The sequence below is a fragment of the Schistocerca gregaria genome, chromosome 4 (genome assembly GCF_023897955.1).
Source record: "Schistocerca gregaria isolate iqSchGreg1 chromosome 4, iqSchGreg1.2, whole genome shotgun sequence".
NCBI classification, from domain to species: domain Eukaryota; kingdom Metazoa; phylum Arthropoda; class Insecta; order Orthoptera; family Acrididae; genus Schistocerca; species Schistocerca gregaria.
The window spans coordinates 306814733-306873810 of NC_064923.1; the positions used below are offsets into that span (position 1 = coordinate 306814733).

General features: G+C 43.6%; 1 protein-coding gene across 1 annotated transcript; it reads right to left on the reverse strand.

The window, feature by feature from the left end:
* Positions 1 to 3557: 3557 nt before the first annotated feature.
* Positions 3558 to 54327, reverse strand: LOC126266780 (uncharacterized). The gene is made up of 7 exons (XM_049971319.1): positions 54223 to 54327; positions 45482 to 45548; positions 37608 to 37660; positions 33175 to 33210; positions 22410 to 22536; positions 12313 to 12395; positions 3558 to 3703 (listed from the first exon to the last, which is right to left on the reverse strand). The coding sequence occupies exons 1-7, from the start codon at positions 54277 to 54279 to the stop codon at positions 3656 to 3658; spliced, it is 471 nt and encodes a 156-aa protein (XP_049827276.1). The 5' UTR covers positions 54280 to 54327; the 3' UTR covers positions 3558 to 3655.
* Between the last annotated feature and the right edge of the window lie 4751 nt (positions 54328 to 59078).

The following is a 59078-nucleotide window of genomic DNA, read 5'->3' on the forward strand; positions in this document are numbered from 1 at the left end:
TTTCCCCCCCAACCTCTCTCTCTCTCTCTCTCTCTCTCTCTCTCTCTCTCTCTCTCTGTCTGATGTTGATGAGCCAAAACATCAAGATCACCTACTTAATTGGGTGTTGGTCCACTTCTGAAACGCAACTTAGCAGTTATTCTGAGCGCAATGGATTCGACATGTACTTAATAGGTTTCCGGAGGTTTGTGGCACCAGATGCATACGCACAGCTCACGCACTTCCTGTAATTTACGGGCGATGGTTTATGGGTGCAGAGCTGGCACACGACAGCGTCCCATATGGGTCTCATGGGACTCAGATAAGAAGAATGTGATAGCCAAGATATCGACGTCAGTTCATATAATGCTACCCAGACCATGTCTGCACGATTCTAGCCTTGTGATAAGAACGGTTATCTTGTTGGAAGATTCCGTCACTGCTGAGGAAGACATCAAGCATGAACTGTTCACGAAATCCAAAGCTGTCATCGTCCTTACGATTACTACCGCAGACCCCATCTAGACCCAGGTGAATGTATCCCATTACATAATACTGCTCCCACCGCCCTGCGTCCGTGGCGCGCTGTGTGCTTCGAACAGCCGTTCGCCTGGACGACGATTTTACATTTTTTTAAACAATAAACGGGTTCATCCGACCAGGCGAGACGATTTCATTTATCCGCTGTCCAATCTCGATGAACCCAAGCCCACTGTAATCATAACTGACCATGTTGTTGGATCAAAATGGGAACATGTAGGGGTCCTCTGCTGTGGAACTTTATTTTCAACACTGTGCTTTGAACGATGTGCTCCAAAACACTTGTGCCTGCGCTGTCACCGCAGTCAGTCGTCAGAGCTGTCACCGATTGCAGCTGTCTGGTTCGGAGAGCGGGCAAGCGGCCGATCCGTATGTTCCGTTATGAGGTATTGGCTTCCAGCTTCTAATTCCTATTCGTGGTTTCAGAATTCTTCAACCATTTTTCACAGATGCTCACGACACTAGCACACGAACAGCCGACATGCTCGCTCCAGAGCACTGGGCTACAACAATCTGGATTTTTGCCAAGTGGCGTAAGTCCGTAGATTACCGCATTTGCGCCAGTTTTCCGATCCACCATTCGTGTCTGCTGTGCTCGTTTAATTCTCTTATCGCGTCATGTGTCCTTAATGTCACCAGGCAGCATACAACTTCATAGTGGGTAGTGGTCATAAGGTTTTCGTCCATCAGTGAAGAATTGTCCGTTATCCTGCTGGAAGGTGCCATCGCTGTTGAGGAAAACATCAAGCAATAGGTGTTATTAGTGGTCCGTCCGACCATCTGTTAGGGTATCGTGTAGAAGTCTAAATAATGCTGGGCAACAACTTTTCTAGATTTTTGGCAACCATGCTAAACGACGACTTGTCATTGTATGGTAGTACAAATTAGGTTTATGGCTAGTTGATAAAATGAGAGACCCGTTTACGAGTGGCGGTATGCCAGTCAAATTTCGTAGTTTTGCTGATCATAGTTTCATCTAGTGTTGTATTCTGCTACTGGACAGGTGAACCTGTCCAGTACAAATGCTCGCTGTTTGGAACTTTGTGTGTGTGCGCGCCTGCCTGGCGCCTGCCTGTCTGGCACATCCTGACTGCTTGTTCAGGGCGGCCAGGTAGTTTGGGTACGTCGAAGCGTAATCCTTCCCGGAAGCTTTACAATGAGCGGAACATGTTGTGTCGTGTATCGCACGAACATTTGTGAGAGTCAAATGAAGGTGATTTGTGTATCAAATTACTGGTTTCCTTTTTAACTAACTGAATAGATATTAGAGCGGTACAGGGACTCTCCTCGTATTGTACACTAAAAACTTAAATGCACTAATGCAGGAATCAGTGGCTTGCAAATGAACAGCTACTTTGCATGAGGGCTTAATTATAAAAATGAAAATGCAATAATTTTAGTAGCTTTGTATCCGGTTACGAAGTTCTGTAAGCGGTTGGCCCTGACAATTATTAGTACGCAATATGACTGCATAAAATAACAATAAAGAATGAAGGGAAATTTCCGTTAACACAATTGATTAATTAAGTCCCCAGCAACTATAAAAGCTACGAAACAACCAAGCAAAAGTGTAACTGTTCTGTGTGTGGTAGTGTGGTTCAATGTACATGTATCTGGCACGGTTCTTCCTCAATACGACAAGAAATTTTAAACACCACCTACAATGTATTGAAAAACCTCAAATACTATAATTGCACATAGAAACCAGAATTACAAGTCTAATACATGAACACAAGCCAGATGCTTTGTCTACTGACTCTGTGACCAAGAGGCAGTATTATCAGATTTGAAATAAAAGAAAGGTTTTTAGTACCTCCATATATATCGACGAAAAATACACTGTGATCATTGCAACGTCTTCCATATATACATTACACCAACCGAACAGCATCTACACTCTCGCCCAACAGAACAATAACTGCACACGACATGGTCTCAACTAGTACTGCTCCCGACATCCTCACAACAAGCACTGCCCACGGCAACCTCTGAACTACAACTGCCGCAGTGGAGGCGGCGCAATAATACTCTTTGGCACAATCTCTCGCGCTGTGACTCGGTGTAGCCACCTTTCAAGTTACACCCATAGTTTGAGTAGTAGCTCTGCTCTAAGGAGTGAAGTGCTTGTGCAGAGACAGCGTGCTAGGCTTAGGCATAAAACTTTGGTACTTGACAATGATGTGTAACTACCTTCAGGTGAAAGAGCCCACACAACAGCCGCCACAGTAGCAGAGTCTGCTAATGCACTCTAGTGTGGTGGAGCGCAATTGACAGGGACAAACAGGTTCGAATCCTGGTAAAAGAATTTGTAAATCTGTGGTACAGATCTTGTGGGACCAAACTGCTTAAGTCACCGGTCCGTAAGCTTACACACTACTTACTCTAACTTAAACTAACTTGCGCTATGGACAACACACACCCACGCCCGAGGGAGGACTCGAACCTCCAACGGGGGGCAGCCGAGCGGAGCGTGACAAGACGCCCAGCCAGCACGGCTACCCCGCGCGGCGAATCCTGGTGGTGAAGAAGCTGTTAATCTCAGTATTTCATCACAAGTGGAGCAGATATGTTGGCGAGCAGATCCTGATCAGCAGACTTTAAGCCAGTATTCTGAATAAATCCCAAACCTCTTCATAATGTGACCTTACTGAGTGGTCACGTGGCACTCTTGTTGGTAACCCAACCGTCTGATGGGTACGTTGAGCACGGCGACCCCCTTGCTATTATTCGAAAGAGTCAGGATATTTGTAGGCACCAGGTTCCCTCTCCCCTATCGTCGCCATGAATAAAGTGAACATAAACACGCAAATAACCTATATACAAACTCACTATCGTTACCTGTACGTGAGACAGTTATACCTGAGAAACATGAAATGGACGCTGCCCACGTAGTGTCAATTGGAACGGCTTGTAGCAAGTCCTCAGTCACGTGCTTCATCATCAACATCATCACTAACGTAGCCATTCGTGCTCAGTCAGAAAATGTAGTTGTTTTGAGTTCTCGCTCAAATAAACAACAATGAGGTTAAATAAAACAGTTATTGAATTTTCAGAATTTTTATTTCTTATTAATGTCCTTACAACAATAGTAGATGTACAAAAGTAACATCACTGTTTCTATTTCACTTTTTCCTGATCAAGCATCCACCTTCACGATGACTTTTTCAAGCCATTCATATACTGTCTGAAAGAACAAAAACACGTTTATTCGTAACACATCCCGTTTGCATATGTATGTTTTATCAACATATGCTGAAAAACGTATTGAACATTTGCTGTGTGATAATTAATCTATATCTGTAAAGTAACGAGGCAAAGTAATGTAAAGCGACATTGCAACATCATTTCTGGGTAAAACAGAGGTTTAGAATAAACAGTGACTTGATAAGAATTTATTAGATTGTAACATCAACAGAAGGAGCACAGCAAAAACATATTGGCATCTAAGTGGAGAAAAAAAGTCGAAGACCTTACCGCCAGACATTTATTTTAGAAGTACATTGGATCATGCACACAGGGGTATCTGGAAAAAGTAATGAAGAGAGTGATGTACATATTATTCAAGTATTGTAGTACATCGTGTATAGATTTCGTAATTTGATATGTTTGTGATCTTTGCCCATGGTAAGAATTCAGAGGCGCTAAGCGCGCGAAATTTAAAATATTTTCTCGTGGCACTACGAATAATATTATATGAAGTGAATCGGCGTTTAATAGCGCCACTATTTTGCTGCCGTTCGTCAGGTAAGCAATTTTACGAATTACATTTACGATCTTCAGATGAATAAATTATTGTTATAGTTCAAATTTATAAACACTCGCTGCTTATTTATGGCCATATCTGAGTCACTGATGCTAATAGAATATTAACTAACAAGAGAAGTAATCTTGCTGTTTATGAAATATATAATGTGTGGTGTATTTGTCATTCGGTCTAGAGTGAAATGATCTGAGACTGTTCAAAATGGCTCGGAGTACTATGGGACGTAACTTATGAGGAGATCAGTCCCCTAGAACTTAGAACTACTTAAACGTAACTAACTTAAGGACATCACACACATCCATGCCCGAGGCAGGATTCGAACCTGCGACGATAGCGGTAGCACGGTTCCAAACTGTAGTGCCTAGAACCGTTCGTCCACCCCGGCCGGCCTGAGACTGTTGATGCTCATTTTATTCTGAATAAATTTCGGAGCTGTAACTCCGTGATTTGTTTCAAATAATTTCACTACGATTTACACGTTAAATAACATGATTTTGAGCTATATGCGTTGTCAGTAAAAGCATATATTCTATCACTTAATGTGCTATTAAATACGTTGCACTTTACAATGCAACACAGTAAAATGATTTAACATTATGAAATGTTACTGAACTTCAGTGCTAATGTTGACCATAACAACTGTAAAATGTTGATTTTTATGAGTTTCTTTGAGGAGAACCTTCAGTAGAGTACATGGAGTTGTGCAATAGAATGGTGTTTAATTCAGTCTTACACTTCACAACATTACACACAAGACATTTAATACACTAGGACAGACTGCTGAACGAGTGAATCCATGGTTGCCACTAACTTCTGTACTAATGTTAAGATCTTGAAGTCTTTATAGAAGTTATTTTTGGGTCTAGTAATATACACTCCTGGAAATGGAAAAAAGAACACATTGACACCCGTGTATCAGACCCACCATACTTGCTCCGGACACTGCGAGAGGGCTGTAAAAGCAATGATCACACGCACGGCACAGCGGACACACCAGGAACCGCGGTGTTGGCCGTAATAATGGCGCTAGCTGCGCAGCATTTGGGCATCGCCGCCGTCAGTGTCAGCCAGTTTGCCGTGGCATACGGAGCTCCATCGCAGTCTTTAACACTGGTAGCATGCCGGGACAGCGTGGACGTGAACCGTATGTACAGTTGACGGACTTTGAGCGAGGGCGTATAGTGGGCATGCGGGAGGCCGGGTGGACGTACCGCCGAATTTCTCAACACGTGGGGCGTGAGGTCTCCACAGTACATCGATGTTGTCGCCAGTGGTCGGCGGAAGGTGCACGTGCCCGTCGACCTGGGACCGGACCGCAGCGACGCACGGATGCACGCCAAGACCGTAGGATCGTACGCAGTGCCGTAGGGGACCGCACCGCCACTTCCCAGCAAATTAGGGACACTGTTGCTCCTGGGGTATCGGCGAGGACCATTCGCAACCGTCTCCATGAAGCTGGGCTACGGTCCCGCACACCGTTAGGCCGCCTTCCGCTCACGCCCCAACATCGTGCAGCCCGCCTCCAGTGGTGTCGCGACAGGCGTGAATGGAGGGACGAATGGAGACGTGTCGTCTTCAGCGATGAGAGTCGCTTCTGCCTTGGTGCCAATGATGGTCGTATGCGTGTTTGGCGCCGTGCAGGTGAGCGCCACCACCAGGACTACATACGACCGAGGCACACAGGGCCAACATCCGGCATCATGGTGTGGGGAGCGATCTCCTACACTGGCTGTACACCTCTGGTGATCGTCGAGGGGTCCACTGAATAGTGCACGGTACATCCAAACCGTCATCGAACCCATCGTTCTACCATTCCTAGACCGGCAAGGGAACTTTGCTGTTTCAACAGGACAATGCACGTCCGCATGTATCCCGTGCCACCCAACGTGCTCTAGAAGGTGTAAGTCAACTACCCTGGCTAGCAAGATCTCCGGATCTGTCCCCCATTGAGCATGTTTGGGACTGGATGAAGCGTCGTCTCACGCGGTCTGCACGTCCAGCACGAACGCTGGTCCAACTGAGGCGCCAGGTGGAAATGGCATGGCAAGCCGTTCTACAGGACTACATCCACCATCTCTACGATCGTCTCCATGGGAGAATAGCAGCCTGCATTGCTGCTAAAGGTGGATATACACTGTACTAGTGCCGACATTGTGCATGCTCTGTTGCCTGTGTCTATGTGCCTGTGGTTCTGTCAGTGTGATCATGTGATGTATCTGACCCCAGGAATGTGTCAATAAAGTTTCCCCTTCCTGGGACAATGAATTCACGGTGTTCTTATTTCAATTTCCAGGAGTGTATTTACACTATTTGTCGGAAAAAGTCAAATATGAATTATAACGAATGAGACATCTACTTCTGCATCTAAATCTGTACACCACAGAGTCTGGTGGAGGGTACATCGTGTGCAAGCATCACTTCACTTCCCCCCTTTCTTGTTTCGTGGGAAGAAATACTGTTGGTAGGCCTCCATTTGACCTCGAAATCTCCTTAATTTTCCTTTCATGACCTTTTCTCGGCACATACGCACGAGGAATCAGTACAGTAAACCACACGGTTATGCACAATGCCACTCATGTAGCGTGTGCCACTGGAGTTGGGAGAGCATCTCCGGGAAGCTTTCGCGCTTACTTAATTAACCTAACGAAAAGCACTGCTCCTCTTTGGATCATCTATAATTCCTCGATCATTCCTATCTGGTATACATCCCACAGTGACGAACTAAACTGAGTGCTTAAGCCACAGTATTTCGCCGGCCGCGGTGGTCTCGCGGTTCTAGGCGCGCAGTCCGCAACCGTGCGACTGCTACGGTCGCAGGTTCGAATCCTGCCTCTGGCATGGATGTGTGTGATGTCCTTAGGTTAGTTAGGTTTAAGTAGTTGTAAGTTCTAGGGGACTAATGACCACAGCAGTTTAGTCCCATAGTGGTCAGAGCCATTTGAACCATTTTGAACCACAGTATTTCTTACAGGGTGTCCAGAAAAGGACTCCCTGATTTCAAAATTAAATATCTCGGAAACAAAGATCGATAGAGAAATGGAGTAAACGGTGTGTTTGTTGTGAAAGCTGTAAGAAGTTTATACAGCAGTTTTAAATAATAGCTACAAAAGTTGCTAAGAGATGGCGCTGTGCGCTGTACATCTCATACCAGCATACATAAGTGAAATAATCGTATGAAAACAATCTTTGCAAACAATCACATGACAGTGCTTTCAAAATGTTCACCATTGGCACTGCAGAGGTGGCGCAAACGAAGAATGAAATTCGCCATCTCATTTCGTAGTGTCTTAAGCGAAATGGATTCACATGCCGCAGAGATCGCCGATTCAAGCTCGTCCAGCGTGGCGGGATGCGTCGGGTAGACCATGTCTTTCACTGTACCCCACAAAAAAAAGTCACAGGGGTCAAATCCGGCGAATATGGAGGCCAATCCATGCCTGCACAAGTAAATATGGGATATTCCAAAGCAATGACTCGATTCCCGAAGTATTCCTCAAGAGAGCGAAATACTTGTTCGGTACGATGTGGTCGGGCTCCATCTCGCATAAACCATTCAGTACATGGTCGATCCTCTAACGCTTGGTGTATGGCGACAAATTGTTCCAAAATTGCAACGTAACGTGCACCAGTGACCGTTTCTAGAATGAAAAAAGGGCCAATAATGCCTCTGCTGCATATTGCAGCCCACACAGTAACTTTGAGAGAATACAGGGGTTTCGCTTCACACCAATATGGCTTTTAGGAACCCCAAAATCACCAGATCTGCTTATTCACGTATCCATTCAGGTGGAAGTGTGCTTCATCTGTAAACCAGATGCAGCCAACATCAAATCCTTCACTATTAATCATTGTGAGCATGTGATTAGCAAAGGCAACCCTTTGTTGCACAGCTCGTACGTTTGAATTTTGAATGGAACATGTGTAGGCTCTTTCTCAGTATTTTCTGCGTGCTGGAACGCTTCAAACCAGTCTCGGATGCAATTCTAAGGACAGATGACATTGGATTTCGCTGAATAATTCTAGAAACTGTGGCGATATTTTCAGGCGTAACTGCGGTTTGCTTGCAGACAACATGTCCCACTAGATCATCAGTTACGCTGCCTGTTAGTTGTAATTTTGCGAAGAGCGTACAAATGCTTTTCGCATCGGGTCCTTTTGGAACATCGTGCTTGAAATCTTCGCCTTGTTGCCGTAGGAATCTCTTCTAACCTGTGGTACTCTAGCACCATAAAAACGCGTTGTTCAATGGAGTACATGATTTTAATCTCTTCCTTCGGTACGCTAACCTCCTTTCGCGTTTCAATAATGGAACTGATCGCTCTGGGCTTCGGATCACTATTTATACTAGGCATTACGTATGGCGATTACAGTGCCATCTGTTAGATGCTTTTGTAACTATTATTTCAAACTGCTGTATAAACTTCTTACAGTGTTCACAATAAACATACCGTTTATTGCATTCCTCTATCGATCTTTGTTTTCGAGATATATAATTTGAAATCAGGAAGTCCTTTTCTGGACACCCTGTATGACGCTCGGCAATGGTGTATCTACAGAAAATCATTGCTAGCGAAGTGTGGGAATTTTGTAATGAATAAATAATCTATATCCCGAAATTCTAGAAAGAGCGAAGGAACAACTTTTTAGCCCACTGCCCCCGACCGTACACCCCCACCGACCTCCCCCAATTTCGAATACCTACGGGTTATGACGTACTTGATATTAGCTCTCTGTAATCACAATCGTACATAAAGTTAAATCATTTCATTGCAATTAATTTCAGTACAATCTACACCCTTTAACTCTTGCCACATTTCAAAGAGCTCGGTCGGTGGAATTCATGTATTTCAAAGCTTAGAAATATATGAAGGCAACCTTGTGACATCCTTTTTTGAATTCTCTGCTCTTTTTGTAAATTAAACAACGTTTGCGAGCAAAACATTGTTTCCCATGGAAGGCACTTTGTTCATTCCAAATTTTCGCATAATAAATGGTGTTCAAAATGTGTGTCGCTCTGAGCACTATGGGACTTAACATCTAAGGTCAGCAGTCCCCTAGAACTTAGAGCTACTTAAACGTAACTAACCTAAGGACATCACATACATCCATGTCCGAGGCAGGATTCGAACCTGCGACCGTAGCGGTCACGCGGTTCCACACTGTAGCGCCTAGAACCGCTCGGCGACCCTGGCCGGCAAAATGTGTGTGAAATCTTATGGGGCTTAACTGCTAAGGTCATCAGTCCCTAAGCTTACACACTACTTAACCTAAATTATCCTAAGGACAAACACACATACCCATGCCCGAGGGAGGACTCGAACCTCCGCCGGGACCAGCCGCACAGTCTATGACTGCAGCGCCTGAGACCGTCTGGCTAATCCCGCGTGGCAATAAAGTTGGTTCTGAGGTTGCGTAAAATACATTTTCGGCTACTACTAAAATTGTCTTGAAATTATCCGTATTTTTTAATAGCGATCTTGTATATCTTCGTCAATTTCCCGTTTTCGTGACTGGCCTCTCTTTCAGGAATAATCCCCAGCATTACTAGCAACTTAAATTCGAAGCTAGAACCACCTCTTTTTCCCAGGGACATAAGAGCTTTCGTGGGTGATGACTTCCACGTACAAATTCTTCAAAGCCCACTGCGAGAGCACTGCACGGATTACTTTTACGCTTTTTCTGAAAAGCGTCTGAAGTAGGTGAAACGCCACAGTCGATGTGTAAGGTCGAAGTACTTCTTCATATGTAATTTGTTTCATAAAAACATCAACGTTCCAATTAATATGAATTATTTAAAACATCAATAAATATGCTTCACTCACATATGAAATACTTTGCTCGGATTCGGGATCTATGACGAATTTTCTCCCCAGCTTTGATTTTGACATTCGTTTAGTGACTTTTCTTTTGTAAATAAACACGGTTCAACCAGTACATGACAAATATGATTTGCATGCACAGAGAACCAGCTTTCTGTTAGTATCTTTGGACACTATTTTGATCCACTGAGCCCTGCAGAAAGTTGGCGTACATTATCAGTGTTTATTGTCCAAAGATTTATTTGAGGCATTAAGATACTTTGTAAATTGGACCAAGGGGTTGTTTGACGCCATGAGAATGACCTCACAAGCCTCCATAACAACAGAAGTCGCTTCAGTGGAAGGTTTATAATAACGGAGTTTTCCGCGAGCTGGGCCAGTTACTATGATGGGAGCAACAGTTTCAGCGGATTCGATTCTAATAAACAGTATAGTGGCAACACTGAGATGACACGAAATGGAGGCGAGCTGTGCGGTTTTTGCGGTGCCAATTATAAAATCGTAATAAACAAACATCACAAAAGTTTTTATTTGTTATTTATGAATTCCAAAATCGTCTCGAACATAATACGAAGACATTAACTAGCAACTTTGGAAAAGCCAACGACCACAACATAGGTATGTCCACGGGAGTTACAGATTCTGCTGACTGGACCTCGCCATTAACGGACAAAATATGGAAAATATGGAAAATATGGAAAATATGGAATCGTAGCCAGATCTCGTTTTTAGAAGGGGTCGAAGTTAATCTGTGTGCCAGAGGTTACTTCTTTTGGTCAGCAGTCATCTCGTTGGTTTGATGAGGCCCGCTATGATTTCCTTTCCTGCGTTAATCCCTCCATGTCAGAGTGACAATCAGTTATTTGTTGGATACATTCCACTCTCTGTCTTACTCAACAGTTCTTGCGTTTTGCATCTCCTTCTGGTGCCATGAAGGTTACTTCCTGATGTCTTCACCCACGTCCTACAATTGTGTCCCTCCTTCTCGTCAAAGTTTTTGACCCGTTGCTTTCCTCGACAATCCTGTGTAGAGCCTCCTCATAAATTACCTAATCTGTCCGCCTAATTTTCAACATTCTCCTGTGCAACCTCATCTGAAACGCTTAGATTGTCTTCTGTTCTAGGTTCCCCACAGCCCATTTGCCACTACCATTCAATGCTGTGGACCAGAACGTACATTCTCAGAAACTTCTTCCTCTGTTTAAGGCTGTCGTTTGATGCTAGTGGACTCTTTTGGCCGGGAATGCCTTCTTTGCGTGTTCTGCTAAGGCCCACCTTGCTTCGTCCGTCGAGGATTATTTTGCTTCTAAGGCAGCAGAATTCGTTGACGTCGTGTACGCCTCGATTCCCAATGTTGATGGTAAATTTCTCACTAGTCTGATTTATGCTACTACTCATAACTTTTTCTTTATTCGGTTTACTATCAATCTGTGATGTGTGCTCATTAGAATGTACATTAGATTCAACTCGTCCTGAAGCTCTTCCTTACTTTCATTGACGATAACATTGCCATCAGCGAATCTTATCAGTGACATCTTCTCAATCTGAATTTCACTCCAACTCCTGAACCTTTCATTCATTTTGTAGGACAGCCACAAATCGCAATCAGAATTTTTTACTGGTCAGTTTAGTTCAGTTCGACAAGGACGTCGTAAAAACCTGTCGAATTTACACTGTGTAATTTCAAAAGAATTAATTAAATTTCCAATATGATAACTTACGTTCAAACTAGTTGGCTGATTACCTTGCCGATATCAGAGATTAAGCTGGTGGTCAGTGTCTCTAATGTCTATGATCAAGACTTTTATGTCAGTTTAACATTCCACACCGAAACACTTCCTAAGTTCCACAGTATCTGACGATGCTCTTGTTAAACTGCGTGATACTGGCCAATAAAAGACATTGACTGCGGTTTATGACTGTCTTGAAAACTTCATTTCAACAGTAGTTGTTTGCCTATAAGGAATGGCCGTTCTCGCTTTCTTTTATTTCCGCCATTGGTTCTTCTGTGTAGACTGAACAGCAGCAGCTACAGACTATCGTCTTGTCTCATACCTTTTGTAACCCGAGCCCATTATTCTTGGTCTTCCATTCTTATTGTTCCCTCTCGGTTCTTCTACATATTGTTTACTACCTGTTTTACCCCGTAGCTTATACCTACTTAGTAATAACCTACAGACTCGCTGGTTACACCTCAGGCTGCCAGCTTACCTCGTAGCCCTTGGCCTCCATTCCCTCGGACATGCAGTCGCCTGCGACGACCCCGCATTCGCAGTAGCCACTGCATCCTGTAACTGTGATACAAAAAGGCACAATGTCAGCGACTGTAGCACACGTGTGACGGAACAAACGTGTCACTTCCGTCCCATCTAGCTTCATAAGATTATTCTCTCAATATACACATCCTTAAACAATTGTTTAAACAAAGGGCGATTCATATACAAGAGGCATGTAAGAGAACTTCAATAAACATCTACATCTACGTCCATACTCCGCCAGCCATCTTACAGTATGAGGGAGCGGGTTTTTCTGGTACTATCACCTCACCATCTACCTACTGCTCCTTTGTCTATTTCATTTGCTAATGTCGCTTGGGAAGAACGACTGCACTTCAACCTCTCCATTAGCTCTAATGTGTCTGGTTTTCGAAGGTTTTTTATTAGGTTGCCTTCTTGTGTCTCTGTCTATTCGGTACAAATTCTGCAGTTGATTCTAAACTAACTTTCCGATGTGCTAGAGCTATGGAGCTTATAACATAGCTCAGATCTGGATGACGATTCAATATAAATTCGCTTTCATGTCTGTCTTATCAACATGTGTGGGAATGGGAGTCAAAATGGTTGCTAAAACCTGATATCTCGCGTGCTCTGCAGGACAGGCGTGTTGCTCAGATAGTACCAGAATGCATTATCGTTGAGCAGAGAGAGGGAGGAAGAGGAAAAGGATATCACTTTCTTGTCAGTTTGCATTGATTTTAAACTAACTTCGTGATGAGCTGGAAACTTAAAATTTTAAATATGGCTCAGAACTGGAAGGCAGTTATATATTAACTCTCTTTCTTGTGCAGCGTGTGGCGCAGGACACATTTGTGTACCGATGCCATTTCGCGCTTTTCCTGTTCTACTCATAAAGGGATCGCGGGAAGAACGGTCACTGGTAAGTGTATCTCTAATTTTTACCTTCACTCTCTTTTCGCGAGGTATACAGAGATTCGTTGAGTCAGGCGAAGAGAAACTGAAATAAACCGGAAATTTACGACATGTCTGCTTTGTACTGTCATCAAAATTTTTGAAATTGATTGAAACATTTCAAATACACTCATAGAACAATAAAATTCAGAGAGAGTATGTTCTGGTAACAAGAGAGCGACATATCACTTCCTGCAATATGTGTTCATGAAATGAGAACAACTATTTAAATGAAAATTAATTATTAATATGGCACGTTTTTAATCGGACCAAAAAGTATAAAATAATTTCTCCCAATCACGTACAGATTCCTAGCCTCTTACGAATAGTCCTGATAACTTGTGACTAAAATACTTTTAAGATTTAAAACGAAAAACATCGGGTGCATGCAATACATAAATAATTGGCCCATGAATACTTCACCTCCTTACTAATGCACTGGTTGCTAATTGACGCCTGCGTAGTTCACCACCTTGCTATTATCTGCTGGATGCTCTCCAGGTTTTTAATTTCAAATGTTACAACCAACTACACCGTTATTAAAAATTCCTTAATTTTGGCAGTTGTATTTCTGTGGGGTTAGGAATCTCTACGGGGCTAAGAAAAATTATTTTATACTTTTTAGTTCGATTTAAAAACGTACTCGATTAATAATTCATTTTCATTTACTTGATTATTCTGTTCCGTTAAGAGCGACGTGTTGATTTCTATCTGAAAGGAATACAGTCACAAATCTCGTCTGAGACTCGAAAACTCGTATTCTGTTTTTTCTAAACGACAGTGAGAATTAAATCAATAGCCTTCGTCAAGTCAAGGAAGACAGCATGAATCCTGACGTGATGTCTATGCCTCCCTTGTCTCATGATTGAACAGAGTGAGCTGAATTTCGCTACATCCCTGTTTGCTGGATCCATGTTGATATATAAAGATAACTTTTTAGTTCTTCAGAGATGTCACAATAGGTGACTATAAAATATGTTAAGTAATTCTACGATAGACTGATGTCAGCAACATAGGTCTGTCGCCCCTTCTTTGAAGCGGTAATGACGTGCACTTCCACCAGGTACTGGCTGCCCTTCGTTGCCCCAGCGACATACGATACAGTACTGCTAGAAGGGGTGCAAGTCCATTTGCATGATCTCTGTAGTTTCTCAGAGACAGAGTACACGCAAATAATTTGGACAATACCTGTACAGATGACGTGGTATGTGAGCGGACAAGTGTAGTGCTGGGGGATCCGTTGTGAACGGCTATTTCACAGTAGGAGAGGTGGATTTGGACTGCTGAAGCCTACGCACAAATCGTAAGCTACAGTGGCGAGTGAGCAAACTATTATATTAACAGATTATGTCAGAACTACGAATAATTCAACAAATGTAGGTGATCAGAGGCCGTATTTTACCGCTAGAGAACAAAGAAAGCAAGTCCGACCAAATGCTGCCAGAATGAAATCTCATGAAATAAAAAAGGGGAAAAACGGTAGCGTAGCGGACAATGTCGCTTACTACGATACTTACAATGCAAAATAAAGAACATATGTCAGGTGGAAGTTGTGTCAGTTTCATGACAACTTGTATTACCAGAAACCAAATTTTCTTCTACTTCTTCCACATATTTCCGAAGTAGTAAGGCCTTGGGATGTACTAGTAACTATGCTTTATTCCATTTATTCCGCTACTGGAAAAGTGAGGTGTTTTTGCAGTACTTTCAAACGAAGTTTTCGATGTCGTTTTTGCTTGCTCCTTTGTCTCTTCTGACATAAACTATTGGCATAGTGTATAATCGCACGTGCCTGCATATGCAGGAATTCCACTGCTTCTGCTGTGTCCGAAGACTGCGGGGCCACTCTGTGTAGCAAAGAGATAGGAATGAGAGTGGTCGAAGTACCGACCTTGCAGATGACAGTCAGTTTGGGAGCCCTACCTTTGGAACAAATGTGTAGAATAACACAGAGCTCTCGACAAGAACGCGTTTCTGTTCAGGAAACACGTTACTTTTTGCAGTCGTTACGTCATCCTGTCCAGACACCTTCCGCTACTGACGATCGCTTCTCAAGGTGTCGATATGGCATCATCTGCACCATCGGAGTGGCACAAAGTTCTGAAAGAAGGCTGCCTTCCAGCCGTCAATAGTAGTGTTAGTACTGTCAAAAACGTGTGAGCGCAGCCAGTGCTATTCGAGCAGTAGCAATCTGTAGTGAAGTAGAAGTGGATAGTTCCTGTGAACTATTGTGGGTGGAGGTTACACTCAACAACCGAACTAGGTTAATAATTGGCTCCTTTTACCGACCTCCCGACTCAGCAGCATTAGTGGCAGAACAACTGAGAGAAAATTTGGAATACATTTCACATAAATTTTCTCTGCATGTTATAGACTTAGGTGGAGATTTCAATTTACCAGATATTGACTGGGACCTCGAGCAATTAAACAGAGGACCGACTCGTGGAGATAACATCTTGGAACTACTGATAACAAGCAGACCCGAACTTTTCGACTCTGTATGTGCAGAACAGGGAATCAGTTGTCACAAGGCCTTTGCAGCATCCCTGAATATGGAAGTTAATAGGAATATAAAAAAAGGTAGGAAGGTTTATGTGTTTAGCAAGAGTAATAGAAGGCAGATTTCAGACTACCTAACAGATCAAAACGAAAATTTCTGTTCCGACACTGACAATGTTGAGTGTTTATGGAAAAAGTTCAAGGCGATCGTAAAATGCGTTTTAGACAGGTACGTGCCGAGTGAAACTGTGAGAGACGGGAAAAACCCATAGTGGTACAACAACAAAGTTAGGAAACTACTGCGAAAGCAAAGAGAGCTTCACTCCAAGTTTAAACGCAGCCAAAACCTCTCAGACAAACAGAAGCTAAACGATGTCAAAGTTAGCGTAAGGATGGCTATGCGTGAAGCGTTCAGTGAATTCGAAAGTAAAATTCTATGTACCGACTTGACAGAAAATCCTAGGAAGTTCTGGCCTTACGTTAAATCAGTAAGTGGCTCGAAACAGCATATCCATACACTCCGGGATGATGATAGCATTGAAACAGAGGATGACATCCGTAAAGCTGAAATACTAAACACCTTTTTCCAAAGCTGTTTCACAGAGGAAGACAGCACTGCAGTTCCTTCTCTAAATCCTCGCACAAACGAAAAAATGACTGACATCGAAATAAGTGTCCAACGAATAGAAAAGCAACTGGAATCACTCAACAGAGGAAAGTCCACTGGACCTGACGGGATACCAATTCGATTCTACACAGAGTACGCGAAAGAACTTGCCCCCCTTCTAACAGCCGCGTAGCGCAAGTCTCTAGAGGAACGGAAGGTTCCAAATGATTGGAAAAGAGCACAGGTAGTCCCAGTCTTCAAGAAGGGTCGTCGAGCAGATGCGCAAAACTATAGACCTATATCTCTGACGTCGATCTGTTGTAGAATTTTGGAACATGTTTTTTGCTCGAGTATCATGTCGTTTTTGGAAACCAAGAATCTACTCTGTAGGAATCAACATCGATTCCGGAAACAGCGATCGTGTGAGACCCAACTCGCTTCATTTGTTCATGAGACCCAGAAAATATTAGATACAGGCTCCCAGGTAGATGCTATTTTTCTTGACTTCCGGAAGGCGTTCGATACAGTTCCGCACTGTCGCCTGATAAACAAAGTAAGAGCCTACGGAATATCAGACCAGCTGTGTGGCTGGATTGAAGAGTTTTTAGCAAACAGAACACAGCATGTTGTTATCAATGGAGAGACGTTAAAGTAACCTCTGGTGTGCCACAGGGGAGTGTTATGGGACCATTGCTTCTCACAATATATATAAATGACCTAGTAGATAGTGTCGGAAGTTCCATGCGGCTTTTCGCGGATGATGCTGTAGTATACAGAGAAGTTTCAGCATTAGAAAATTGTTGCGAAATGCAGGAAGATCTGCAGCGGATGGGCACTTGGTGCAGGGAGTGGCAATTGACCCTTAACATAGACAAATGTAATGTATTGCGAATACATAGAAAGAAGGATCCTTTATTGTATGATTATATGATAGCGGAACAAACACTGGGAGCAGTTACTTCTGTAAAATATCTGGGAGTATGCGTGCGGAACGATTTGAAGTGGAATGATCGTATAAAATTAATTGTTGGTAAGGCGGATACCAGGTTGAGATTCATTAGGAGAGTCCTTAGGAAATGTAGTCCATCAAAAAAGGAGGTGGCTTACAAAACACTCGTTCGACCTATACTTGAGTATTGCTCATCAGTGTGAGATCCGTACCAGATCGGGTTGACGGAGGAGATAGAGAAGATCCAAAAAAGAGCGGCGCGTTTCGTCACAGGGTTATTTGGTAACCGTGATAGCGTTACGGAGATGTTTAACAAACTCAAGTGGCAAACTGTGCAAGAGAGGTGCTCTGCATCGCTGTGTAGCTTGCTCGCCAGGTTTCGAAAGGGTGCGTTTCTGGATGAGGTATCGAATATATTGCTTCCCCCTACTTATACCTCCCGAGAAGATCACGAATGTAAAATTAGAGAGATTAGAGCGCGCACGGAGGCTTTCAGACAGTCGTTCTTCCCGCGAACCATATGAGACTGGAACAGGAAAGACAGGAAATGACAGTGGCACGTAAAGTGCCCTCCGCCACACACCGTTGGGTGGCTTGCGGAGTATAAGTATAGATGTAGATAGAATCTGGTTGGCATTAGGAGTGCGTAATTAATAGTAATTAATTGGTTTTTTCGATTATTTTAATGAAGCAGTTAATCGTATCGACTGATTGTATCTTGAAATCGATTATTCGATTAGTTGTTATGTTACGGTTTATTTATTTCTACAAATCATTCCCCTAAACCTACTTTTTATGATGAAAAAGCTTGTGCTAAGAAAATCGGTGCTATAAAACTTCAATTTCTCATTTGTTGGACTTAGTAAATTCATTTATCTCTCTTCTGAACTTTACAGTGTAATGGTAACTGGGGTACTGGAGTACATGATTGTCTTTTATAGTCGCATGGTTAAGTTTCAAGTTATTCATCAGATGTATTATATTTCCCAAACGTTCAGGGTCTTGAATCACAACTTACATTTGCATCAGCCTTTATCCCCTTCCTCAAAATGTTTCCGTACTACACTTGTTTTTCTTAGTCCCATGATTTTATCTTAGCACGTAATAACTTGGAAAGTGTACCACAATAGTTAAGCTAGGTTACAGAAGAAATTCCGACTGCCTGGAAGACGGGCGGTGAGAAGAGGGTAAATAACACTGCTGCCGTGTGGTGAGACTACGTGGGTGAGTGAATGTTTACTTATTACCGCCTTGTGTTGATTACTCTCTGGTTCGTGCGTATCGTACCAATTGACAGTTATGGTATAATTTACGGCACATGTAACAAGGTCTGGTGAAAGCACGTCATAGAGACGTAGAGATTCGAACACACATGTTACTTTTATTTCTCAATAGACACACAACACAGAAGACTATGACATGCTATATAAGAGCAACTACTGTTAGATCTCTGATGGCAACAGCTGTAAACAGTACACAGTCGGCGTGAAATGTTCAGCCTTATGCGAACGTTATGCAATGAATACTAGGGAAGTACAACGGCAGCTCGTTTTGTATTATCGCGAAATATGGAAGATAGTGTCACAGACGTGATACGTGAATTGGAGTGCCAGTCATTAAAACACAGGCGTTTTTCGTTGCGCGGGATCTTCTCATGAAATTTCAATCACCAAATTTCTACTCCGATTGCGAAAATATTGTGTTGGCACCCACCTACTTAGGGAGAATTGATCATCACAATAAAATAAGAGAAATCAGGGCTCGCACAGCAAAATTTAAGTGCTCGTTTTTCCCGCATGCTGTTATAGAGTGGAACGGTAGAGAGACAGCTTGAAGGTGGTTCATTGAACCCTCTACCAGGCACATTATTGTGAACAGCAGGGTGTTCACGTAGATGTAGATATAGAAGAGTTCAACTTGTTTCCGTAAAGCTATACCTATACAACAAGCTAACACACAACAGATATCAAACAAAAAAGGAAAGATTGAAACAATTAATCTTAAGGGTGTAAGACTGTGTAACATTAATTATCTTCAAGAAAATATCGTTATATCCATAATCGATTATCATACTAATTACGTTTAATCGACTAACAGCAATGAATCGCCAACCGTAGTTGGCGTGTTAACATCACAGGAAGTGAACACTCAGGCAGTGTGTGCGCGAAATAAGCTGAAATAACTGGTGAGTACAAACGCTAATGAACATTAGTCGGAGCAGTAGGCGCAGAACAAGAGACTAAAGTTGTTTTTTAGAGCGTCGTAGTCTCAACAATCAGCCACAACGCTAACACAAACCTAACGGTATTAAAGATCGGCAGTTTATCCGTGTTCTTTCAGACAAGTCCGAAAGAACAGATACAACGCGTTCATACAAGTGATTCGACCTTCAGTGCGATTGCGCAATATCGTTCGGCCTGCAGCAGGCAACTAAAGTTAGGGAGCATGTTGGATATGGAAGGGGACTGCGTATAGGTGGCTCTAGGGGGGAAGGCTAGTCTCCCCGGGAGAGTATCGAGACAGTCTGCGCACTTGAGATGAACATCGTGACCGGATGGCGCAGTGTTGAACGCAACTACCTAGTTAGCAGGAAATCCGGGGTACAAATCCCGATTCAGCACGTGGAGCACCCATTTTCACTCGTCGCTGCTGATTATGCATAAATTCGCGATGCAGCTGATTTCATCAATTCCTTTCTTTTCCTTTATTTTCTTCCATCACCTTCAATGTATCATACATAATGTGTACCACCTCACTACTGTTTCGATGATGTTTTCTCATCATGCAGATTTCTACTTGAATAGTTACCCATAATTCGTTTGACGTGATTCAGGGGAACTGCAGTAAAACGTTAAAGATTTCTGGGTGGGGAGTTTGCACGAAGATTGTTTCGAATGTGAGTCCAGCGTCATCTGCTGGGACACGTTATTCAGGACAGAGGTTGGAAGGGAAGTAGAGAAGCAGCAGGGAACTGGATGCTTAAGAGGAGTGATCGCGCAGATTATCTGGAAGTGCACTGCCCGAGCTCGTAGACCGATGACGGAGTTCGAGTACCGGTGTGGCACACACGAGGAATAATCATAAAGTTTATTAGTACTCTACATGTTGACGCTTCAATCGACATGACGACTGACAATCTTGTGTGTATCAGTCTGCATCTTGGCTTTTAGGAAGTTCCCACCTCGTTGTCATTCTGTAAATGCCAACCACGCAACATTTTCGTCGTACGAGGAAGAGGAAGATGCCACTGGGTGTTATGTGAGGACAATACGTGGGTGTGAGGCAAAATCTGGTAGCCCCAAGAAGCAGCACGTTGGACTGTGTACTGTTCAGAATGAGCACGGGCTTTCCCGTGAAGCCAATAAACCTTATAGTTTCCAGTGAGCCTCCTGTAACTTCGTCAGGACATGCCACTATTACATCTCTTTGACGGTTTGCCTCTTACGAGAATTATTTGTTAGCAACACATCACGGCAGCCTTGAGAACGCAGCAGCAACTTCCCCGATGTTGGCTGCGTCTTTGCCATTTCGGTGCTAAGGATTCTAAATTTTCTCACAGCTTGCTTTGTTCCTCTGTCTCGGGGTCGAAATGGTGCACACAGCACTCCCCCCCCCCCCCCCCACCCACCCACTCATTCGATGACGAAAGAAGTCTCTTTATACAGTATAGCTTCGATTGTGATAAGGTAGTCCTCATACACTAGGGGCTCCTCTTCTCTTGTGATCCTCGTCATTCAGACTTATTTGACCTCACTGGAACCAGCTGCCACATCTGTTATACGATGTCATACGATGGAGTGTTGTTTCCGTACATTTTCATCGAGCGTCGATTGTGGCACCATTGTTTACTTTTCAATTGAGGAAACGGCTAATTCTACGGTACTTCACTTCATCAAAGGGCTGCCCCATTTTGTTTATTCTCATCCAAAGGCGCGATATGATACTGTGGTGCCAAGATGACTACCTTATTTAGTAAGTGCTAGGAAGCTGCAATTAGTCAGATTACGAAGAGGAAGGAAATACCATACGAAGAACTGACTTCGGGGCAGGCACAGGCGCAGGAACAGCTGAGATGTCATCAGCAAACGAGCATAGGATGCAGTAACGTGTTGGAGGGAGGAGTTGGGAAGGAACTGGTACGCCGTACTCGACTCTGCCCTGTAAGAGGCACAAACCAGATTCAGAACGACGTTACACGCTGAGACGGAAGCTACCTGCCTCCTGCTGCTGGAAACCTACCATTGGTGGGTGCAACTGAGCCACGAGAAGTGCATTCTGTCGAGTACATAACCAAACTGGCGTGCTCAAAAACCGATTGCCAGCCTGGAAAAAAATAACCAGGCACGCAGACGCAGACGACCCAAACGGACCAGCCGAAGCTCCGCCTAAGTTAGTCGCCATCGAAGCTGTAAAGGCGACACAAGTGAACGCGGAGACCCTCCCTCGGGCTATCCCAGAGGTCGCCCCGAGAACAGCGATCAGTATGACGTAGAGAGCGAAATATGTGGTAACTCCAGCAATTCCAACTAGGGTTTACGGAGGCCTCCCTCGGACAAAAGGTGAATACTGGAGTTGTTCCAAATACTCCCCCCCCCCCCCCTTATTGTCAATTGGGAGATTAGTCCACCCATAACCCAGTAGTCCCTTAAAATTCGAAACGAAAATAAAATCCAAATTAGTACACATACATGCAACGTAAGTTAATAAAGGCAAGACTTTGTACCCAGTACTTCAGAAGGCTAGTGGAAAACGAAACAGACAAGCGGTCATTTCATCAGCACACCTGATGATATCAAGGTGGACGCTTGCTGAAATATTATACCTACTGGACACTGACTTCTGGCCGTTCACACGTGAACTGTTTCGTCAAACCAATACCGAATTTATTTTTCAGGCGATAATTAAAACTTTATGATTTTCCGACTTGATTCTTACAGGCACATTTTCCGACAATGTTACTGCAAAACACGTTGGGCCACTAGAGAGTTTCCTAAAACAGTTTCCTGCAAGGAAAGAGCGGTAATAGATGAAATACAAAGAGTGACGTATGAGACATGGTTCGTACCTTTCGCAGCGCAGTTTTCGGCGACTTCGATCGCAGCTGCTTTCTTCTGCTGGTCTTTCATTAGCTCAGGACAGTGATTGATGTGTTCCTTCAGAAAATCCACGTCGTATTCACCATCAGAGTTGAGCTGAAAACAAACATAACGTAAAGAATTTTACAGTGATAAGTGACAACGTAGCAAGTAGGGTACTCAAAGAGACCTTTGGGGAAAGGAGAAGTACCTATATGAACATTAAGCTGCTCCAATGGCAAGCTGATAAAGACAAAGGAGGGAAAGTTGAAAGGCGGAAGGACAACGTAGGCGGTCTTTACAGTGTGATTCCTTGACGATGTTACAAACTTCCAGGGACGCTGTGGAAGAGGAAATGTATGAATTTGAGGTAATGGACCCAGGCCCGCAAACGACCGGGTCCCAACCTAAAATGTTGTAATATTTCTGTTAGGGGAATACATGTACCAGTACGGCTGTTGCCAAGTTTGTAGCGTAGTCAGTCCCGACGAGCACTGAGCTGTAGACGTTGGCATACTAAGCACTGATATGAGCAGTCCTGGTTCGCAATGTTTGTGCCATAGAAAAATGGAGTCTGTGTTTACAGTTTGACGTAATAACTGAAATAAATCGTTGTAGCTACGTCATAAGTTGCATTAAGAAGTGCTCTCCTCTATTTCCTGATGGTGATTAGTTTCGAACACATATGTCCAGGTTCAAATCATCCGTATAGTAAGTGTGACAATACAAGCGAAAGCCAATGCACAAAAACTGCCCCTGCACTAATGGTCAGAGCAGCACTATGGCCGACTCAACCAAAGTAAAAGGATAGACGCAGGTGTCCGAGACTAGTCACTATCAACAAATAGAGAAGGATACTTGTTAATGCAGCTTATGATAAAGCTGCCACGATTTATTTCAATTTTAAAACAAGATGCATGTTGCAAGTTGACGTACGAATTTCGTTCAACCCGAATGAAATGGAGCTGCAGCCTTTGGCGGAACTCGGAGACATGATTTTCGTATGTGGGCAAACAAATGGAAGCAGCTGAGAATCGAGCGACTTTCCAACGATTAAGTGAATGAGGGCAATTCGTACCACAGTACGACGATCGAGGAATTCGACGAACTACACGGACTCCTAACTTAGATGATTCAGTGCTTGCTAGAGTGGATGACGTGCTTGCAGTCACCAATCTATCAGCTGCATTACTAATGAATGTTTCGCAGTATTATGTGGCGAGTATTAAGGGTACCATCAACAGAGAGTTCAGGCTTTGAATCCTGCTGTCTTCGGACTTCGTGTTGTCTTCAGTCAACGATTCTTTAGGATCCTTGCAGTCGATCATCTATTGCGCATGTACATTTCGCGGACGAGGCCCCTTTCATCACAGATGGCATGCTCATGACTTGCAATAATCATGTTTGGACCGATGAGAATATCTACGCTACAGTTATCAAGAGCCATCAACACAGATTATCCGTCAACGTATAGGCATTTCAGTGACAATGTAAATGGTCAGTTTCTTCCTTATCCCCGCTAAAATGCACTAGTGTATGAAGCATTAATGAGAGACATAACACTCAGGTACCTGGAAAATATCAGACTTGTTATTCGTGAACGGATACCGTTCTACGTGATCGAGGCACATCTCATTTTGGTCTAAGAATTCGTGAATTCCCGAATTAGCCATGCCCTGGAAAGTGTATAGGCACAGGACGTCACTTAATTTCTCCTTGTGGGGCCATGTGAAAAGTCTTGTGTACGAGACGAATGTCGAGAATGAAGAGGAACTCCTGGTAAGAATTCTCGCTGCCTGCAACACTGAGATATTAGGATGGGTATGACAGAACTTTGTACAGCTATGCTATGCCTTCATTGACGGTAGGCGGACTCCATTTTGACCATCTGTTGTAAATTTTACAGTTTGTGATGCAGGTAAATGGAATGCATTATTACTGTACCGTAGACTTAGGATTTTCGGTCTCTCGACTCCAAATTATGTACACCGTTACTAGTCCATCAACAGGGGGAATTCTAGACGTTATGACTAAGGTGCAGATGTTGGGGCCCTTGGTTTGACCCCTGTGTGAGGTTATGGAGGTTATGGCGGAAGTGGAGTAGATTTTCGCTTACAGCTTTCGACTCCAACGTTTCCGGACTAGGGTACTTTTCCTCAAACTTGACACATTTACCGTTATACATAATCCCTGATCGTTTGTAACATCATCACGGAATCACCCTATATAACGGAAACAAATTTGAGGACATTATTACAGAAAGAGAAAAGGGAGGAAATGAAGTTGAAATTGGAGGTATAATACTTTCAGGAGAATTTGAGAGGCCTCTAAAAGACGTAAGTCGAAACAAGCCCTTAGAGAAGACGGTATTCTTTCTGAATTACTGAGATCCTTTTATAAGCCAGCCATGACAAAACTATTCAGTCTTTCATGTAAGATATATGAGACAGGTTTAAAGCACTCCCCACACCTTACCGGTGAACTAGCCAGTTGGTACTGAATATAGCTTACTCCTCTTCAAATTTCACCGTTCCACAATCACTATGCACTCGATCATGATGCTGACTTATCAAGCCGCCAACTCTTTTACCTCAACATCAGGACATTTACTGATCTACACTCCTGGAAATGGAAAAAAGAACACATTGACACCGGTGTGTCAGACCCACCATACTTGCTCCGGACACTGAGAGAGGGCTGTACAAGCAATGATCACACGCACGGCACAGCGGACACACCAGGAACCGCGGTGTTGCCCGTCGAATGGCGCTAGCTGCCCAGCATTTGTGCAACGCCGCAGTTTGCCGCAGTTTGCCGTGGCATACGGAGCTCCATCGCAGTCTTGAACACTGGTAGCATGCCGCGACAGCGTGGACGTGAACTGTATGTGCAGTTGACGGACTTAGAGCGAGGGCGTATAGTGGGCATGCGGGAGGCCTGGTGGACGTACCGCCGAATTGCTCAACACGTGGGGCGTGAGGTCTCCACAGTACATCGATGTTGTCGCCAGTGGTCGGCGGAAGGTGCACGTGCCCGTCGACCTAGGACCGGACCGCAGCGACGCACGGATGCACTCCAAGACCGTAGGATCCTACGCAGTGCCGTAGGGGACCGCACCGCCACTTCCCAGCAAATTAGGGACACTGTTGCTCCTGGGGTATCGGCGAGGACCATTCGCAACCGTCTCCATGAAGCTGGGCTACGGTCTTCCGCTCACACCCCAACACCGTGCAGCCCGCCTCCAGTGGTGTCGCGACAGGCGTGAATGGATGGACGACTGGAGACGTGTCGTCTTCAGCGATGAGAGTCGCTTCTGCCTTGGTGCCAATGATGGTCGTATGCGTGTTTGGCGCCGTGCAGGTGAGCGCCACAATGAGGACTGCATACGACCGAGGCACACAGGGCCAACACCCGGCATCATGGTGTGGGGAGCGATCTCCTACACTGGCCGTACACCTCTGGTGATCGTCGAGGGGACACTGAATAGTGCACGGTACATCCAAACCGTCATCGAACCCATCGTTCTACCATTCCTAGATCGGCAAGGGAACTTGCTGTTCCAACAGGACAATGCACGTCCGCATGTATCCCGTGCCACCCAACGTGCTCTAGAAGGTGTAAGTCAACTACCCTGGCCAGCAAGATCTCCGGATCTGTCCCCCATTGAGCATGTTTGGGACTGGATGAAGCGTTGTCTCACGCGGTCTGCACGTCCAGCACGAACGCTGGTCCAACTGAGGCGCCAGGTGGAAATGGCATGGTAAGCCGTTCCACAGGACTACATCCAGCATCTCTACGATCGTCTCCATGGGAGAATAGCAGCCTGCATTGCTGCGAAAGGTGTATATACACTGTACTAGTGCCGACATTGTGCATGCTCTGTTGCCTGTGTCTATGTGCCTGTGGTTCTGTCAGTGTGATCATGTGATGTATTTGACCCCAGGAATGTGCCAATAAAGTTTCCCCTTCCTGGGACAATGAATTCACGGTGTTCTTATTTCAATTTCCAGGAGTGTATATTCGTTAACACAGAATCACGCACCAAATTATACAAACAACTCAGCAACTTTGAAAAATATTACTTTCCAATTATCCTTACCGTCTGTACACCACAGCCCCATTCTTTCTCTGTTAGAGTCTCCTGATAACTCCTACAACAATGCTTAAATGCAGAAAGTACGGGAAATAAAATATCATCTCAAAACTAATGAACTATTCACAGAGATTTTCGAAAGATACACTATGGTTATTGTATACAAAGATTAATGCGGGGGAGGGGGCAGCTGCTTGCTGTTTAAACAACATGGAAACCTGTAGCCTAGAGGGTGAGTCCCTGGGTCGCGGCTAGAGCGAGAAGTGAATGCCTCCCAGATATGACTGGTAGAAGGGATATGAAATACCTCCCACTGAGCAAAAGATACACCAGCGTCTGATCCACGGTCGAAGGTTGCTGACAGCGTCTGTCTCCATGTCAGGAGCGGATGACATGTTGGGGGCAAACAATGGAATATCACGTGACAAACCTCCTACAGAACCACATGGATACATTCACCGCTAAACGTCCCGTACTTTCAAATCATTCCTCAACAGGCTCTCGAGGAGGGCAGTTTTGAGTGGATCCACGTTAAAGACGAATATAAGGAAGAAAATCAGTGTTAGAACATGGAATATTCGAAGTATACATGAAGTGAGAAAACTAGCAAATGTGATCCATGAAAATAAACGGCTTAGTGCCTCATAGTCTCAGAGTGTATTTCCCAGAGTATTAAAGATTTTATCCCATATTCCGATAAAACTGTCTTGTTAAAGCTGAGTGCCAGTCCAGTGAACATCATCATCACTCAAGCTTATGCACCAATGCTGATACTCATGAGCAAGAAGTGGACTCATTCTATGACCAAATAAAGAAAGTACTTACACTTAATACGAAATTAATATAATATTAGGAGACCTCATAGCCATACTGGAAAATAATGGGAGACCTCATAGTCAAACTGGAAAAAAGGCAGATGCGTACATTTGTTAGAATCTTTAGGTTTAGGAACATGAAACGAGAAATTTAATCACCCAATTCAATTGTGCCAGGAACAAAACATGAAATTCGCCAATAATTTGTTCAAATTACCACGACGATGATTGTACCATATAGCTACACATGGAAATCTACGGCAGACAGCAAGATAACGTTATTCGCAACTAGACAGACTATATTTTAATCGATAAGCGTTTTGGAACCTGAGTCACCAGACCGTCCATTTATTCCAAAGCAGATTATCCATCTGGCCATACTCTACACTTAGTTTCTCTAAAAACAAAACTCGTAAAACCAAAAAAAACAGCTAATCCTAGGACAGTAAGCACTCCATCTTCATGCCACGAGTGGCCTACCGGGACCATCCGAGGGCCGTGTCATCCTTAGTGGAGGATGCGGATAGGAGGGGCGTGGGGTCAGCACACCGCTCTCCCGAACGTTATGATGGTAATCTTGACCTAAGCCGCTACTATTCGGTCGAGTTGCTCCTCAATTGGCATCACGAGGCTGCGTGCGCCCCTAAAAATGGCAACAGTGCATGGCGGCTGTATGGTCACCCATCCAAGTGCTGGCCACACCCAACAGCGCTTAACTTTGGTGATCTCACAGGAACCGGTGTATCCACTGCGACAAGGCCGTTGCCCAAACATAGGACAGTAGCTTATGAAAAACTGAAACAGCCTGAAATGATAAATGAAGTGATCATATATATATATATATATATATATATATATATATATATATATATATATATACAGTAAAATAGTGACAACAAAGATCTCCCTGATTGATCAAGAGAACTATATCAAAGTATAGGAAGAGATGAAAACATTATGATAACGACTGCTTAAGAGACACTAGGATGTGAAAAAAGGGGTTTTAAAAAGAAATGGATGCCTAATGAAATTCTTTCATTGATGAGTGAACGCCGAAGGCAAACCCAGACAGATCTATTTGATTACAATAATTTTTAGAAACTTACGTGGTCGGCAATCAGAACAACAGAATATAAATGGTGGCATCTCGAATATGAAGACACTGAAAGCTTGCAAGTTCCACATGATGTTTTAAATTATATAAAAAGCTACAATATGGAAGAAGAAACGTCTCTTTGGTAGGCAACAAAAATTATAAAATAGTTCCTGATTAGACAGAGAAGAAAGAGATATTGGAAGACAGTATAAGGAACCTCTTTCCAAATGACAAACGAAATGCTGAGATTTCTACGAACGATAAGGTAACAGGACCTTCAGTTATGAAAAAAGCAACCGATAAAGCCACACGAAACTGTTAAAACAATGAATCCACTGTACCTCATGAAATTCCATTTGCACTTATTGGACTTCTTGGTGAAGAGGTATAGGGGTCTAATACAAACATTTTTAGCAAAATTTGCATTGCTCCTAATTTCAATGTCGTATCAACTTTCATTTCCTTGTCAAGAAAGGCGAATGCTCTACTATGTGAATTCACAGACTAATGTCTTATGAGCAATTTTCTGAAAATATTTCTGAAAGTCATTCATCAAAGGTTGTTTGAAAGGTGTGTGAAATGTTTAGGCGCAAGAGAAGCGAAAGTTGCAGTACAAGTTCAAGTGAAGAAGCGCTATGTTCAGGATAATTCTTGAATTGATTACGAACAAGATTTTGATTGAGTACAACATCATACATTTACGAGAATTCTCAAAAGAATGGGTATAGACGAGAAAGACATTCGCTGTATAAAGAAAGGTCATAAACTTAGTTAAGTCTGTGAGGGTACGGCAAGCGATGCGTTATGTCACGTTTGTTATTCAGTTTTTTACTCAGAGAGTATATTTCAGGAAGCACATTGTGATTTAGAAAATGGCGCAAAGATCAATGGAGTCTTCATCAACAACATTCACTCTGCTGATGATACTGTGCTGATTGCTAATAAGTCAAATGATCTTCAGTGACTCGTCAACGTAGTAGGAGATAACAACACGAATCTACATCTGAATATTAACACTAAAAACACGCGTTTATAATTGTCCCAATTCAGCACAACGCCTTCACAAATGCAGATCTACGATTCAATGGCTCCGTAATATGGAGAGTGGACACGTTTAAGTACCTTGGAATGTGGTTCTGTGAAGAGCAGAGATAAAATACCGCTAAGAAAACTTCAGTAATGCTATCATAAAATTCCAGAAAATTAGATCGGTACTTGCACACATTTCTGACGGATACACACTAACATACGCCAAAGTAAAGATGATCAAGGCATTTGGAATCTGCTTTCAGCGCAGAATGCTTAAAATACCTTCTACATTGAGATTAAGCAAACAGCGACAAGCGTGGGCAGCATTAAAAAGAATAAATACTGTATACTTAGGAGACAGCGTGTGGAAGAGCAAATACACGCCTCTCCAGATGAAAAAGGCAAGATTGGGTTTGAAAGAAGAAAAGGACGAAGAGGAATATTTTGGTTATGTAACAAAGTAGTAGACAAGATTACCAAGTGCAGACCAACTACTACAAACTTCGGATCATACAACAAAGATAAATCGCGTGGTCACCAACTTCGATTAATGGATAGGCAGAAGAAGAAGAAGAAGAAACGTCCTCAGAGTTCAAGAAGAATGTAAAAATATCAATTCCGAAGAAGGCAGGTGCTGTCAGGAATGAATATTGCTGAACCCTAACTTTAATGAATCACATTTGTAAAACACTGACGCAAATTTTGATCAGAAAAATGGGAAACTGGCTGAAGTCGACGTTCGGGAAGATCATTTTGGGTTCCGGGGAAATTTAGGAATACGCAACAGATGCTGACTCTAAGACTTATCTCAGAAGAAAGCCTGAAAGAAGGCAAACCTAATTTTATAGCATTGTAGATTTAGAGAAAGCTTTTGAAAATGTTGATTGGACACAGTCTTGGAAATTCTGGAGGTAGTAGGGAGCCAAAAGTTATATATGGATCGTGCAGAAAGAAACCAGAAGAATCGAGAGACGTGAAAGGGAAGTATTAGGCGCGAAGGCAGTGAGACAGCGTGGTAGCCTTTCCCAGACGTTATTCAGTCTGAAGAATGAGCAAGCAGTAAAGGAAACCAACGAGAAATATGGATAGTTCAGGGAGACGAAATAAACAGTTTAAGGTTTACAAACGGTGTTTAATTCTATCAGAGACGGCAAAGGACTTGGCAAAGCAGTTGAAAGGAATGGATAGTCTCTTGAAAAGAGTTTGTGATATGAACATCTTATGAGGTAAAACAAGGTTAATTCACTTGATAAATGACATTATTTGTATGCATAGACAAGGACAAGGCTGCTTGCTTTTTACATTGTTGTTGTTTCGGTCCGGTATTGAGCCCCGCGCTCATCGTCAGCGTACATTATATTACGTGCTACAATAACTAGTGCTGCTTTGCTTTACTGTCTAGTATTTACATGTATGACGGCTACAAGACACCTCGAACACAGGACTGAAATTCAGTTCAGTTGAAATAAATCAGATGGCTCTGACGGAATTAGAGCAGATAGTTAGACGTCAAATAGTAGTAGATGATTTCGGCTATTTGGCTATTTGGTGATGCGAAAAGTAGTGTCCACCAGCAACAAAAATCAAGAGCAGTGAAATATTTATTTCATGAATTATAATAAAGTGAAACTTCCTGGCAGATTAACACTGTGTGCCGGACCGAGACTCGAACTCGGGACCTTTGCCTTTCGCGTGCAAGTGCTGTACCAACTGAGCTACCCAAGCACGACTCACGCCCCGTTCTCACAGCTTTACTCCCGGCAGTACCTCGTCTCCCACCTTCCAAACTTAACAGAAGCTCTCCTGCGAACCATGCAGAACTAGCACTCATCAAAGAAAGGATATTGCGGAGACAGGGCTTAGCCACAGCCTGTGGGATATTTCCAGAATGAGATTTCCACTCTGCAGCTGAGTGTGCGCTGATATGAAACTTCCTGGCAGATTAAAACTGTGTGCCGGACCGAGACTCGAACTCGGGATCTTTGCCTTTCCCCGAGTTCGAGTCTCATATCAGCGCACCCTCCGCTGCAGAGTGGAAATCTCATTCTATAATAAAATACCTGAAAACATTTCTGGTATCATTTAAACTGGAAAATTTGTTTTCTTTTTTTCTGGACAATAAATCAAAAGTAATAGAAGCAGTTTGTAAGAGGTCCATGATTAAGGAATTTGTTGTTAGCGCACTCGAGAAGATGTAATTTCGCTGGATTGCTCACGCGCTGCGTGCGATATGTAAGCTTTAAGAGAATCTCAGACCAAAGGGCAGTGTTGTATGCAGTAGGAACTGTTTAGTAGTTGGAGTAAGTAGTTGCTAGCGAGCAGTCTGGTGTATCGTGTTGGCTGGGCCGGTCGTGGTGGAGCGATGGCGGAGCCTGAGCGATATAATATACGGTAAAAGCAGCCTCACGCATATGTAGTATTGTTATATCAAGTCGCATGTAAATGTTTTTAAAAAAATCTCTTAATAATAATCTTTCTCATAAAAAGTAACTTTTTACAATCATTCATTTCAGTTTAAAGAATTTACTAATTTCTCCAATCTTTGCTCATTCCGATTATTGAAAGGAAAAATCAGTTGCTTCTTTTTGTATATGACAAATCTATCGGGCAGCATTGCACAGAGCTGCGCCCGAAAAATTTCTTATAGGAGCAGATATATACGCGTTATCCGGCGACCTAATTGAGGTAAGATTTTTCAATTTATTCAGAATGAATTTTCAGGGCCATTACGCAGCACTGCTGACGTCCTAAATTTACCAGTTTAAATTCACAGTCATTATCGAAAGGTTATAAGTGAGCGACAATTTTATTGAGAGGTTAGTCACATTGTATTATTGGTAGGTTACGGAATTTATCTGTTGGTAGGTTACGCTAAATGGCAATGTTATGGTTATATTTTTTACTGTTGCCAGGTTTCGGAACTTTTACTGTTGAGAGATTACAGTAAATGTGAATATTATTTATATTATTTTTTATTGTGGGGAGGTTACTAGTTGTTGACCCTTCCCTAATTTCCGTTTAAAAAAAATAATAATAAAAAAGCCACACGGTATCTGATTTTCGTTTTCTTTGTAAAGCCCTTCTGTTTCTTCTATTATTAAGCCCACTCTACGTTGATGCTGGTAAAGTCGCAGTCTACATCTGACCTGCTGCAGGACACCAGTTGCCTCTAACTGCAAATAGGGCTCCGGTGGCGTGTCTGCGACATCAGTTTGTAAACGTCACCAAGGATGTATATACTCTGCTCAGAGGAGAATGCAGACAGGACCAAGTCTTATGAATTGTGGATTATCTCAGAGTCAAGGGTCTATTCGTGGTGGGTGGATTCCTTTCCTACACAGAGAGTTAGCTGTAAGTTTTGGTTTGTTGAGAAAACCTTGCCGGTTACTTACAGTGATTGATTGTTTCTTTCCCTCCTACTGATTGTGCTTAAAATTTTTACAATGAAATGGTTAATCACTGACGATAGGACATAAATACATAGCAAACAATACAAACGAAACATTGAGTGCTAACAGTGAGTATAGAATTACATCAGGACTGCACGAAATTTCGGGTGTTGTTCAGGAATATATTCCGAGTATTTTGCCATAAGAAGCCTGTGGTGTCTGGTGGCTCGTTAAGGAGTAATTACGTTTCTCTTAATTTCTTGCCTCCATTTATTTTTTAATTTGTGTTGTCCCAAAATATCTGAACAGCGCGAGCGCAGCAACAGGACTTACCACATGAACGGACTTCATCATGCAGCCGATAAAACACTGAAATCAGAAAGAACAATGACATTTACCATTGACTCCTTAATCCAGTTGATACCTTACGGACTACTGAAGCACAATAATATTGCTACAAAATTTGTATGTATACAAGTGATAGTATTAACACTTTAGAAAAAATATAAATCTTAAATATTAAGCAAAATATTTAGTGTAGTAGACTTACTAACGCCTAGCAATAACTTTTTAACGATGGATTCTTCGGATTCAGAGGGAAAAAATACTATCCCTCTATATATATTCAGGAATCCTTGTGTTTCGAGTTACAAAGATATTCTGATGGCATTGTAATTGTGGCAAAGAACACAAAGGAATTGGAGGGCCGGTTGAACGAAATGGATAGTGTCTTAGAGAACAATTGTAAGACACCCATCAACAAAGCTTGAATAAAGGTAATGGAATGTAGTGGAATCATAATTAACAGCGGAAACTGTCGTGGGTGAAAGTATAGGATAATAGAAGCAAAAATGTGCCAGTAAACATACCTAGGTCTGCTTCAGTGTGACGTTTTATCCTAGTTGGTACAAATATGTTTGATTCACTGAAAATATAATGTCTTTTTACTTATGACGCTGGTTCTCCGTCTGGTGGGAACCAAATTAACATTTTTGAACGATTAAAAAGATGGGCACAGCTGTGTTTAAGTCATGAAGTAAATTATTTAAAAGTTGTTTTTATTTTTATTTGTTAAATACGTAAACGGATAAAAGTCATTTGCCAACACACTTTGAAACCATTAAGGCTTTGAAACGGAAGATGACAGAGATTCTCGTTGCGGCTCAACACAAACAAATGTGTCGTGCTTAATTGCGTAGAAAGTCCCAGTATTTTCCGATTGCACTATGCAGACCAGTCAGTGAAGGCGTGATGTCAGTTAAATGTCTGGATGTATACGTACAAGGCAATTTATGGAGGAATGCCCAATATTTGACTGTTGCTCGTCAGTATTGGATTAGTACCGTATACGACTGACAGAGGAAATACAGTAGATCTAAAGAAGACCAGAGCTTTCCGAAACAGATTCAATAAGTAGGCACGGAATCGTCTGAGAAACGCTTAGCCAACTGCAGTGGCAGAAGCTACAAACAAGGTGTTGTACGTCATTGGTGAGGTTTATGGTTATTCTGAAACTGTGTAGCCGCGCGGGATTAGCCGAGCAGTTTAAGGCGCTGCAGTCATGGACTGTGCGACTGGTCCTGGCGGAGGTTCGAGTCCTCCCTCGGGCATGGGTGTGTGAGGATAATTTAGGTTAAGTAGTGTGTAAGCTTAGGGACTGATGACCTTAGCAGTTAAGTCCCATAAAGTTTCACACACGTTTGAACGTTTTTGATAGTGTGTATTTGTAAAAGAGTGGACCAAAACACTACTTCCTACTTCCTATAATTCGTGAAAAGACCACGAGGGTAAAAGTAGAGATATTCGAGGTCATACAGATGCTTACCAACAGTAGTTCTTTCACGAACCATTCGTAACTGAAAAAGGAAACGAGGGCGAGGGAGGAGCAGTTGTACACAAGGCACCCTCCGCCAAGTACCATAAGAACGCTTGATGATTGTAGATCGACATATAAAGATTGACATAGATCCGAGGAGTAGGTAAAATTTCGTTACCAGAATAGTCGCTGCCGATGTTTATAAACGCTCTCGCCAATAACTTACATCTGTATTATCCACCTCATGATTCAAAATGGTTCAAATGGCTCTGAGCACTATCGGACTCAACAGCTGTGGTCATAAGTCCCCTAGAACTTAGAACTACTTAAACCGAACTAACCTAAGGACATCACACACATTCATGCCCGAGTCAGGATTCGAACCTGCGACCGTAGCAGTCACGCGGATCCGGACTGAGCGATTTACACCTTATGATATACCTGTGTAAGTTCATTATAGGAGGTGAGCAAAACTATGTAAACACCACCAATACATGTTAACATGCTTAATTCGGCGTAGGAAAACCGTTGGCATTCCATATAGATTCCAGTCATCTCGGAGTGGATAAATACAGTCCGGCATGGTTTTCAAGGGAGTCTTATACCATTCTCACTGTATAGTAGTGGGAAGTTTAGACGACGATGACGGAGGTAGATAGCGATCACGCTTCTCTCCAAAGTAGACCACAAAGGTTCTATGACAATGCGATCTGGTGATTGTGATGTCCTGAGGAGATGGGACAATTCTTTCTTGTGGAAACAAAAGCAGTCTTGCATGATGCAAGCTGTGTGAACAGGGCCCCGTTGCGTTGGAACACAACATCATCGTTGGCGTACAAACATTGCACTATTGGATGGGCAATCCCGTTGCTAAGTTTCTCGCTGTTCTTTTTTCTGCTGCTTCTTATTATTTTCGAGTTTATTCTATTTACTCTCAGTCCGTATTCTGTACCCATTACAGTGTTCATTCCATTCAGCATATCATGTAATTCTTTTTTATTTCCGCTGGGGACAGTAGTGTCATCAAGGAATGTTACCATTGATATCATGTCACTGTGCATTTAAATTCCACTCTTCAAGCTTTCTTTTAGTAACATCATTTGTTACCCACTGGGCTCATAAGATATCGCGATATGGCTGCCCAAATCATCATCTAACGCCCTCCTTGTTTCGCACTTGGGGCGTAAACCTGGCCAAAAGTGGAAACAATGTGAAGCAAGACTCCTCCGGTTAAACGACATTCTTCAACTGTTCCATAGACTAGGTATTGTGGCTTCAGCATAATGTTTTCTTGTTAGGAACATTTGAATAATTCCAGCTCGCCCTCCAAATACCTGCTTCTGGAGCTCTCTTCGTGACGTTTTGGTGCTGATAGCGTTTGCGACATTGAGTTCTACAGTAACTTTTGGAACTGTTGTCATCTTATTAATCGTAACAATCCTTTTCAATGACTGTCCTCAAGATCACTCACCATACACTTTCGTCCGCCTTGTGACTCGATAGATGATATTTTCCCGCTTTCTCTGTATGCGTTGCAGACCTTCGATACGGTGCCCCTTCTGAACACCAAACACTTTGCCAGTCTTGGTTACGGAAGAACCCACCATACTATTATCAACAATTTGCCGTCATTCGAATTCACTTAGCTCCGATATAATGCAAACTACACATGACCCTGTTCTGACCAAGACTGACATGTATTGAGGACAGTGGTCAGGTGCCGTTCGAAGTCTAATTCTACAGCGCATCCTGCAAGCTTAGCTAGCATCTGAATTTAAGCATGCATTTCTCGATGCATATTCATACTTATGTCCAATCCTGTATATCAGTCAACATGTGTTGGAAGTAATGAAATCATTTGTTTCGAGCTATTGTGAAGAATGTTTAACATATTGGAATAACTGATCGTCATCACAAAATTTATTTTAAAAAAAGGAATGAATTGAAAACAAAAGGCGAAACTAGTGTGTAACACAGTACATTTCTTTAACAGTGTCTAATAAATACGTACTGTTTAATCAACATATTCCAGAAGTTGTAGAAATGCTATTAAATATGTTTCACAATAAATATTATTATTCAGTACTCGGTTAGCAGTCTCTTGATTCAAACAGTGTAGTTAGTTTTATTAAAACACTCTATTTAAAGAAATGCAATCATATTTCGGTACCTACAAAGTATGTATTACCTAACATTTCTACAGGGATGAAAGGTATGTTTATTAAGTTTGACGTAAATCAGTTAAAAGCTCTTTTTCTACATATTTCAAAGCAAAATTTTAATTTTAGAAAAATTCTTTGTTAAGTTATTGACGATAAAAACTTTCCTATTCTAGTATATTCACTTGTAAAATTGAGTAACGTTTGAGTAACCTGCACTTTATTCGTGTAACCTGTTTCTCAGGTTTTTGCCAAAATTACTACGCAAATTATAAAATTACTGACACTAACAAGTTCCTGTCTAGACAAAAATCTTGCGGGAAATGCAAGATTGTAAGTGTGGGCGTTGTGGTAAAATTCTGCGAGCCTATGTTAAGTTTTTGCCTTATAAATTTAGTGTCAGTCAGTTTGCTATTAACTCACGGCTTGAAACATTCTGCACCACTCCTCTCAAGATGTTTGTCATTTCCCTCACTTGTCTGTAGAAATTTCGTCGTGGATATCTGAGGTAATCTTAGCAAATGACGAAAAAGGTGAACAGACCCAACCTTAGACAACGATCAGGAAGGTAGAGAGAAATATAATTAAAACTTGTATGTCATCACCCCAATCATAATTAAGTAGTGTAAAAATGGTGATTACTTATATCTAAGTGGCACTTAACTTTGCTTTATATTTAACTTCGTTCTACACTTCTTTGGATGGGATGCTACATATAACAGACAAAGATACATGCTTCTAGGACGACGGATCAATTTGCCTATAGTGTGTGGCTCCTCTGACTCACTTACCTTCTCCTCTGTTGTTGTGGCCTCCTTGTTTGTTTTGAGCCCATCCAGACTATCTGCAGACAAGGAAAAGCAGCAGTCAGAGACATCGCACATCAAGTATCGATCACTTCACAGCGCGGAACTCTGTTCAAGACGCAAGAAATAATTAACGACACAAAGGTAGTTGCACATTTTTCAAAAAGAATCTGTAGAATTCTTGGAATCCTTAGTTTTAGTTATGTTAAACTGCTGAAAATAGTTTTGCGACCCCTCCCTCTTTTCTCCCTCACTCACTCTTTCTCTCTCTCTCTCTCTCTCTCTCTCTCTCTCTCTCTTATACACACTATAGATCGAGTGAAATTACTCTGATGAGCCAAAACATTCTGGCTACCTGCTTAATAATATGTTGATCCTCTTTGAAAAACGATACAGCAGTGTTTAGTTTTCTGGAGGTAAGTGGCACACAGGGCGCCGACTTTCCAAAATGTTTGTGTGAGCATACCAATCGCGGAATGTAACATATGCTTTCTGGATAGTCTCGATATTTTTAAGATTATTAGCTTCCATTTGTAATCTTCTATGAACACTTCCGGTGTCACAAAGATCTGTATTGTGATAAATTAAAATATACCGGTACTACACTGAAGCGCCACAGAAACTGATACAGGCATGCGTGTTCAAATGCAGAGATATCTAAACAGGCAGAATACGGCTCTGCGGTCAGAAAAGCTTATAAATAAGACAGAAAATGTCTGGAGCAGTTGTTAGATCAATTATAGCTGCTAGAACGTCAGGTTATCAAGATTTAACTGAGTTTGAACGCGGCGTCATAATTGGCGCACGAGCGATGGGACACGTCATCTCCGAGGTAGCGATGAAGTGGAGATTTTCCCGTACGACCATTTCACGAGTGTACCGCGAATATCAGGAATCAGAAGTGCAACGCTTCCGGAAATTCCTGCAGATTTCAATGCAGGGCCATTCTTAAGTGTCAGCGTGCGAACCATTCAACGAAACATCATCGATATGGGCTTTCGAAGCCGAAGCTCCTCTCATGCACTATACAAAACTTAACACCTCACCTGGGCCCGTCTACAAAGACATTGGACTGTTCATGACTGAAAACATGTTGCCTGGTTGCACGAGTCTCGTTTCAAATTGTATCGAGGGGGAGGGGGGCGGGGGGACGTGTACGGGTAAGGAGATAACGTCATGAATCCATGGACTGCATGTCAGCAGGGGACTGTTCAAGCTGGTGAAGGCTCTGTAATGGTGTAGGGCATGTGCAGTTGGAGTGATATAGGACCCCTGATACGACTCTGACAGGTAGCACGCACGGAAGCATCCTGTCTGATCACCTGCACCCATTCGTGTCCGTTGTGGTCAATTCCAGCAGGACAATGCGACACCCCACACGTCCAGAATTGTTACAGAGTGGCTCCAGGACTTCTCTTCTGAGTTTAAATACTTCCGCTGGCCAGCAAACTCCCTAGACATGAGCATTACTGAGCATATCTGCGATGCCTTGCGACGTGCTGTTCAGAAGATATCTCTACCCCCTCGTGCTCTTACGGATTTCTGGGCAACCCTGCTGTATTCATGGTATCAGTTCCCTCCAGAACAACTTCAGACATTAGTCGAGTCCATGCCACGTCGTGTTGCGACACTTCTGCGTCCTCGCAGGGGCCATACACGATATTAGGCAGGTATAGCAGGTTCTTTGGCTCTTCAGTGTATAAGCATACGTTGAGACTGCCCTAGCTCAGTCGGCAACACAGCTAACTTAAAAGCAACGGAAATGAAATCAAACTCAGGTTCAAATGAACTTGGGCGAATCGACAGACACGGAGGAGTAACTTAAGCGATACGGACCCGCCTGATTCCCAAACACAAAATATATAGCCTATCATTAGCTAATTTAACTTTCATTACAAGAGATAGAAATAGGAATTTAATGGAGTGCGTTACAAAATCCCATGTAATACAAACAAAGAGACGTGTATAGAAGTAATTCTCGGTATAGTATTTCAGCTTTCTATACGCCTCCAGTAAACGCGCAACGTTAGGAAATTGCGAAAGCTTTTGCCGTGCGAAGAGCTTTTGTTCCGTGCATCCCGTCAGGAGACATCTACTTTGCACTAGCTATTAATGCGGCAATACCCTTTGAATCTACAGTATAAGCTCCAGCGTCCATGAAAACCATTCTTTCAACAAACTAAACGATTACAATCCAGATTAGGTGAAAACAATTTCACTGAAATCTTAAACCGCACCGCTGTTATAGTTTTTAAAAAAACTATTCAGGCAGTCTGTAACAGTCTGTCTGCCGGAGTGGCCGAGCGGTTCTAGGCGCTGCAGTCTGGAACCGCGCGACCGCTACGGTCGCAGGTTCGAATCCTGCCTCAGGCATGGATGTGGGTGACGTCCTTAGGTTAGTTAGTTTTAAGTGGTTCTGAGTTCTAGGGGACTGATGACCTCAGAGGTTGAGTCCCATAGTGCTCAGAGCCATTTGAACCATTTTGTAACAGTCGGTCGGCTTCCTTGTATCTCGGGTTATTCTTTATTACTGCTCAATTATGGCAGGCAGAGTTTTTAAAACAATTGTTGACGAATGGCGTGGGCGTATCGTAGCGTTTCTTTTGTAAGGAAAAATGAAGTAAGCCGAAAAGATGGGAATACATTCACGGTGTTACGCGCCTGTGTTTCTGGGGAATTCATTTGACTTGGCAAGGGAAAGGCAACGAACGGTGGAGTGTGTCGCTTAATTGTGGAATGTGTTGCTTGGTTACCTTTGCCTTGGTTGATATGTTTTACAGGTCATAAATTTTAACTTACATCTCAGTATTTTAATAGTTCATTACTGTTTTGATAAAAGCAAGTGAGAAATATTTATCTTATTTAGTTTTTATCACACTAAAAAATTTGTTTGTGCGGTGCAGCCACAAGATTACTTGTGTGGTATCAGATGTCCACGCACAGGTCATGTAATTCCCGTACCTTACATCCCAAATGTGTTCTCGAGGCTCAGAGCACACGAATTAGATTGCCAGAATTGCAGTATAACACTCCTGAAACCATGTCCTATGACACGGACAGTTATTCTGGTGGAAAACACCGTCGCCGTCGGAAAGGACATCTAGCGCGAAGGGATGCAGGTGGCCCACTGCAATGTTCTGGTCCATGACCCTGCTGGTGACTGATTATCAACACTAGTCCCATGGAAGCCCCTGACGAGATCGCCGCCTATACTGCTTTACGGAGCGGAGAAGCTTCCGATCTCCATATTCTGAGCTGATGTGCGGAAGCCCAACTGCTTGATGCGTGCTCGGGGTTTCGTCGTCCTTCAACCACTTTCCATAAATGCTTACGACAATAGTACGTAAACAGATCTTCTCCATTTCCAAGGGGCTCATTCTCAGGCGCGGGGCCTTAACAATCTGCCCTTTCTCAAAGTCGCTCATGTATATGGATTTCCCCATTTACCACCACTGGCGTCGCGGATTGGTTCGCCATTCGTCTCCGCCCCAACTATACATTTTTCTTACCACATCACGTGTTGGCAACGGACCAGGTGGCGTTCAGTGAAACGGTGAGCAGTGGTCACCAGTGCATATCTGAGTGGCGATTACGTGGGGAAGCAACGTAAAGGCCAGCTTTAAATTTGTCCTAAATGCTTCAGTCTAAGTAGACAGTACCTTCTTGATAGTCTAACGGAAGTTAATATTCGGTGAGTCCTAGCCAACTGTGCTGCCAAAATACCAAGCAAATGATCCTCCCGCAGTGCAACGTGCCATCTTTCACAAAGTAAAATCCTTGCGAACAAATTTAAGAAAATGATGGGAGAAGTGAAGGACAGTCGGAAGTTTCGGAGGTCTTGATGATTCCTTGCAGTCGCAGAGACAAGTTAGTGTCCCTGCCAATATTCACCATGGTGTTGTATTTTCTCTCATGTGTTTGTATCTTGTCTTACATTTCAAGGAGTAGCGAGTGACAAACGTTTCAAATACATCTTTTCATTTCTCCTTTGATATCCCAATTTTATGAATATATTTTATACTTCCTGAGTTAATTAATGACGAAACAATTTTTTTGTCTCATTAGCCTCATCTTTAGAACTCAGATTCCGTTCCCTCTTTCCAATTTTTTCTGTTTTCACATTGCAATTGCAAACGCAGCTACTTCAATCGCCTCGTCATTCAGGTAATGATTATACAATCGTTCATTCTTCTTCAGGACTAGAGCCCTTGATCGGCATAGCCCCGTGCCTCCGCATACGTGTGTAGTCTCCTTTTGTCCTCCATCCTCGGATCTTAGACTTCGTAAGGTCATCCAACACGTTACCAGCCATCTAGCTTGAGGTCGGCCTTTCATTCTGGGGGAATACATCTTTCCTTTCATTATGTTTCTGCTTATTCTGTCAAGTACCAGCTTCTCTGACATTCGATGTATTTTACTATATCTTTGCTTTGTATAAGATGTTGTGTTTCGTAATCGTACCTTACTCTCCAACCTTGTGTCTCTATATCATATGCCCATGGATCTTCCTCGGGGTTTTTCTTTCAAATGACTTAGGTTGTTTATATCCTCTTCTAACTCAAGTTAACAGATTCATCTCAACTCTTTTTGTTTTAGCAATCAGATAATTCTTAAATAGTAGTAAGTTAGCATACTAGGCTATTTCCTGCTTGTAATATTTCTCTAAATCTTTACCTCATATTACAATTCACAACAGTGGAAACATTTACAGACTCAAATAATGGCTTACCTTATCTGCATATACAGGGTGTTCCATTGATCGTGATCGGGCCAAATATCTCACGAAATAAGCGTCAAATGAAAAAAACTACGAAGAACGAAACTTGTCTAGCTTCAAGGGGGAAACCAGATGGCGCTATAGTAGGCCCGCTAGATGGCCCTGCCATAGCTCAAACACGTATCAACTGCGTTTTTTAAAAATAGGAACCCCCATTTTTGTCACATATTCGTGTAGTACGTTAAGAAATGTGAATGTTTTAGTTGGACCACTTTTTTCACTTTGCGGTAGATAGCGCTGTAATAGTCACAAATAAATCGCTCACAATTTTAGACGAGCAGTTGGTAACAGGTAGCTTTTTAAATTAAAATACAGAACTTAGGTACGTTTGAACATTTTATTTCGGTTGCTCCAATATGATACATGTACCTTTGTGAACTCATCATTTCTGAGAACGCATGCTGTTAGAGCGTGATTACTTCTAAATACCACATTAATGCAATAAATGCTCAAAATGATGTCCGTCAACCTCAATGCATTTGGCAATACGTGTGACGACATTCCTCTCAACAGCCAGTAGTTCGCCTTCCGTAATGTTCGCACGTGCATTGACAATGCGCTGACGCATGTTGTCAGGCGTTGTCGGTGGATCACGATAGCATATATCCTCCAACTTTCCCCACATAAAGAAATCCGGGGACGTCAGATCAGGTGAACGTGCGGGCCATGGTATGGTGCTTCGACAACCAATCCACCTGTCATGAAATATGCTACTCAATACCGCTTCAACCGCACGCGAGCTAAGTGCCGGACTTCCATCATATGGGAAGTACATCGCCATTCTGTCGTGCAGTGAAACATCTTGTAATAACATCGGTAGAACATTACGTAGGAAATCAGCATACATTGCACCAGTTAGATTGCTATCGATAAAGTGGGGCCCAATTATCCTTCCTCCCATAATGCCGCACCATACATTAACCCACCAAGGTCGCTGATATTCCACTTGTCGCAGCCACCGTGGATTTTCCGTTGCCCAATAGCACATATTATGGGTTCACTTTACCGCTGTTGGTGAATCACGCTTGGTCGCTAAATAGAACGTGCAAAAAATCCGTCATCGTCCCCTAATTTCTCTTGTGCCCAGTGGCAGAACTGTACACGACGTTCAAAGTCGTCGACATGCAATTCCTGGTGCATAGAAATATGGTACGGGTGCAATCAATGTTGCTCTATCATTCTCAACACTGACGTTTATGAGATTCCCGATTCTCGCGCAACTTGCCTGCTACTGATGTGCGAATTAGCCGCAACAGCAGCTAAAACACCTACTTGGGCATCATCATATGTTGTAGGTTGTGGTTGACGTTTCACATGTGGCTGAACACTTCCTGTTTCCTTAAATAACGTAACTATCCGGCGAACGGTCTGGACACTTGGATGAAGTCGTCCAGGATACCGAGCATCATACATAGCACATGCCCGTTGGGCATTTTGATCACATAGCCATACATCAACACAACACGGTTAATGTATCACGAAGCAAATACCGTCCGCACTGGTGAAATGTTACATGATACCAACTACTTATACGTTTGTATCTATCACAAAGCGAAAAAAGCGGTCCAACTAAAACTTTCATATTTCTTCAGGTACTACACGAATATGTAATAAAAAATGAAGGTTCATTTCTAAAAAACGCAGTTGATATCCTGACCTATGGCAGCGCCATCTAGCAGGCATACCATAGCGCCATATGGTTTCCCCCTTCATGGTAGACGACTTTCGTTTTTTTTTTTTTTTTTTTTTTTTTTTTAGTTTTTTCGTTTGATGCTTATTTCGTGAGATGTTTGGCCCCGTCACTATCAAAGGACCACCCTGTAAATTCTGCATACCCTGTGAAGTTCAGGGCAGAATGTGCGTAGCTTGGTAGCGAATATTAAGCTTTCTTCCAGATCCAAAAGTGCATCGAGCGAGGAGATAATGACACTTTAAACGCCTCTGGGCATGCTGTAATATGCCAGTCTTTGAATTCACAGTACGAAAGGGAGCGAGACTCAGGGATCCGAAGAATGTCTATAGATTTTTCACTTAAAACTAGTTACTAGCACTTTATACGTGCGCTTTTGGTGACATATATCATCAATCTTCAAGAATCTGATAAATCTGATTGTTCATAATTTTTGTAACGTTCTTCTGTGAGTCAAGAAACCCTGTGACAGTTCGTGACGCCCTTCTTTTTACGCATTCAGTATCCCATATTAGTCCTATTCTGTACGAGACCCACGCATGATTCGTAAGCAATCTGCTTTGAACACTCTCTCCATTTTCCTGTCATCTTACTAAGAACCGAAGTCTGCCACATGCCTTCCCTACGTATGAGCATCTGTGATCATTCCATTTCGTATCCCTACAAATCATTATTGATGATTCTATGAGTTTACTGATTCCAATTGTGAGTCATTGATACTGCACTCATAAGATAATACGTGTTTTGTTTCCCGGTTTTTGATGTGCATAATTTCTTATTACTATAAATTTGAAGCAATTTGCCAATCGTAGCGCCACAAATCACAGCAGGATCTGACTGAATGATTGTGTATCTTTTTTCAGGAAATATTTTACTACAGAAAACTGCATCACACGTGAAAAATTTGAGGCTGATATTAACATCGTCTGATATTAACATCGTCAGGCAGATCACTGATTTGCGACATGAACAACAAGCGCCTCAATGTCCTTCTCTGGGGCATGGCTGAAGTTGCTTGTACTTCTATCGATGACTCTCCACCTATGATCAAATTCTGTTACCTAAGTGCCGACAAATGCCCAAGCCAGTAAAAAATTTTGTTTCACAGCCCATACGAACCTACTCTTGTTAATAAACTTAGTTGTGTAAAGGAGTCCAATGTTTTTAGGAAGTACTGCGTCTATATAACTGCCTTGATCCTTGACTTTCAGGATGTCAGATGAGAATTGCCTAAGTCTGACCATGTTCTGTTCTCCTCGCCTTAGAATACGCCATTGTGTTTTATGTTATCTAGTCTGTTCATGAGTGCACAGTGAAGGTTCTTAAGGATGAAATCATTTTTCTGGCCACCTTAGCTAACGAACATGAAAATGCGAAAAGATGTAGACTTACCTAGGTTCTCAGAGGCCATGCAGTCCTTTAAATCCTTGATTGCTTTTGTCAGGTCTGGCTCGTCTGCCTGGAAAAAGACAGTGTCGCAGTGTGAGATACATAAGCTCCATTGATTGCATACAAAAAATAGGGACCTAGTTTTACTGAAAGAAACATGCAAGACATGTGTAAGTTCTCAGGATAGAACGCCTGATGGTATCTTTAACAACCCTATACTATTTATTATTACGTAACTAGCTTGAACTTCTTTCCATTCTTTTCCTGACCTGGAAAAAAATGTGCAGTTAATCATCTCATCTCATCATTTGTACAGCATCTAATTTATTCGTGGTATATTGTTATAACCTAGCTTCGGTTTTTTGTCTTTGGGTGCAAAGAGGAACACATTTTGTTGTTGCCCAACACGCGAATATGCTACGACCTATCTAACGGTTAGAATCAGACTCCTGTACAATTAAAGTATCTTGTAGAGTAATGGAGGAGTCCGCCCGCTTCGCAACGAAGCCAAACAAGAAGAAGGTTCAGAAGAATAAGAGAAATGAAAATAAAACAAGTTAAATAAATTTCAGCCTGGATGTTACAACCCTGACCTAACAGGAAATTGGAGCCTTTTAAAGCTGAATGGTAAGTTAATTGAAACGATTGGAACTTTTGATGTGACTACGGATCTGCCTCCATATTTTAAGGTTAAAATTTCCTCCTCTATGGCGCTGTTTAGAAGTTTTTGTGAGGGCATCAGGAAGCATTGAGGGAATGTAATAATTCTGTTGGGAAGTTTACGCTTCCGTCTTGATTTATCGTTAATCAGTGGATTAAAACACACAACTGCCCATTAAAATCGCTACACCAAGAAGAAATGCAGATGATAACCAGGTATTCATTGGACGAATATATTTTACGAGAACTGACATGTGATTCCATTTCCACGCAATTTGGTTCCATAGATTCTGAGAAATCAGTACCCAGAACAACCACCTCTGGCCGTATTAACTGTCTTGATACGCCTGGGCATAGAGTTAAACAGAGCTTGGAGGGCGTGTACAGGTACAGCTGCACATGCAGCTTCAACACGATACCAGAGTTCATCAAGAATAGTGACTGGCGTATTGTGACGTGCTAGTTGCTCTGCCTCCATTGGCCAGACGTTTTTAATTGGTGAGAAATCTGGAGAATGTGCTGGCCAGGGCAGCAGTCGAACATTTTCTGTATAAAGAAAGGCCCGTACAGGACATGCAACATGCGGTCGTACATTATCCTGCTGAAATGTAGGGTTTCGCAACGATCGAATGAAGGGTAGAGCCACGGGTAAAAAAAAAAAAAAGGTTGAAATGGCTCTCAGCACTATGGGACTTAACTGCTGCTGTCATCAGTACCCTAGAACTTAGAACTACTTAACTAACCTAAGGACATCTCACACATCCATGCCCGAGGCAGGATTCGAACCTGCGACCATAGCGGTCACGCGGTTCCAGACTGCAGCGCCTACAACCGCTCGGCCACCCCGGCTGGCGCCACGGGTCGTGACACATCTGAAATGTAGCGTCCACTGTTCAAAGTGCCGTCAATGCGAACAAGAGTTGACCGAGACGTGTAACCAGTGGCACCCCGTACCATGCTTCCAATGTGCGTTCACCGCGATGTCGCGAAACACGGATGCGACCATCATGATGCTGTAAACAGAACCTGGATTCATCGGAAAAAATAACGTTTTGCCATTCGTGCACCCAGGTTCGTCGTTGAGTACACCATCGCAGGCGCTCCTGTCTGTGATGCAGCGTCAAGGGTAACCGCAGCCAGGGTCTCGGAGCTGATAGTCCATGCTCTTTCGAACGTCGTCGAACTGTTCGTGCAGATAGTTGTTGTCTTGCAAACGTCCCCATCTGTTGACTCAAGGATCGAGACGTGGCTGCACGATCCATTACAGCCATGCGAGTAAGATGACTGTCATCTCGACTGCTAGTGATACGAGGCCGTTGGGATCCAGCACGGCGTTCCATATTACCTTCCTGAACCCACCGATTCCATATTCTGCTAACAGTCATTGGATCTCGACCAACGCGAGCAGCAATGTCGCGGTACGATAAACCGCAATCGCGATAGGCTACAGTACGACCTTTATCAAAGTCGGAAACGTGATGGTACGCATTTCTCCTCCTTACACGAGGCATCACAACAACTTTTCACCAGGCAACGCCGGTCAACTGCTGTTTGTGTATGAGAAATCAGTTGGAAACTTTCCTCAAGTCGGCACGTTGTAGTTGTCGTCACCGACGCCAACCTTGTGTGAATGCTCTGAAAAGCTAATCATTTTCATATCACAGCATCTTCTTCCTGTCGGTTAAATTTCGCGTCTGTAGCACGTCATCTTCGTAGTGTAGCAATTTTAATGCCTAGTAGTTTAGATTTAGAAGAAATATGTGATCCGATATTAGAATCAAAATTTAAAAGAGGTTCGGAGGACTTAAGATCAAATAAGGCAGGAGGAATAAATAATATTCAATTGGAATTTCTAAGATAACAGGAGGAACTGGAAAGAAAACTACTATACAAGTTGTTGAGTCGAGTGTATGGGTCTGGCGACACACCACCTAGCTGTCGAAAAAATATCATCTACACGATTGCGAAGAATGCAAGGCAAGTGCGAGAATTATCGCCCAATCAGCTTAGCAGCTCATGCACCCAATATGTTGATAAGAATAATATGCAGAATAATGGAAAAAATTGACGATCTGAAAAATAATGATGAGTTTTGCTTCAACAAATATAAAGGCACCAGAGAGAAAATTCTGACGTTGCAGTTGATAATGGAAGCAAGACTAAAGAAAAATCAGGACACGTTCATAGGACTTGTCGACGTCGAAAAACCTTTCGACCATGTGAAATGTTACAAGATGTTGCAAATTCTGAGAAAAATGGGAGTAAGCTGTATGAAGAGACGGGTTATATACAATATGTACAAGAGCCGAGAGAGAATAATAAGAGTGGTCGACCAAGAACGAATAGCTCGGATGAAATGGAGTGTAAGTCAGGGATGTAATCTTTCTCACCTATTGTTCAGCCTGTATATCGAAGAAGCAGTGGTGGAAATAAAAGGAATTTGTAGGATTGGAATTAAAATTCAGAGTGTAATGTATCGATGATACGGTTCGCTGATAACGTTGCTATCGAGAGTGAAAGTGAATGAACGATATAATGAGTACAGAATTCGGATTGAAAGTAAATTGAAGAAAGACGAAAGTAATGAGAAGGATAAGTCTTGAGAACAGCGAGAAACTTAACATCAGGATTAATGGTCATGATGTAGATGACGTTAATCAATTCTACCAATGGCAGCGAGGAGGACATGAAGAGCAAACGCACTGGCAAAAAGAGCATTCCTGGCCAAGAAATGTCTACTAGTATGAAACATAGGCTTTAATTTGAGGAAGAAATTTCTGGGACTGCACGATTCGAGCACTGCAGTGCATGATAGTGAAAGATGGACTTCGGGAGTACCGAAGTAGGAGAGACTCGAAGTGTTTAAGATATGCTGCTACAGACGAATTTTGAAAATTATATGGAATGGTAAGGTAAGGATTGAGGGAGTTGTGCGCAAAATCGTAGAGGAAAGGGAAATGTGGAAACACTGAGAAGGAGAAGGGACAGGATGATAGGACATGTATTAAGACAGCAGAGAATGATTTCCATTGTACCAGAGGGAACTGTATAGGGCAGAAACTGTAGGGATAGACAGAGATTGGAATACATTCAGCAAACAATTGTGGACGTATGTTGCAAGTGCTACTCTGAGATGACGACGTTGACACAGTAGAGAAATTCATGGCGGGGAGCATTAAATCAGTCAGAAGATTGATAGCTCAAAAAACGGAAGGTACCTTATTCCTTATAATTTGTTTTGAACAGAGCTGGTACACTGGTAGCACCTACAGGGGAAATGTACTTCATCCGTACAGTGTCTAGTTTGAGAAGATGTTGTCAAGACTCAAAGACATGTCATAAATGTACCTTGATCCGTCAGTGCGCCACATTGTGCATTCTGGTCCTCTGTGTCTGCCAGTTTGGGAAAGCGTAGCTCGTAATGTGCAACCCCCCCCCCCCTCCCCCCCTCCCTCCTCCTGCCAACAACTGCCATAGCGCACAACGACGTGGCATGCACAATGTCGCTGCGAGTGGCAGCTTTTCCAGACTAAATTATTTCATCGAAATTGGTTCAGCTCTTTAGTCGTGGAAAGGTAATAGACAAACACACTTATACTCAGTCATTTTCAGAAAGAACAGAATACCTTGAAGGACACGCTTATATTCACAGAACATGTACATTCCTATGTTCTGCAGATTTATTATTAGCATTTGAACCATCTCGGCCAGTCATTTCAAGGGCAACATCAATATCGAGATGCAAATCCACCTACCGGTAAGAATGTGCCTGCTGCCCTCGTCATCGCTATAAACCCGAGGCAATGGATCAGTGTGACTTGAGCAAATGTGCAGGATGCCTCACAGATATATAAGCGAACCGTACCGTCAATTCAGTGAGTTTTAAATTTGGCACGTTATTGGCATCGGAGAATGTGATGCATCCACTCAGGAAACTGCTGTTCATATGGGACGAAGTGTTTCGGGGGTGCAACGGATGGATGCAGAATAGTTCACGGAAGGCCTTAGATTGCGACAAGATCAGTCAGGTGGCACCACCCAGATCACTCCCCCGAGAAGATCGACACCTCATCCGAATGGCATTGCAGGACAGATCTGCGTCCTCCTCGGCTATGTGTTATGTGCACGTCGTCCACTTCTTCGCCTAGCTTTAACGAATGAGCAGAAAAACATGCTAGACGGCAGCAGTGTGTGGAACGACGTCACTGGTGATGGTGGTGATTAGTGTTTAACGTCCCGTCGACAACGAGGTCATTAGAGACGGAGCGCAAGCTCGGGTTAGGGAAGGATTGGGAAGGAAATCGGCCGTGCCCTTTCAAAGGAACCATCCCGGCATTTGCCTGAAACGATTTAGTGAAATTACGGAAAACCTAAATCAGGATGGCTGGGGACGGGATTGAATCGTCGTCCTCCCGAATGCGAGTCCAGTGTGCTAACCACTGCGCCACCTCGCTCGGTGACGTCACTGGGGACAAGAACGTTATCAGATAATGTTTTCGGACGAATTCAGATTCTGATTGTTTGAAAATGATGGCTGAATTCTGGTTCACCGCAGACAGCGGGAACTGTGTCACTGTGATAGCACTAACTCAAGGCCTTATGGTGTGGGGTGCTATTTGGTACAATCACTAATCACACTTCCATGTCCAGGGCACTGTGACGAGTGTGACCTATGTAAATCACGTTTTGCGACCCGTAGCCCTACCCTTTCCGCACAACACCCTAGAAGCCATTTTTCAGCAAGACAAAGAACGACCACATGTTGGTGCACGAACACGTGCTTTCTTGGTGTTACAGAATTTCAACCTATTGCCCTGGCTCATCAGATCACCAGATTTCTCGACAACGGAAAATGTGTGGGGTATGGTGAAACGAGGTGTGCACCGCTGTGATCCAATGCCAAACACCACAGATGAACATTTGAGCCTGGTGTACGCAGCATGGGTAGCTATGCTAGTCGAATCCGTTCGTCCCTGATACGCGTCGATGCTATCACGCATGGAACAAGTTAAGAGGGCCATGGTGGAACCTAGGCAACAGGACACATGCTGAACCGAGGTAACTGAAATGCTAATCCTTTTTGGAGAAGATACTATTGTAGAAGTCCTATGAATATGAACCTCCTATCTCTAGTCGTTCAGGGTGATTTGTTTTTCAATTGAAAACATTAAGTGTGAAAATGAGTCCATGATCTGTTTTTTTCTGAACATGAGTATATATACACTCCTGGAAATGGAAAAAAGAACACATTGACACCGGTGTGTCAGACCCACCATACTTGCTCCGGACACTGCGAGAGGGCTGTACAAGCAATGATCACACGCACGGCACAGCGGACACACCAGGAACCGCGGTGTTGGCCGTCGAATGGCGCTAGCTGCGCAGCATTTGTGCACCGCCGCCGTCTGTGTCAGCCAGTTTGCCTTGCCATACGGAGCTCCATTGCAGTCTTTAACACTGGTAGCATACCGCGACAGCGTGGACGTGCAACGTATGTGCAGTTGACGGACTTTGAGCGAGGGCATATAGTGGGCATGCGGGAGGCCGGGTGGACGTACCGCCGAATTGCTCAACACGTGGGTCGTGAGGTCTCCACAGTACATCGATGTTGTCGCCAGTGGTCGGCGGAAGGTGCACGTGCCCGTCGACCTGGGACCGGACCGCAGCGACGCACGGATGCACTCCAAGACCGTAGGATCCTACGCAGTGCCGTAGGGGACCGCACCGCCACTTCCCAGCAAATTAGGGACACTGTTGCTCCTGGGGTATCGGCGAGGACCATTCGCAACCGTCTCCATGAAGCTGGGCTACGGTCCCGCACACCGTTAGGCCGTCTTCCGCTCACGCCCCAACATCGTGCAGCCCGCCTCCAGTGATGTCGCGACAGGCGTGAATGGAGGGACGAATGGAGACGTGTCGTCTTCAGCGATGAGAGTCGCTTCTGCCTTGGTGCCAATGATGGTCGTATGCGTGTTTGACGCCGTGCAGGTGAGCGCCACAATCAGGACTGCATACAACCGAGGCACACATGGCCAACACCCGGCATCATGGTGTGGGGAGCGATCTCCTACACTGGCCGTACACCTCTGGTGATCGTCGAGGGGACACTGAATAGTGCACGGTACATCCAAACCGTCATCGAACCCATCGTTCTAACATTCCTAGACAGGCAAGGGAACTTGCTGTTCCAACAGGACAATGCACGTCCGCATGTATCCCGTGCCACCCAACGTGCTATAGAAGGTGTAAGTCAACTATCCTGGCCAGCAAGAACTCCGGATCTGTCCCCCATTGAGTATGTTTGGGACTAGGTGAAGCGTCGTCTCACGCGGTCTGCACGTCCAGCACGAACGCTGGTCCAACTGAGGCGCCAGGTGGAAATGGCATGGGAAGCCGTTCCACAGGACTACATACAGCATCTCTACGGTCGTCTCCATGGGAGAATAGCAGCCTGCATTGCTGCGAAAGGTGGATATACACTGTACTAGTGCCGACATTGTGCATGCTCTGTTGCCTGTGTCTATGTGCCTGTGGTTCTGTCAGTGTGATCATGTGATGTATCTGACCCCAGGAATGTGTCAATAAAGTTTCCCCTTCCTGGGACAATGAATTCACGGTGTTCTTATTTCAATTTCCAGCAGTGTACATACATCTTTGGTTTGTTACCACAGTCACCTTTGTTTCTGTGAGAAAACCTGTAATATGCAATAACCAAACACACGACACATAGCAATATAACAACACTTTAATGAAACTCTCTGAGGTTACGTACTTGCCACCGCTGTGAGAACAGATCAGCATACCATCGTTGTGCCGTTGCATTCAGTGAACCCATACAGAGGTGATTGTCGGCCAGCTCTTCACCAGTTAAACCATCCATACATACGTGTATCGCTTTTAAGGTACACGTAACACGGCTGGAAAAGCATATACTGGACAGAACCTGGCAGAGTTGAATGCAGGCTCGAAGGCGAAGAGTAAAATGGGAGTACCGTTTTCTACTGCAAGCACAGTGAACGAATGTGTAGAAGACACAGAGCGTATACCGTCGACATTTCCACTGTTGTGCAATGTTTCCAGAACAATAGTGGTAATTAGGGCAAGAAACTAAACTAAATGCATTTAACTCTGTAACGAGGCTCAGCAGGCTTGTGGGTCGCTTATATTAAAATATCCAGAGAGTGTGCTGAATGACTTCTGAAAGTTTGTTGGTGGAGTTCTTGTTCACCCTGTACATAGCCCGCCTGCCACGTTGCTTTCCCCTCACTGTGAAACAATGTACGAAACAAGCAAGTGGATTGCCACGAGGGGCGGCCACCCTTACGAAAATACAGCGCTGAACTTAAACGCCAAGATAACCGCGGCCAGTCAGTGGGCTTGAGGGGAAAGAAGTCGAAACACTGTTTAGGACACAGTGGTGTAGCGATAATAACCCAACAGTGGAACGTTAGGAAGCTGAATGTTTTCGAAACATAGGGTGAGCGATGGGGCGTCTCTTTAATTCATCGACGAACCCCGAACTCCTGACGCCTCGTATGCTAACGATCTTGATGACCGCTACTGACGTGTTCAGGAAATCGTTCCGACAGTCTCATCTACTCGACTATTTTTTAAGTGAAGTTGTACGATTATATATCGGATTGTTAGCAGTACCCAAAAGTGGGGATATCTGGCGTTCCACAAAATACTTAAAAACCGGGACATGCCAAAAAAATCGGGTATTGGGCACCACTACCCGAGCAGGACGTAAGCAGCGTGTGCGAAAGAAAAGATGGCGACTGACAAAAGGTATTCGTTTGACCCAATCCGGTGGGGACAAGAAAGTGAAAAATACGGAAACTACCGAGTTATCATGACGTTTCAGTTACTGCGAGTCCGTTGAAGTTCGAAGAATTGGAGTAAAAGAAGAATTACCAACTCAGTCTGAGCCGGGCACGATCTACGTCCGGGGGGAGGAAGGTAGGAGTAGTGAAATGTTTCAGACGGTAACAACACGGCGCTTCTTCTCTCGAGGCATATTCGTTACTCCATAGCGAATACATACGACCTCCAACGGGTGTAGCTTGGACTCCTCGTCGGCTTACCTTTGCGGGGGCTGCCAGCAGCATCGCGCTGACGACGACAGGCAGGAATGTCCTCATGGTGGCTCGCGACTGGAGGCTGTGGCGCCGGTCTGTTCGCTCGCACCTTCACTTGTACCGCGCCACTATGCTGTCTCATCCCACGTGACACAAAACTTGACAGGACGGCTAAACATAATTTACTGTCAGCTGGCTCTGGCGTAACGAGCCGGGTTTCCTCCGCTGTCGCAAAAGTCTGTCAGCTCTCTTCCTGCTGTCAAGCCGGAGTGTCGGCCTAACATGACAGGCTGGGAATACAGTTGTATTGTTCTCACCTGTTGTGCGTCGTCCTCAATGGGTAGTTTCCGCACTTGTCCTCGCCGCTGTGGCCTAGGCTCTAGGCGCTCTTTTTTATTTTTTTTTAGAAGTAAAGTTTCTTCTTCAGGAATCAAAATGGATTCCACAAACATGTTCTGAAGCTCAGATCGCTCTCTTTATCCTTGAGATCTGTGGTGCCCAGGTTGCTGCCATGTTCTTTACCTTCCTAAAGGCTTACCATATTGCTCCACACCGCCATTTAGGTGGCATTATACGAGCTTCACGAGCATCGACAAGATTCAGAACTTGTTAGTGCTCATAACTCAACATTTAGTTTGTAATGGGACAATCTCGATGGTTGTATAGGTAATTTCTCCAGACTACTCCAAAGGAACGGCACAAGAAAAATTACAAAAATTGTTAAGTGACATTTTCTGATGTTTTCTTACAACCTGCCGACTGTGTACAGTCGTTCGTTGCAGATCAATAATGTAATTACGATTTATTCGACATATTACTCCAGTTGCCTTTGTTTCGGTGAAAATACCTTCATAACGGTAGGAAAGCCAGTAATATACAGTCACCATAATGACAACGTAACACAAAGAGTGAACGAACAACGATCAGAATCAAGAGCTGCGATGTGGCTTCCTTCGCAATGAGAACAGTTCACCGTGGCGTCGTTGGACCTCTCTTCCATTGATTTTAATGAAACCACACATGAAGGGCAAAACGGCCAATGCATGACGGCCAACAGTTCATCATTAAACCTGTCCATACAACTGTGCATCACTGTTAACACACAACTAACACCACCGGAACATAAACCATAAATAGAACCGAGTAGTAGTTAAGGCAAGCTTCAGTTCGAAGAATAATGTGGGCATTACAATTGCCAACAGCAAGAACCGAGAGTGAATGGAACATGTTTGTTTCCAAACAAGATACACAGCACATACTGTCAACATTTGGTATTTTCAGTCGAATACACACACAAAGGTAGCCAGCAAGTACCACCCAACATACTCGGAAACCATGTCGGTGGAGTTCACGTTCACCCTGTTCATTAGTCAAACGGCTAACGTCGCAAGGTCCCAGAGGCTCTTCGTGGACGACTCTATTGCGTAAAGCAAGGCGGCAACGACAGAATACTGTAACCAGATTGAAGAGCACCTACAGTGGGCCGAAGTATCTTGCAGAGACTGGCATTTCACCCCGAAAGTAAACAAATGTAATGCATGACACATAAATAACCAGAAAAGGTCAACTACTGTTCAATCACCGCAAGCGTTAAGTACCGTAAAATGCCTGGGCGTAAAATTCTGAAGTGATGTGTGGTGAAATGACCGTTTATAAATAATTGCAGGAAAATAGGAGACAGGCTGAGATGATTGGGAAGTATATCAAGTAAACGTAATTCATTCCCCGAAACAAGTAGCTCATGAAACGTTCAACCAATTTTTCAGTATTGCTGTCTAGTCTTGGAGCCATACGAGGTAGTACTACTGGAAGAGATGAACAACATCCAACCTTTCGTCACGAATTAATTGTGGTGTCACATATGGTGTAAGCTCATAAGGTTTACAATTACGATCTGACTTGGTCCGTGAAGCGAAGTATTACTCAACAAAGAAAAGTAGATAAAAAACGTCATTGTATTCTACCAAAATCGTGACCAAGTGTACGTCTGGAGCAGCAAGTCACCTGAAGGATGGTGTGTCTGGACCGGACAAGACATTAAAAAGAAACGTGACTCGTCCGACAAGGCGACTGATTTCCACTGATCCACGGTCCAAATATCGTTAGTCCCATGGCCACTGTGATCGTCATTAACAACGTGGTTGGTTGAACATGGAAATAAGTAGAAGTCGTCTGCTGCGGAGACCCATGTCCAACTATCTGCACTGAAGGTGTGCTCCCTAACACTTGTGGCTCCAGTAGTACTGCACTCTGTCACCATGTCTGCCACAGATCACCGCCTAGTCCGCTTTACAGAGCGAATAAGCTTCCGACACCCTCTTCCTGTGATGAGGCGTGGACTTCCAACTCCTTGTCTCATGCTTGTGGGTTTCACCGCCCTTAAACCGCCTCCAACAAATTCTCACCACACACGAGAACAGCTTACCACCTTCGCCGCTTCTGAGATGCTCATCCCAGTCGCCGGTCCTTTGCCAGAGTTGCTTGTCCCAGTTCATTTCCCCATCCATATCTTCTCCGCCTGTATACTTTCTTCACTCGACACGTGCACGCAACGCCATCCGGCGGCATTCAGTGTGACAGTGGTGTGCTTGAACTCTTAACGGACCAAACTGCTTAGGTCATCGATTCCTAAGTTTACACACGACCTAAACTAACTTATTCTAAGAGCAACACACACTTCCATGCCCGAGGTAGGACTCGAACCTCCGGTGGAAGTGGCCACGCAATCCGTGACACGGCGCCCTAAACCGCGTGGCCATTCCACGCGGCTGCGACTGTGGTCGTAATGTTCTGGCTTATCAGTGTGTTACCACATGAGTAGTTGCTGAAGGCTGAATTGATGATAGAAGGAAAGATTTGCAGGAACGGCCCAAGATATACGACTGATGGGCGTTCAAGTATGGTGCTGCAGTTACGCTGAAACAAAGAGGATAAGAGGAGAGCGCTAAAAAATTACTTTAAATTAATTTAAGGACTGATCACCAAAACATCTTCGTTTATTGTAATATTAAAGCACGTCATCTGTCAAGGGGCTGCAGCAATACTGACAACAACAGTCTACTGTAAGCGACAGACACCACACAGAAGGTTATATACACTATTGGCCATTAAAATTGCTACACCAAGAAGAAATGCAGATGATAAACGGGTATTCATTGGACAAATATATTATACTAGAACTGACATGTGATTACATTTTCACGCAATTTGGCTGCATAGATCCTGAGAAATCAGTACCCAGAACAAACACCTCTGGCCGTAATAACGGCCTTGATACGCCTGGGCATTGAGTCAAACAGAGCTTGGATGCCGTGTACAGGTACAGCTGCCCATGCAGCTTCAGCGTGATACCACAATTCATCAAGAGTAGTGACTGGCGTATTGTGACGACCAAGTTGCTCGGCCACCATTGATCAGACGTTTCCAATTGGTGAGAACTCTGGAGAATGTGCTGGCCAGGGCAGAGGTCGAACATTTTCTGTATCCAGAAAGCCCCGTACAGGACCTGCAACATGCGGTCGTGCATTATCCTGCTGAAATGTAGGGCTTCGCAGGGATTGATTGAAGGGTAGAGCCACGGGTCGTAACACATCTGAAATGTAACGTCCACTGTTCAAAGTGCCGTCAATGCGAACAAGAGGTGACCAAGGGCACCCCATAACATCACGCCGGGTTATACGCCAGTATGGCGGTGACGAATATACGCTGCCAATGTGCGTTCACCGCGATGCCGCCAAACACGGATGCGACCATGATGATGCTGTAAACACAACGTGGATTCATCCGAAAAAATTACGTTTTGCCATTCGTGCACCCAGGTTCGTCGTTGAGTACACCATCGCAGGCGCTCCTGTCTGTGATGCAGCTTCAAGAGTAATCGCAGCCATGGTCTCCGAGCAGATAGTCCATGCTGCTGCAAACGTCGTCGAACTGTTCGTGCAGATGGTCGTTGTCCTGCAAACGTCCCCATCTGTTGACTCAGGGATCGAGATGTGGCTGCATGATCCGCTAGAGCCATGCGGATTAGATGCCTGTCACCTTGACTGCTAGTGATACGAGGCCGTTGGGATCCAGCACTGCGTTCCGTATTACTTTCCTGAACCCACCGATTCCATATTCCGCTAACAGTCATTGGATCTCGATCAACTCGAGCAGAAATGTCGCGATACGATAAACCGCAATCGTGATAGCCTGCAATCCGACCTTTATCAAAGTCGGAAACGTGATGGTACGCATTTCTCCTCGTTACACGAGGCTTCACAACAACGTTTCACCAGGCAACGCCGGTCAACCGCTGTTTGTGTATGAGAAATAGGTTGGAAACTTTCCTCACGTCAGCACATTGTACGTGTCGCCACCACCGGCGCCAACCTTGTTGAATGCTCTGAATAGCTAATCATCTGTACCTTCTTCCTGTCGGTGAAATTTTGCGTCTGTAGCACGTCTTCTTGGTGGTGTAGCAATTTTAATGGCCAGTAGTGTATTCCGACGTCTACTGTTAACACTTAAAAAAGGTGTCTTTGAATCTATTTCAGACTGTTTCTTGAACGTTCCATTTTCGAATCGCACGTGTCAAAAATAAACACCTATATCCTTCAACATGAGCTCTTATTTTTTTAATTTCATTACTATAGTGATTTCTCTGACAGAGTGGCTCAACAGAATATTTTCATGTGCGGAGGAGAAAGTTCGTAATACAAATTCGTGAAAAGATCTCGCCGCAACGAAACACACCTGTGTTTTAATGATTTCCAACCCAAATTGCTTACTATATCGCTTCTACCCTTCCCCTCAGTCGTGAAAATACAATGCCCGTCTTTGGATTTTTTTGAAGTCCTTACAGCAATGCTCCGAAAGAGAAA

What these genes read in the sequence shown, in the direction of transcription:
- LOC126266780 (XM_049971319.1), bottom strand. Translation starts at nt 54,279, where the DNA reads ATGAGGACATTCCTGCCTGTCGTCGTCAGCGCGATGCTGCTGGCAGCC. An exon ending in TGCTGGCAGCCCCCGCAAAG is followed by an intron (nt 45,549 to 54,222) that starts GTAAGCCGACGA and finishes GTCTTTTTCCAG; the next exon opens with GCAGACGAGCCAGACCTGAC. An exon ending in TGGAGGCCAAGGGCTACGAG is followed by an intron (nt 3,704 to 12,312) that starts GTAAGCTGGCAG and finishes TTGTTCTTTCAG; the next exon opens with ACAGTATATGAATGGCTTGA.